This window comes from Lactuca serriola, chromosome 9 (assembly GCF_051521515.1).
Source record: "Lactuca serriola cultivar US96UC23 chromosome 9, Lser_US96UC23_V15, whole genome shotgun sequence".
In the NCBI taxonomy this organism is placed as follows: Eukaryota; Viridiplantae; Streptophyta; class Magnoliopsida; order Asterales; family Asteraceae; genus Lactuca; species Lactuca serriola.
In genome coordinates this window covers 200,694,172-200,766,260 of record NC_136416.1, presented here as the reverse complement: position 1 = coordinate 200,766,260, position 72,089 = coordinate 200,694,172, and the positions used below count along the sequence as shown (strand labels likewise).

Sequence of the window (72,089 nt, the reverse complement as noted above, 5' to 3'; positions counted from 1 at the left end):
AATTATGTTGTCATTTATTGCAATTTGACTAATGACTTTTTTGTATATTGTATAATGGAGTTTTTAAATACGAATAAAAAAATGAAAATAGAATGCTACAAAAATAAATAAATGTAAATACGTTGCTATTTGTTGTATTTAACCCTTTCAAATAAATGTTATTAATATATGAAGGGGTAGGATGCGTTTTTTTGGAACCGGCAAATATATATTAAAAGGAACTCACGTCTAGCAACTAACTAGACGGAGCGCGGAAGGCACATAGTACAAACATACAGAAACAAAATTAGGAGCAAAATCACCAACAAATGCTAGGGCACACACACCAATCAACCCATTTATACTGACAATGAGTTCTCCTATGTTATATCCAGGTGAAGGATAAAGATTTAACATTATCCGCAACCATGACCGGGGAGATCCGTCTCTGTTTGAAGATCCTGTCACATCTCGCCTTCCAAATCAGCCATGTTGTCCCATAGCAAATCGTAATTAAGTCCTTCTTCTGTTTCCAGTTATCACGCAAGGCAGAGGGTTGGAAGTAATTAATCCTAGACAGCAAGGACGTCAACTCATTAGCCTGAACATCACTGAAATGTAATGTGGACCAATTCCATGAGAATCCGCCGAGCATTATTCTGTCAGCCACTTTGCACTTCTTGTTCCAATTCAGGTCATATATACGAGGGAATGATGATTTCAGAGTTTCAGGACCACACCACAGATCCAACCAGAAAAGAGTGTCATCACCTGCGTAAACCTTCTTAATCAATATATCATTAATGTTGATCCCCATTTTCTAAAGTTCAATTGGAACCTTTGCGACATTGTTCCAGACCCTGATATCGACTTCTTCGAAATTTGATAAGTCGGCTTGTTTTTTTAAATTATGAATGCCTTTAATCGTAGACCCTAGAGAGACGAAAGGTCCGTTCTAAGTCTCCACCACCATTTAGTAATCAAAGATAAGTTCCTAAACCACCCAATTCTTTAGGAGCCAAAACGTTTTCCCATGCAACCCAAATGTATCTTGTGATTTTCCTCAGTACCGCCCCATAGGAAGCGTCTTTGGATTTTCTCAAGCTCATTGATAACACTAATCGGGGCTACAAATAGAGAGAAGAAATATGTTGGTAGGTTACCTAACACCGCTTTAATCAATGTTAGTCTCCCACCGAAAGAATGAGAACGAGCTTTCCAGGAGGAGAGTGTTTTACATTTTCAAGTGTAAAGGCAAAAGCAAACGGGGTAGGAAGGTATTGGGATACGGGTCTCGAGGGTGTTTCTCTCTTAGGGATCACAGTTTTTAAATTCAGGACTCCAATCTGCATTATTTCAATTTAAGCAATGAATTTATCACAAGAAATTATTAGCTGATTAAATAGATATAGGATATGTATATATTTAATTAGGATTGTTAAATATCCTTTCCTATTTTATCTACATATGTATTATTTGTATTTATCCCTATATATAGGGGATTGTTATTCTATTGAAGGCATCGATTCTTTGAACCAGAACTTCTGTTAGAAATTTACTCCACATGAGACACTAGAGAGTATTTGATGGGTTGAGTTAAATTCGATAATACCCCCAAGTATAGCCATCATGGGGATAGTGTTGGAACATTATAAAAATTTGAAGAAAGAAAGAAGAAATATTAAATCATAAAAAGCAAATAAACAGTCAAAGAAAGTCCAGTTAGTGCCCTTCAAGTCTTAAAAAAAAAAAAAAAAAAAAAAAAAAAAAAAAAAAAAAAAAAAAAGCATGATCCGAATGTGCAACTTCAATCCAACCCATGTATAGGTCTACAGGTTGAAATTGCCTTGCCATTTTTTAGAAGCTCTATCAAATTACATCAAAATACCTTGTCATTTTTTGCATTTAATTTTCTTTTCAATAACATCAAAGTACCTTGCCACGTTTATGTGCTTTATAAATTCTATCCGACTACATAATTGTTTCTAACTTCAACTCCACACTAATGCCTAAATAGAAAAAAATGAAAGTAAAATGTTATGATAAGAAAACCAACCAAAAGTCTATCAATATGTCACAAAAGATAAAACCCCCTTTTATTTATCATAGTGATTAAAAGGGAAAATTATTTACAAGGATAAGAATGTTTCAAAAATATTCAAAAAAAAAAAAAATTGAAGTTTTGCTTGTTTAAAATAGACCATCCAACTAAAGCCATTGTAATAAAAACAACAAGTGTAACTTTTGTTCAAAAAAAAAATAATAATAAAATAACTATTGCTTTGGATCAAAATGTTCACAGCTTAGATAATGCAAAGTCACCAAAAACCATATATATACAAATTTGTTATGTTCTTTGACAAAACAGGGCCTGAAGACACTTGTGCTTGTTTGTAAGATGTTAAAATGACCAAATTGGGAATGAGATCATAAATATGCTAATGCTATGTTGTAAACATGTAAACAATTTGTATAAATCTGACTTGTAACTTGACTGAATAAATGTCTTTATCAGTTGGCGCCTGCTTTTGCTAAGCTGGCCATATATGTGATGTAAATCGTCCATACATACGCAAACGAGTTGCTCACCAGTGGCTGCATTGTTCAAAACCAATATGTAAACGTAAACTAAATACATATCTAAATCATTTCTAAAAAAATAAAAAGAAAATGTAATAATGGTATTCGTATTATTACCTGCAAATGAACGGGGACGAATCTGAATGTGATAAAATCACATATCGGCCAATATAACACGTTATTGATCATTGTCGGCAACATGTCTCGCTTTAATCTGGCCATAATTTCTTTGCCTTTTTCACCTGAGAGATGTCATAGATTTAGACACAGTCTCATCTGTCTGTATATACGTTGGAGTCTATCCTCATTTATCTTTATATATGTTGGAGTCTACTCTCGTCTGTTGGAGTCTACCGTTATCTGTCTATATATATGTTGGAGTCTACTCTCATATGTCTGTATATATGTTGGAGTCTACCCGTATTTGTCTGTATATATGTTGGAGTCTAGTCTCATCTGTTGGAGTCTATCCCTATATATATATATATATATATATATATATATATATATATATATATATATATATATATATATATATATATATATATGTTGGAGTCTACTCTCATATGTCTGTCTATATGTTAAAGTCTACCCGTATTTGTCTGTATGTATGTTGGAATCTACCCCCATTTGTCTGTATATATGTTGGAGTATACTCTCATCTGTTGGAGTCTACCCCCATCTATTTATATATATGTTGGAGTCTACTCTCATCTATATATATACGTTGAAGTCTACCCTATTATATATGTTAGAGTCTACCCCTATATATATATATATATATATATATATATATATATATATATATATATATATATATATATATATATATATATATATATATATATATATGTTGGAGTCTACTCTCATCTGTTTATATATATGTTGAAGTCTACCCCTATTTGTCTGTATATATGTTGGAGTCTACCCCCATCTGTCTATATATATATATATGGAGACTACCCCCATATATGTTGGAGTTACTCCCATCTGTATATATGTTGGAGTCTACCTTCTCTCTTTAAGGGCTTTTTTGGAAAAATAAATTCAAAGCTAATATTGAAAAACAAGATAAAGTGTGATTAAAAAAACATACCTTGCAGGGCTGCATTGACAGAGAAGAAAGTGGCAGTCATTATAGGTCCATATATCGTCTGTCCCATGAACATCTTTTTAAATATTGTGATAAGATCCTGTTTTGGTAGAACTCTTGAAACAAAGTTGAACCAGAAATGTAGTGATGGACCTAATATCATCATACCATATCCAGCCATACGAAAAGTCCTTATCACATCATAAGCCTCTGAAGAAGACCTTGTCATTGTCTGAAAATTGATTATACCCAATTTGAGAAAGAGAAACCACAAACGAATACCCCTCTATATTAATGTAATTCAGCTTGGAAAGTTGCAATTAACATGGGACATCATTATCTTTGGATTCTAATATAACCTATATATGGCTCTAACAATCTACATATATCTTCGATTCCCTTTCAGAGATGAGTACTATTAATGAATTGAGAAAGATTGGACTTTGTGGAGATAACCAAACAATAAATATCATTAAATGCATTGCAAGAACAAATCATTAACAAATTCAATAGCCAAACAAACTGAAGATTCAGAATACAAACATTAGATATAAGTTAAGTACAAGTACCTGAGATGTAAAATCAGCAGCAGTGTAAATGAGGGCGGATGTGATGCTTTTAGTAAGAATGGGTCGGGTTTTAATCATGCCCAAATACCATCCAATTGCTGCACTATTCGTAATAGAAGCCAATAGCGTTTTACCATTGGTCTTATTACTAATACTACGAACTGGAACAGAAAATTCCAAATCTTTGGTTTTTCGACCAGGAAATCGGGAGTAAAAAGCTTTGGAAAGTTGGGGTTCTCGTCGGACATGGCTTCTGTGAATCGGAACACCGATTGAACCCGAAACAGAGTGGCTTCTCCATATGTTTTGAACTTTGTTGCCATTTCTTAGGACGCTGGTGTTCATTTTGAGAGAGAAATATGGCTTTGTGAAATAGGGTTTGATTTTCAGGGGAAGGGAAGGGAGGAGAAGAAACGGCTTTTTATGGCTTCCGGAAGAAAGGGGAAGGAGACATGTGTTTCGCTGGCGTCTGCAAATTGTGTCTTACTCGCGCCGTCGCGTGTACAATTGATTATGATTTTTGTTTAAATTATAACTAATGAATTACTCGTGTCGTTATTAATGGTCCTTCTTCTTTTGGGGTGGTCTTTGTAATTGGTTCGTACTTATTTTTCTAACTCGAATTATTTCTATTTTTTGGTTTTGGTTTAAAAATAACTATAGGGTAAACTAAATTAATCGTCTTTTATGCATATGTCAAAAAGCATGTTTAGTCTCTATTTTTAAAAATTAACTCGGACCGTCCCTCGTTTTTTTAAAACTTGCACCATTTATCCCTCTAGATATAAAAAGACTAGTTTGCCTTTAATAATTTCTTTTTTAATTTTCTTTTATCTGTTAATCATTTTTAGACTTAAAAAAAAAAGAAAAAAAATATCTTTACCAAACCCTCCCCCCCCCCCCTCTTTCCCTTTCCCCAGTTGCTTTCGTCTCCTTCACTCTTACCATTACCGCCAACCACCCAAAACCTAACTCTTCGGCGAGACCACATAACTTTCTCCTCCTTTCTCTGGCGATGGTGGCAGAGAAGTCCTCTTCTTTTGCCCCCACTTTCAAGTTCATATCTCATTCCCTCATCGTCTATAAATCTGTTGTAAATTGAGGTTGATGAAGTGGTGGATAAAGTGGCCAGAGAATACGATGGCAAGGCTTTATGTTATAGCCCATGTTCTTATTCTCCCTCCAATAGGTCACCAGATATGTCTCCTCTTTCCTAACGCTTCAATCGATGTGTTCATGGTAATCTTTACAAACAAAAGTTTGAAATGGATTTGAAAAAGGCTACAAATAAGATCGTGCTTCGTGTCCAGCCTGATGAAGCGATTTATCTCAAGATCAATAATAAGGTTCCTGGTCTTGGAATCAGAATTGATCGTAGTGATCTTAATTTGCTCTATAGGCCAAAGTAAAAGATTGAATTGGTTTCGTTAAAGCTAATAGATTTAATGATAATTTGGGATTAGGGTTTGCGATTGACGGGAATTTTGGGTTTTTTTTTGTGATGTTATTGAGAGGTAGATCCAGGTGTATTAGACATAAGGAGAGAAACGAGGTAAAGATTTTCGACGGTTTTCTAATTTTCAATGGTGCTGCTCCATTTTCTGGTGGTGGTGCAAGGTGGTGGTCCGGTGGCCAAATTTTTACTTTAAGGGGAGTGGATTCGTGCGAGGCAAATGGAGATTTAGGAAGGGACAAATGGGTGGGGGTGGGACTACATTATGGTCATTTTAGATCTGGCAGGGGCTACATTCGCAACAAAAATGCATATCAGGGACGAAGCGTGCAAGGTTTAAGCAAACGAGGGACTGTCCGAGTTAATTTTTGAAAATAGGGATTAAACACGTTTTCTGACATATGCACGAGGGACGAGTGGTGTAATTTATGCATAACTCTAATAACCTAGTATTTTACTTTTCTTTGTTTATTATTTTTTTATTTTTATAAAAAATAACGTATGACGACTTCTTATACTGTCATTAAAACCTAAAAATAAGAGGACGCATATGTGAACCTCCTTTTCGTTATTTCTTCTCTCACCAATCTATTGTGCCTTTCTCCGCTCTATCTCTCTCTAACTCGCTTGAAAGCATACGAAATCGATAAGACCCACAGCCGTTCTCCTCCGTCACCACCAATACGCACCCCTACGGCACACCTGCTATCCTTACCATTGGTATCCTCTAGTCTCCATCCAATTGCGTTTAGTATGCCGACAATCCTAACTTCTCGACGAATTACAATGCATTTAACCCCCTCAGGGGCGGATGCAATAATTGATAATAGGTGTTTCCGATTTTTTTTACGGTCCAACATAATATAAAACTGAAAAATCATTCATTACGTCTAATACAAAAAAAAAACGATCCATTACATAAAAAGTTAAAAATATAACAACGATTTATTACAATTTAAATTTGTCTTCTTCGTGCATACATCTTTTGAAACCGCTTCATTACTTTTTCATTCTCAACTTTCGCAAGTGCTTCGATCTCAACATTACAAAGCAACGCGTTGTTCAAAAGTCGTTGCCAATTTTGTTGCGCAAGTCAGTCTTCAAGAGCTTTATCTTCGAAAAATATATTTCTACACTTGTGGTCGCTAAGGGTAATATCAAATCCAACTTTAAAAGCTTATAAAGCAAAGGATAAGACCGATGTTTCCCTGTACTAACCATCAAACGAGAAATATCAGAAATTCCTTTCAAACTAGTGAAGAGCTCATCTTTGATGCAAGAGTGATAAATATCTCAAGTTGTCCTTTATGGTCTATCATATATGAATCATCAAAGTCATACTTGTACAACTTAGCCAACTTCAACAACTTTGATTTGTCAAATTGTGCAAATGAATCACAAGAGTTCAAAGCACCATGTATTCTAGTAACTAGGTGGTTGTTTCACTAAATCGATCCCCAATATTTTGTAAGTTGCATATCCACCACCATGTTGAACATGTCAACCACAAAATGAAATCTATTAATCTTTGTAGTCTTACAGTTTCTCAAACCAACATACAACTCTTCCATATCCCAAGTATCAATATCGTGTGTTTGACAAAAAGATGATACCTTTGTCAAAATGCTAGCAAACCTCGTGTTTCTAAAAGATTGCAATGTATCCATTGTCCATCTAACCATCGAAGTCGCTTCTCAAATGTCTAGATCTTTTATTTGAAGTTGCTTTGACAATATACCTGTGAGGCGTAAAATGGCATACATCATATGTAAGTAAAACACGAACTCATATGATTTAAAATATGAAAAGATTCCGAACATTTTTTGACGGTTTGCCAATGACCCTCCCTCCCTTTTCACAAAATCTAAAACTACAAGAACATCCTCAAACAACTTCATCAAACTTGTGAGTGTGTTGTAATGTGAACCCAATCGTATATCCCCCGCTCAAACAAGTGTAGTCTCTTGATTTAACCATCTCCTGGTTTCAAGTTCACCACTAAACAAGCCTTTTTGCACCTTTTCTCTTGCTTGATCTCATAGTAAGTCTTTTATTTTACATGAGGCACGAACAACATTACCCACCAACGAAATTTGCTCAAAAAAATCACTAACACCATCATGCTTCATTGCTACAACCATAACCACTAATTGAAGTTGGTGTGCAAAGCAATATACATAAAAAATTGTGTCATTCTCTTGTAATATCAAAGCTTTCAAACTATTGAATTCCCCCCGTATATATATATATATATATATATATATATATATATATATAAAGAGAGAGAGAGAGAGAGAGAGTGTGTGTGTGTGTGTGTGTGTGTAACATCCCAAAATTCAAGCCCAAAATTTTCATTTTTGATTAATTAATTCATAAAACATTCATTAGAAAATATTGTATAAACACGTCAACTCAAAACCAAGTATCATATTTGAAACCCCCAACCATGAACAAATGTCATATCAGAGTACAATCCCAGAAAACACCGTGCGGAAATCATATATGAGTGTGTGTGATGCCATGCTGCGCCGCCGGCTCCTTCCCCTTAGATGAAGAGGTACCTGAAACCAAAAACTGAAACCGTAAGCACAAAGTTTAGTGAGTTCCCCCATCATACCACATACTATACAATACCATCGGTATTTTTCAACCGGTAATCATCATCGGTATCTTTCAACCAGTAACTGGGGACTATTCCACCCCCTACCACTAGCATACAATAGCAAAATATAAGCACACAGTCAGACATATCCGGGTACTGACCTACCCTTTGGTCCTAAGGACCACTATCAGGGAAACTCTCCCTATCATGTAACATATCATACAGATATAACTCAAAACCAACGCATACCATACCAAGATAAATTATCACAAAGACAATTATATTCTAAATACTCCTCAATGGTGGGCCGGCATTGTGGCCTTAGACCCACCCCTACTGGAAGGTAACTCACCTCGTATCTGCTGAACTGTGCGGGAATCACCTGACTGCTGCCGCTGCTGCTCCGGAAATCCTCCGGCTATAATTCCCACAAAACACTTAGTCAGAAACTGACATCTACCCTTAGGGTAAAATGACCATTTTACCCCCTTGACCAAGTCAAAGTCAAAGTCAAAGTCAACTTCCAATTGTCCTGACTCGCCGAGTTGTCTCACCAACTCGTCGAGTCCCTATCCTTCCATCAGACCTCATACCCGTCTCTACTCATCGAGTTAGGCGATGACTCGACGAGTTTCCTTCTAATGAACACCGACTGAATCCACATCCGACTCGCCGAGTTGTATGAACAACTCGTCGAGTTCATCATCAACCGTTACTTATGTCCTACCCTGACTCGCCGAGTTGTATGAACAACTCGTCGAGTTACTCTTCATCCTATGAACACGTTCTGTCCTTGACTCGCCGAGTTGTATGAACAACTCGCCGAGTACCATGAAGATTGTCTTGGACTCGCCAAGTACCATGAATTCCCAGAACACTTTGCTTAGTCCAGAATATTGGGTCACTCCCCGGGACTCCTAAAACCCTTCCACACTCAACTGGTCCTTATGACCCTCACTGATATGGGACCAAAACCCTTGGACTCGCCGAGTCCAGAAATGGACTCGCCGAGTCTAACACATTCCTTACTAAGAACTTCGATTTCTGATGTACAACACTTAACCAAATGATAGATCCAGACCCCTAAACTCGATCTAGCACGTAAAGTTACAAACTTTACGTGCATGCATTGGACATTAGAGCTTAAAAGGCTCTAAAATGGTTCTTTTGTTGCATGGGGCCTTCCTTGGTGCAAAAAGCAACCTAGATCTGACTTGTGGCTCATAAAATGACATGATACAGAAGCTCAAACCCCCAACAATGTTTGCAAACATGGTTGGCCACCAAAAATGGCTTATAAAAGCCCTAAATCACCTCAAAGAGGGATCTAACAAATGAATGAGCAAGGTTCAGACTTTATACCTTCCAAAGATTGCAAATGATGAACCAAACTCGAATCCTTCAGTTCCCTCTTAATCCTTCTATGCTCTTCCTTCTTCATTGAGATCAAAAATCACAAGAATCACTCAAAAGCCTTAGATCTACTAAAAAACGACTAGGGTTTGCTATGAGGAGTGTTTAGGAGCATAAAGGGGGAAAGGAGGCTGCATAAGGTCGTTTAAATAGGGTGCAAACCCCTGTATTAGGGTTTTTGTCCAAACAACGACTACTCGCCGAGTCCGGGACTCGACTCGCCGAGTCCGCAGCTTAAACCCCGCGGCTCATCCCGCTTCTACTCGGCGAGTCAGTCCTTCGACTTGCCGAGTCCAAGGCCAAAGATGCAAAAATAAATGAAGATTTAATAACATAATACATACCAAGAACCAGGTGCTACAAATCTCCCCCACTTATTTTAGACTTCGTCCTCGAAGTCTGCCGCTTGATCCTGAAACAGCTCGGGGTAGTGCTCCATCATCTCAATCATCGGCTCCCAAGTCTACTCCGACCCCTTCCGGTGCTGCCATTGCACCTTCACGAGTTCTACACTTTTGTTCCTCAGATCCTTCGACTTCCGGTCAAGTATCGCTACAGGCTGATCGATGTAATTCAGGCTGCCATCAGCCTGAATGTCCTCCAAGGGTACCACCGCCGTATCGTCCACTAGGCACTTACGCAGCTGAGAGACGTGGAAAGTGTTGTGGATCTGACTGAGTTCGGCTGGCAGATCCAGTCGATACGCCACCTTGCCCACCCGGGCTACAACCCTGAACGGTCCGATATACCTCGGGCCCAACTTGCCCCGCTTCCTTAATCGGATGACTCCCTTCCATGGCGACACCTTCAGGAGAACCATATCCCCGACCTGGAATTCCAGGTCTAATCGACACTTATCGGCGTAACTTTTCTGCCGACTCTGAGCAGTCTGAAGCCTGCTCCGGACCTACTGAATCTTCTCTGTCGTCTTGAGTGTTGAGAGAAAAACTTTGGAGACACACTTGAACAAACGTTAGAACAAGTATATTGCGGAATAGAGTTAATCTCAAAGGATCTAAAAGCTCAATAATAATATAGTTAGAGTTAGAGAGTTAGTTGCGGAATTTAAAGAAATAGAAATGACAACAATTGTTATATCAAGAATACACTTAAGCTGATTCGTAACGAGGAATGCATTCACTCCAAGTTAATAAGGAAGATCGAACTTAGTGATTAAGTCTTAAAGACTTGCTACGAAGAGAGGTTATGTTTAGATACGTTTCAGTAACAGTTGAGAGTAAAAAGAGTAAAGATGAAGAAGATAACTTAGAAATATATTCAGAATAATTCGTAAGCTATCAGTGATCAAGAGAGTGTAGAGATCGATATAGTGTAAAGACTCTTTTTTTTTAGTACAAGAGAATGAGTCTCTATTTATAGAGACTCTGAACTAGACTACTACTCTATAAGTAGTCGTGCAAGGCATACTGGATAATAGAGTGGATTACATAAAAGACAAGTAAAGAAATCTAGTAGACTGCGGTAGCAAAAGCCTGGTTGCGGTTGTAGAATGAGAATTGACTCCGGGTGCTGGATTGGTTGCGGGAACTGAATCGTTGCGGTAGTAGAAAGAGGTTGTGGTAGCTGAGTTCAAGAGGGTCACTTTTATGATTCAACATTGAGCACTACTTCGGTGCTCCCCATGACTCTCTGGCCAACCTCGCCCCAACATATCGGGGTCGTGCACCTCCTCCCATATAACATCTCGAAGGGAGGACGGTCGATACTCTCATGATAGCTGTTATTATACGAGAAATCCGCCAACGGGAGGTAGTTATCCCAGCTACCTCCGAAATCTAAAACACATGCCCGCAGCATATCCTCCAGAGTCTAGATGGTCCGCTGACTCTGGTCATCCGTCTGCGGGTGAAAAGCGGTGCTAAAATGCAGACGAGTACCCAACTCGTCATGAAACTTCCTCCAAAACCTGGAAGTAAACCGTACATCTCGGTCTGAAATCACCGAAAGTGGCACTCTGTGCCGCGCCACCACCTCCCTGATATAGATATCGGCCAATTTCTCGGCCGAGATGCTCTCCTGAATCGGAATAAAGTGGGCACTCTTGGTCAATCGATCCATGATGACCCATATCGAATCCATCCCCCGCGCGGTCCTGGGAAGCTTCGTGATAAAATCCATCATAATATCCTCCCATTTCCATAGCGGGATATCCAACGGCTGCATTTTGCCGTGTGGTCTCTGATGCTCGACCTTGACCTTCCTGCAGGTCAAGCACCGCTCCACGTACCATTCCACATCCTGCTTCATTCAGGGCCACCAATAGTCTAGACGAAGATCCCTATACATTTTCGTCGCCCCAGGATGAATGGAGAATCGGGATTTGTGTGCCTCCTCCATCAGGACCTGGCGCACACCTCCATGATAAGGGACCCACACCCTACGGTGAAGAGTCAATAACTCTCGATTGTCATAGTCGAAGGAGGAAACCTGCCCCACAATCCACTCGCTCTTCCGATGTTCCTCCTTCATAGCCTCCTGCTGAGCCTCCCGGATCCGCTCCAGAAGCGGAGTCACCACTGTCATCCTTAGACAAATATCCCTGATCGGCACTGCCTTGCGGCTAAGCACATCGGCCACGACATTGGCCTTCCCTGGATGGTAGAGGATCTCACAATCATAATCCTTCACCATGTCAAGCCACCGACGCTGCCTCATATTCAGATTTGGCTGGTCCATGAGATACCTCAAACTCTTGTGGTCCGTGTAAATCGTACAACGAACCCCATAGATGTAATGTCGCCAAATCTTGAGGGCGAACACGACAATCCCCAACTCCAAATCATGCGTCGGGTAGTTCGCCTCGTGAGGCTTCAGCTGCCTCGACGCGTAGGCGGTGACATGCCCTCTCTGCATCAATACCGCTCCCAAACCTGCGATGGATGCATCGCAATACACAACAAAATCCTCTATGCCCTCTGGCAGGGCTAAGATTGGCGCCTCGCACAATCTCTGTCTCAGCGTCTCGAACGTGGCCTGCTGCTCAGCCCCCCAGTGATACACCACCGACTTCTTAGTCAGTCGGGTGAGCGGAGCTGCTATCTTGGAGAAGTCCTGAATGAATCTCCGATAGCAGCCTGCCAAACCTAGAAAGCTCTGAATCTCAGATGGAGACCTCGGAACCTCCCAATTCATCACGGCCTCTACCTTGGCCGGATCTACCAAAATCCCGTTCTGGTTGAAAATGTGCCCAAGAAACTACACCTCGCGCAACCAGAACTCACACTTGGAGAACTTAGCATACAAGTTCTCCCTCTTTAAAGTCTCCAAAACCTCCCGCAGATGCTCCTCTTGCTGCTCCTGCGTCTTGGAGTAAACCAAGACGCAGTGGTGAGCCCGAAAGGCATCACCACAAACTCACACTCACAGATCGATCTAACATCGGTCTACACACGCGGTTCATGAGGTCCATGAATGTGACAGGAGCATTGGTGAGCCCGAAAGGCATCACCACAAACTCATAGTGGCCATAACGCGTCCGAAACGCAGTCTTCTGCACATCCTCCTCTCTGACCCTCATCTGATGATACCCTGAACGCAAATCAATCTTGGAGAACCAAGATGCTCCCTGTAGCTGGTCAAAGAGGTCATCAATCCTCAGAAGTGGGTAGCGGTTCTTCACCGTTACCTTGTTCAGCTCCCGATAATCTATACACATCCGATGCGACCCGTCCTTCTTCCTCACAAACATAATCGGGGCTCCCCTAGGGTGAATTGCTCGGTCTAATGAAACCCTTGTCTAACATCTCCTGCAGCTGTGTAGACAACTCCTGCATCTCAGGAGGAGCCAACCGATATGGTGCCTTGGCTATCGGAGCAGCACCAGGAACTAGGTCGATCCTGAAGTCCACCTGTTGTTCCGGAGGTATCCCAGGCAACTCCTCAGGGAATACATCCGCAAACTCCCGTACCACAGGTACATCGTCCACTGTCGCCCTACCCGTTTCCCGGGTATCCATAACATACGCAATATAACCTACACAACCCTGCTAGAGGTATCGCCTAGCTCTCGCTGCTGAACATAAAGCTGGTCCTCGTTGTGGCCTCTCGCCCTGGATCACCAGCTCTCCCCCGCTTGGGGTTCTGACCCGCACCAACTACTGTACGCAGTCGATCACTGCCCCATTAGGGCTGAGCCAATCCATGCCTATAATCACCTTGTTCCCACACAATGGAATGGGACAAGTCTACCAAGTAGTGTTCCTCAAATAACCTCAGCACACAATCTCGAAATACCGTCAATGCCCGCACCGAACGGTCGTCTGCAATCTCTACCTCTAGGGGGCAATCCAACATTCCCGAAGACTCGAAAAATCTCTTGCTAAGCGCAAGAGACACAAATGATCGGGTAGCGCCCGAGTCAAACAATACCTGAAACGGGATGCCGTTCACATGGAACCATCCTAAACAGAGCACATATCAATATCACAACACAACAAAAGAATATCAGAGGGAAAGAATCATACCCGTCACCACATCAGGTGCAGCGCGTGCTTCCTCCTCGGCTGTCAGCTGAAATGCTCGGCTCCGCACCACTGGAGCCTCTGCCTTGACCTTCCGGCCATCCATAACCCGCGCCGTCCCTGAGACCAGCGCTGCCGCTGGCACTGCTGCTGATGCTGCTGTCAATCTCGGGCAATTGGCCCTTTTGTGGCCCCTCTGATTGCAATGGAAGCAAATCAGGTCTGTCATCTGTACTGCAGGGGTGGGGGCAGTACAATCCCTGCCAAAATGCCCCACCTTGCCACACTTATAGCAGCCCGAACCCGACCTAGTGCGACAAGGTCCCTCGTGTGACCGACCGCATTTCCCACAGCGGTCCCGTCCTGCCTGGCCTTTCGGCCTACCATCAGATCCCTTGGGCTTCTTCCCTGAATCCCCAGTTGTCAGCCCCTCCACTGCCTTCCTCTTCTGGACGTGCTCCAGATCAATCTCCCTCTCCCTAGCCCTGGCAATCATGGAATCCAAGGTAGGGCAAGTCGAAAAACTAACATGCTCCCGAATGTCAGCTCGTAGCATGTCGCGGTAGCGGGTCCTCCTCATATCCTCATCACCCGCATACTGGGGCACCAACAATGCCCTCTCCCGGAACTTGGCGGTGTTCTCCGCCACAATCTCCGTAGTCTGCCTCATATCCAAAAACTCCTTGGCCAGCCGCTGAAGCTCCACAACTGGCGCAAACTCCGCCCTGAATCTGGTCACAAAGTCCGACCAAGTCATAGCCTTAACAGCCGAGGCTCTCAATGAGTCACCAACAGACTCCCACCAATCTCTTGCCCTGTCTCGCAAGCATCCTGCTGCATATCGCACCTTCGAACCCTCTGGGTAGAAGCTCGTCAGCTGCGTAGACTCAATGTCTGCGATCCATCTCCTAGCAGCAATGGGGTCTTTCACCCCATGGAAATTCGGCGCACCACTTCCACAAAATTCCTTAAAGGACAGTGTGCGCGTACCCACATGGCCAGACGCCATATCACTCCTGAATAACCAGAGATGATCCTCCATCAGCTCAACAATCCCCTCCTTGATCGACCCGAAGATGATAGGGGTCGACTCAAGGATGCCTCTTGTGAACTCAGACGCGATGAAATCACGTAGCCCGTCAACAACCTGCTCGGATCCCGAACCTGAGCCTGATCCTGATCCGGAACCTCCTGCTCCAAGTCTTGTGGTCACCATACTGAAAATGCACGCATAAAGGTCAGGATCACTCATATACTCGAGGGATCTAACATACTTCCTAAGGTTCCCGATTTCGTCTAGGCCCTCCTTGATTCGAGTACGGGTCCTCTGCTTTAAGTAGTACGGGCCCATACTACCTTCCACATCTACCCGTGCTTTCCTCAAGGATTTCTTCGACTTCACCAGGTCCCTTTACCGATACCCCTTTCCACTAACCTCATTCCTAGGCTTCCCTAGGGCACTCTCCGACCTACTCTCCACCATCAGCTGCACAGGAGCCTCTACCATTTCCCCCTAACTAACTTGAAGGTACTGTTACATATCCGCTCCTTAGTTAGTCGAAAATAGCCAGACCCCCATAGCACAAAGCAAGCAGTATTCGTGCATCGAGTAACCAAATCAGGCATAACCTATGCAGGCCATCCTACTACTGACTAAACAGCCCTAGCATACAGCTCATACAATAGGCATATAAGGCATCCTCCTAGATCATTAGCCCTAACTAGCATGCGATTATCAGAATCATATATCAGGCACACAAGGCATCTTCCTAGATCCTTAGTCCTATTCTAGCATGCAATTCTGAATCAAGCCATATAGCATAACATAACATGTATGGGTATCTTGGGAAAAACTTACTTGAGCCTGGCCGGTCGCATGCATCACACACCTTGTCTTTCGTAAAATCCTTTCGCTTAGATTTTTAGAAAACCATTTTATTGTAAAAATCTTTTAGCCCCTTATTTTGACTCCAGACACCCCCGAGGGCGTGTTCGAATCCCTCAAACCAGGGCTCTGATACCAACTTGAAACATCCCAAAATTCAAGCCCAAAAATTTAATTTTTGATTAATTAATTCATAAAACATTCATTAGAAAATATTGTATAAACACGTCATCTCAAAACCAAGTATCATATTTGAAACCCCCAACAATGAACAAATGTCATATCAGAGTACAATCCCAAAAAACATCGTGCGGAAATCATATCTGAGTGTGTGTGATGCCATGCTACGCCGCCGGCTCCTTCCCCTTAGATGAAGAGGTACCTGAAACCAAAAACTGCAACCGTAAGCACAAAGCTTAGTGAGTTCCCCCATCATACCACATACCATACAATACCATCGGTATCTTTCAACCAGTAATAATCATCGGTATCTTTCAACCGGTAATCATCATCGGTATCTTTCAACCGGTAATCGTCATCGGTATCTTTCAACCGGTAATCATCATCGGTATCTTTCAACCGGTAACTGGGGACTATTCCACCCCTACCACTAGCATACACTAGCCACGACATCGGGTGCTGCGCGGACCTCCTCCGCGGTCAACTGAAAAGCTCTCCCTCGTGCTCTCGGCGCCTCGGCCTTCACTGGCCGACTCTCGGTAGCTCTGATGGCGGCAGGGGCAGATCCCTGAGGTGCTCCATGATATGATCCTCGAAATTGCGGACACTCTGCCTTCCGGTGTCCGGTCTGGTTGCAGTGAAAACACACCGCAAACCCCTTGGAGCAGTCCTTGGCCATGTGTCCCTCCTTGCCACACTTGTAGCAAGATCCCGCTCTACAGACTCCATCATGAACCTTGCCACACTTCCCACAAGTGCGGCCCTTCTGGTTCCCTGGTTTGGGATCAGCGGGCTTGGCTCGCTTGGCTGCCGGCTGAGACTACGCCGGCCGCCGATCCCTCCCCTGAGACTCCGCCTCCTCCCTGGCCCGAGTCTCTAGCTCAATCTCCCTCTTCCGGGCATTTGCCTGAAGCTCGGCAAATGTCCGGTACGAGGAGTTCGCCGCGAACTCCCGAATGTCTCGCCTCAAGATACTCAAATATCGGCTCATACGTGCCTGCTCAGTGGACACGTGCTCAGGGCAGAACATCGCCCTCTCATGGAACATCCTGGTAATCACCGTAATAGACTCAGTACCCTGCTTGAGGGTCAGAAACTCCTGGACCAAACGCTCCCTCTCCACCTGGGGAACGTACTCATTTCGGAACATGGCAGTGAACCTCTCCCAGGTCACTGCCGCAAGCTCAGCAGGCGTAAAGTGCGCCGTCACAAACTTCCACCAGTCCTTCGCTCCCAAGCGAAGCTGGTTCAGCGCGAACCGAACCTTCAAATGCTCAGGAGTTGAGCAAGTGAAGAAACACCCCTCTATGTCAGAAATCCATCTCATAGCCGCCACTGGGTCCTGGGTCCCATCAAACTCTGGTGGTTTTGTGTTGCTGAACTCTCGGAACAGCAACACATCACCACCCTGCGGCCTCGCGGCAGCAATAGCTGCGGTAGCCGCTGCAACAACAGCCTCAGAAAAAGCGGCATAACGCTCGTCGAAGGTCTCAATCAACGTGGTCTTAATAGACCCAAACATCTCTGATACCAACTTGTAACAACGTGAATTTCAAAATAAATTTTCGCATAATATAAAACATATTCATTTAATTTTCATTAAAACATTAGTGTTTGAAACTCCAATCAATGTCATACAAAGAATCCCAAGATCACATATCATAAAAATCCCATGTGTGTAATGATCAAGCTGACGCCTTCCCACGGTCATCACTAGTACCTGAAACAAATAACACCAACACTGTAAGCACAAAGCTTAGTGAGTTCCCCAAAATACCACGGTCATCGGCCTGCACACTCGGTTCATGAGATCCATGAACACTGCCGGGGCATTGGTGAGCCCAAAAGGCATCACCACAAACTCGTAATGCCCATAACGCGTCCTGAACGCTGTCTTCTGGACGTCCTCATCTTGCACCCTCACCTGATGATATCCAGACCTCAAATCAATCTTGGAGAACCAAGACGCTCCATGCAACTGATCGAACAAATCGTCGATCCTCGGCAACGGGTAACGGTTCTTGACCGTCAGCTTGTTCAACTCCCGGTAATCAATGCACATTCGGTGTGAACCATCCTTCTTCTTGACGAACAGGATAGGCGCTCCCCACGGCGAGCTGCTCTACCGAATAAACCCCTTTCCCAGCAGCTCCTGAAGCTGCGAAGATAACTCTTGTATCTCTGGAGGTGCAAGGCGATAAGTCACCTTAGCGATAGGCGCGGCCCCCGGAACCAAATCGATACTGAACTCCACTTGCCTCATAGGAGGCACACCCGGAAACTCCTCAGGAAATACATCAGGGAACTCACGCACTATCGGAACCTCCTCAATAGACCTCGGTCTCTCGGAATCCACCCACGTATCCATCACATACGCCAAAAAACCCTTACAGCCATGCTGTAGACACTGCCTCGCCCTAGCGGCCGAACAAAACGCTGATCCAGAACGTGTACCCTCACCATACACCGTAAGAACTCCCCCACTAGGGTCTCGTATGGTCACCAGTTGTCGCTCGCAGTCGATAACCGCACCGAATTTGCTCAACCAGTCCATGCCCACAATGACACAGACATCACCCATCGCAATAGGAACCAGATCAATCGGGAACTCAACACCGAAAATCTTGACTACGCACCCTCGGAGAACCTCCGTGGCATATATCACCCTCTCGTCAGCTATGGAAACTCTCAGAGGCCGACTCAATGCCTCACGACTAACACTGATATGCTGACTAAAAGCCAAAGATACAAAAGATCGACTAGCACCCGAGTCAAACAACACCAAGGCAGGTACAGAATTCACAAGAAAAGTACCTACGCATAACATAATATAAGAATAATATCTCAATATCAAAATAAATACACGAAAGAATACATACCAGCCACGACATCGGGTGCTGCGCGGACCTCCTCCGCGGTCAACTGAAAAGCTCTCCCTCGTGCTCTCGGCGCCTCGGCCTTCACTGGCCGACTCTCGGTAGCTCTGATGGCGGCAGGGGCAGATCCCTGAGGTGCTCCATGATATGATCCTCGAAATTGCGGACACTCTGCCTTCCGGTGTCCGGTCTGGTTGCAGTGAAAACACACCGCAAACCCCTTGGGGCAGTCCTTGGCCATGTGTCCCTCCTTGCCACACTTGTAGCAAGATCCCGCTCTACAGACTCCATCATGAACCTTGCCACACTTCCCACAAGTGCGGCCCTTCTGGCTCCCTGGTTTGGGATCAGCGGCTTGGGCCGCTTGGCTGCCGGCTGAGACTGCGCCGGCCGCCGATCCCTCCCCTGAGACTCCGCCTCCTCTCTGGCCTGAGTCTCTAGCTCAATCTCCCTCTTCCGCGCATTTGCCTGAAGCTCGGCAAATGTCCGGTACGAGGAGTTTGCCGCGAACTCCCGAATGTCTCGCCTCAAGATACTCAAATATCGACTCATACGTGCCTGCTCAGTAGACACGTGCTCAGGGCAGAACATCGCCCTCTCATGGAACATCTTGGTAATCACCGTAACAGACTCAGTACCCTGCTTGAGGGTCAGAAACTCCTGGACCAAACGCTCCCTCTCCACCTGGGGAACGTACTCATCTCGGAACATGGCAGTGAACCTCTCCCAGGTCACTGCCGCAAGCTCAGCAGGCGTAAAGTGCGCCGTCACAAACTTCCACCAGTCCTTCGCTCCCAAGCGAAGCTGGTTCAGCGCGAACCGAACCTTCAAATGCTCAGGAGTTGAGCAAGTGAAGAAACACCCCTCTATGTCAGAAATCCATCTCATAGCCGCCACCGGGTCCTGGGTCCCATCAAACTCTGGTGGTTTTGTGTTGCTGAACTCTCGGAATAGCACACATCACCACCCTACGGCCTCGCGGCAGCAATAGCTTCGGTAGCCGCTGCAACAACAGCCTCAGAAAAAGCGGCATAACGCTCGTCGAAGGTCTCAATCAACGTGGTCTTAATAGAACCAAACATCTCTGGTATCTCCGCCCTGATGGCCGCAGCCACCTCCTCATGGATGATCCGGCGGATCTCCTCATCACTGGTCTCACTGCTCTCAGGCATCAGACGTGTCCTCACCATGATCTACCTCTGAAATACAACATACGATAAATTAGAATCCATTCGAGCATACTCACACTCGACAACTCATCCCTCCTTGATCCTTGGTATTCCAAAGATTCCTACTTGGGCTGTACACCGCTCCGGTGCTTTCAGTATTACGGGTCCAATACTACTGTCCGCACCGTATCAGAATACACCCCAAGTCCTCCTCTTCGGATCCCAAATTCCAAGTACTCTATCATGCACAGTCCACTCTCTAACAAATCTGTCATAAGCCCCTCGCTGCTACCTACTCACTCTCAAGCATCTCATAGCAGCTCACCTCTCCCTAGGCTAAGGCATCACAAATCAGGCCACTCTAGTCCTAATAGGAGTACCTAGCCTACTCTAGCATGAGGATACATCATATCAATATCAATATCACATAACATGAGGGTATTTTGGGAAATCACCGTTCGGGCGCGGACTGATCGTACACACAACTCTGCTCTGTGTTCTTCCAAAAATCTTTTATTCTTTTTGAAAATACTTCTCAAATCCTTAGTTTGAGTTCAAATAAGCCCGAAGGTGTACTCGAATCCCTCAAACCAAGGCTCTGATACCAACTTGTAACAATGTGAATTTCAAAATAATTTTTCGCATAATATAAAACATATTCATTTAATTTTCATAAAAACATCAGTGTTTGAAACTCCAATCAATGTCATACAAAGAATCCCAAGATCACATATCATAAAAATCCTATGTGTGTGTACTGATCAAGCTGGCGCCTTCCCACGGTCATCACTAGTACCTGAAACAAATAACACCAACACTGTAAGCATAAAGCTTAGTGAGTTCCCCAAAACACCACACATACACACATATTAGCCACTCGAGGCTATAACTCTATGGGTCCGTGGACCCTACTCTGTGAACCCTCTGGTTCTAACTCTGGGAACCTTCCGGTTCCAACTCTATAAACATGCACATCATCAATCACATAGAAATAATGCAGTACAACACATAACTTACATATAGCATACAAATACTCTGTCACATAACTCTGGTTACCTACTCAAGGTAAAGTATAGTGAGAAGACTCACCTCGTGTATCTCGATAACTCGCAAATCCCGGAAATCACTCGTGCTCGATCCTCCGAGCTATAATCCTCCTATAACATCATATATCTCTAATTAACACTTTCACAACTAAGGTTGACTACCCCTATCAAGTCAACATTGGTCAACGGTCAACAGTCAACTATCAACTTGACCGGACTCGGCGAGTGCACTAGAGAGACTCGGCGAGTCTATACGTGTTCACTGACTCCTTAGGATCCTCTCTTGACACGTCGAGTACTTCCCTGACTCGACGAGTTCCACCTAGCATGAATCGCGGGGCCACCACGACTCAACTCGCCGAGTCTCAAGAACAACTCGGCGAGTTTCAGCTTGACTCAGTCCACCTGTCAACCCTCTCTGACTCTCCTTGACTCACTGAGTCAACCCTTAACTCGGTAAGACCACTCACTGAGTGGTTATGGACAATCTTCATGCTACTCGCCGAGTCTGTTCTTCGGACTCGGCGAGTCTAAGCCATGCATGAACTCAAACTCACTCCTGAGGTCAGATCCGTTCTATTAACTCATAGATCCAGTCCTTCCAAGCACATTTATCATGTAAAGTTACAATCTTGGCTACCATGCAACGCCTACAAGGCTTCTTTTGGTGAAATGACATCTAAAATGGTAACCTAAGTCCACAACTCAAAAGGATAGGCATAAAGCAGAGCATTTGGGACTCTCTGGACCTACTAAGGTCCAGATCTAGGTACCAATTCCCCATGGGACCTCTCACACTCCAATTACAAGGTAAACAAGGCATGAAGAAACCCTAGATTTGACCATATCAATAAAAACACGAGAATAAGCTCTGAATATTACCTCAAATAGCTTCCTCTGCCGAAATGGAAGTAGATCCAAGCTCCCCAACTCTCCTAGCTTGGCCTTCCTCTTCCCTTCTTGCTAACACACACAAAGATGGTGAATAATGGCCTCTTTTCTCACTCACAAGGTTTCTCAGATGCTCTAGTGCTCTCAAGGTCGAGGGTAGCCGCAATGAAGGGTTATAAGGTCCTTTAAATAGGGCTCAGGGCCGGGAAATTAGGGTTTCATTAAACAACGTGGACTCGCCGAGTCCACTCTTGGACTCGCCGAGTTCGGACGCGAACCCGCGTCCAAATCCGCGATCATACTCGGCGAGTCTAGGCTCCAACTCGCTGAGTCTCCTCACAAATTACCAAAAATAATTAAATGAATAATACCTGGGAATCCGGGCTGTTACAAATTCCTAGAACACTTTGCTTAGTCCAGAACGTTGGGTCACTCCCCGGGACTCCTAAAACCCTCCCACACTCAACTGGTCCTTGTGACCCTCACTGATATGGGACCAAAACCCTTGGACACGCCAAGTCCAGGAATGGACTCGCCGAGTCTAACACATTCCTTACTAAGAACTTCGATTTCTGATGTACAACACTTAACCAAATGATATATCCAGTCCCCTAAACTCGATCTAGCACGTAAAGTTACAAACTTTACGTGCATGCATGGGACATTAGAGCTTAAAAGGCTCTAAAATGGCTCTTTTGTTGCATGGGGCCTTCCTTGGTGCAAAAAGCAACCTAGATCTGACTTGTGGCTCATAAAATGACATGATACAGAAGCCCAAACCCCCAACCATGTTTGCAAACATGGTTGGCCACCAAAAATGGCTTATAAAAGCCCTAAATCACCTCAAAGAGGGATCTAACAAATGAATGAGCAAGGTTCAGACTTTATACCTTCCAAAGACTGCAAATGATGAACCAAACTCGAATCCTTCAGTCCCCTCTTGATCCTTCTATGCTCTTCCTTCTTCCTTGAGATCAAAACTCACAAGAATCACTCAAAAGCCTTAGATCTACTAAAAAACGGCTAGGGTTTGCTATGAGGAGTGTTTGGGAGCATAAAGGGGGAAAGTAGGCTGCATAAGGTCGTTTAAATTGGGTGCAAACCCCTGGATTAGGGTTTTTGTCCAAACAGCGGCTACTTGCCGAGTCCGCAGCTTAAACCCCGTACCTCATCCTGCTTCTACTCGGCGAGTCAGTCCTTTGACTCGTCGTGTCCAAGGCCAAAGATGCAAAAATAAATGAAGATTTAATAACATAATACATACCAAGAACCAGGTGCTACAGAGAGAGAGAGAGAGAGAGAGAGAGAGAGAGAGAGAGAAACATGATTGGGTGAAAACTTTTTTTTCAGTGAGGACTCGTGATGACACCTTAAAAAATTAAAAAAAAAATACAAATAATAAAATCGAGCATATTACTATATCGGAGAGAAAAAAAATTGGAAAAAAAATAATTTTGATCATTAAAATTGAAGCATAGATCATTTTTATGATCCACGATTCACTTTTTATGATTGCTGATTCAATTTTAATGATCTAATTTTTTTTCCAATTTTTTTCTCTCCGACGTAGTACTATGCTCAATTTTATGATTTATATATTTTTTTCAATTATTTTAAGACGTCCTCACCGAAAAAAGAGTATTCATCGGAACCAGACAATATATATATATATATATATATATATATATATATATATATATATATATATATATATATATAATTAAATTGAAATAACAAAAATGTAAAGAATAAATTACCTGACTAAAAACTCAATTTATTACTTATAAATACTTTATTTATGGTGTTTTTGAGTGTCAAAGAGGATGTATCTTTCACATACACGACTCTAATGAATCTTTCCTTCACAAAGCCAAGACTATCGACATATAGCAAAACAATAGTCATTTGTTATTTTTTCGAAACATTACTAGATTCATCAACTACTTAACCAATCTTTTCATAAATACTCAAAAGTACTTATCGTGCAAAACATTACAAAAGTTCTTTTTGAATTTTAGGGGAAATCAATTGATTGCTTGTAGGAGCATTTTCTGATAGTACGCCGACCACCATAACTTCTCGCCGAATTACAATGCATTCAACCCCTTACCCCACGATGAAAAAAGATCTTGATCATTTATTTGTTTATTTGTGAAATGGATGCTTTGCCCTTTTATTAATAAACTTTCCACGGTTCTAAAAATTTGAAACCCAAAGTGATGGTGTTGCAACTGCACGTTTATCATTAACTACTTAACTCATGGTTGATGCAACTAAAACTTACAAAATTGTTCAATCGGTTTTTTTAATATGAAAGTATCAACATAGGTTATGTGATCAAGCGCGTAAATTCACTGTCACAGTGCTGCGAGTGGAATGAAAATGCAGTTTGTTTAACTCCAGTATTCTAGTTGCAACAGCAAAAGGGGTAGGCTAGTCAAAAAAGCTATTGCCACGTGTGTTATAAAGCACAATAGGTATCTTACACGTTGCCATTTTCATTTATTCTCGGGACTCCCGAAAATGCCCCTCCTACTTGAACGCCACGCCATGTGGCGTTACCTAGCATAGCTGTCTTTTGCTTTTGGGCTTTCGTTTACTTTTTCTTTTATATGGAAGACAAAATTAGTCAAATAATAATATTCTTTTCAATATAAATACGGGATAATCAAACAACCTTTCCTATTTGGTATAAAAAATATATTCATTTTTCAAAAAAGCAAATATAGACAATCAAGTTCAAAAAAAAAAAATTAAAAGTTAAAAAAGATGGAATAAAACAAAAAACACTTTTGCAATTTCAATATATATTTAACAGTATAAAGCTTATTTTTGAAAACTACGCTTTCGAACATGAAGAACATATTTGAAATTCAACATTTTAGTCTAGCATTTATTTGTTGGATAAACATTATGTTCTTCATATAAATATAAGTTTCAAAAATGTTCTGCATATCCAAACACCTAGTTTTAGCATATGTATTAATGAAGTCTATCTAATGATATAGTTTGTTTGAAATAATCTCCAATTTTTATCATATACTTGTACTAAATAAAAAAAATGTAAATTGCGTATTTAATATAAATTTAAGTGTTATAATTGAAAATGTAAATAAATTAAATTAATAGAATTGGTGGAGCCAAATGGGGAGTTATGAAACAGGCCTTGGACATGGATATGATCCATGCCACATGAGCACTCACTATGCCTCATGATCCATGCCACAACAACCTTAAAATCATGGACGTTTTATAAATGCTTTAAATATTTCTTTAATTTTTTTTTTTGAAAAAATACCATAGTAGATGCTCTTAAAGAGTTGAACCGTGCAAACTCACTAAAACTTGTATGAGGTTAAATTGACTCTAAATATGAAATGAAATCATTATTGATATGCTCGATGTTAAACACGTAAACAATTTGTACAAATTTGACTTGTAACTTGAGTACAACAACATGTTGTGCCTCAAATATTCCGCCTTCGGTAGATGTAAGTTGGTTGCTAGTTCTATGACGATGTTTTATCAATTGGCGACTGTTTTTGCTAAGTTGGCCATGTATGTGATGTAAATCGTCCATACATACGAGAACGAGTTGCTCACAAGTGGCTACATTGTTCAAAATCAACATCAAAACTCAATACATATTTCTAATAATTTCTAAAAATAAAATAAAATAATGTAATATTGGTATTACCTGTAAAGGAACGGGGACAAATCTAAAGATGACAAACTCACACATCGGCCAATACATAACATTATTGATCATTGTTGGCAACATGTCTCGTTTCAAACGAGCTACAATTTCTTTACCCTTTTCACCTGATAGATTTAATAGATTTCAACGTCAGTTTTCAATTTTGGAGTCTATATACCTTCTTCATAAGGACTCTTTTGGAGAGAAAATCAATAACTCAACGTATCATACTATCATTCATTCAAGGCTACTATTATATAAGGGAACAATGTATAGTATGGATAACATGAAGGGTAATATATACCTTGTAGGGCTGCATTGGTTGAGAAGAATACAGCCATCATAATAGGTCCATATATTGCTTGTCCCATGAATATCTTTTTCAACGTTGTAAAAACGTCTTTCTTAGGGAACACTCTTGACAAGAAGTTGAACCATAAATGTAGTGTGGGACCTAAAATGATCATTCCATATCCAGCCATACGACAAGTACGAATGAGATCATAAGGCTCTAATGATTGCCTTGTCATTGTCTGAAGATGGTGTTAGAATCGATATTAAACATCACACTTGACACTACTACAATCGTTTGAAATCAATAAGTGAATGAAAAATGTTGTTTGATATGCATGATGGAATGTAATAAATCACTCTTAAAGGAAAGAGATTCCTTCCGTTATGCTAGTTTATATTCCTCATCTAGACGATGTTTTTCTTTTCATGAATTAGCTTATCTGTCTATTTCATTTTTTTGTCATTCTTTTTCATCCAAGAATTTGGTGGAAACTAGATATTTGTTTTTAATCAAAGAATATATCGTGGATGAATATCCATATACAAAAAGATAATCGACTTGAAAAGATGAAATAAACATGTGGCCTGCATCATGTGATAGGGGGAGTAATTGTGATTGTTTACATTATATGATCTTACTATAATAAAAATATCGAAAAAGAGTAGTTGAGGTTAATCAAAGGAATTAAATCTAGAAATTTCTGAAAATGAACATTTGATTGAATGTTAACGATGAAAAAACTGATGACAAAAAGTGATAATAGGAGGATTAAACTTTAAAGAACTAAATCTAAATGAGACTAAAGGTGCGTCTGTTTTTGAATTTTGATAAAGTTTATTACAAAAGGCGATCATAGAAGGATTAAAATATTAAATAACTAAATGTAATGCGTTTGGTTGTCATATTGACGGAATTGGATTCCTATAAAAGCTGTATTTGATTGATTTTTATTTTTCCTGAAGATGTAAAGAATTATTTACTCCGTATTTTCTTACCTATATATCTGTAACGATTGTCACCCTTCAATTTCAACCAATAGCAAAATTATTAACTCCGTATTTTCTTAACTATATACGTATACATATTTAGATCTATATACAAATAATTATTTAATTATGCTTTTGTACGTAATTCATTTCATATATGGATTTTTAAAACAAAAACTAAACTATAAAAAATCAATAAAGGGTATTTCTATCATACATCGTCATTGATATTCTTAGATTCTATCCCATTTTTTGTCATCCAAACACGTGATAGATTATAGGTAAAAGATTAGTTATAATTGCTATTGAAAGAGGAAAACAAACCTGAGATGTTAAATCAGCAGCAGTGTAAACTAAGGAAGCTGTGACGCTTTTAGTAAGAATAGGTTGTGTTTTAATCATCCTCAAATACCACCGAACAACTCCACTATTCGTGATCGAAGCTAATAGTGTTGTACTATAGGTTTTAGTACTTACAATGCTATGAACTGGAACATGTAACTCCATCTCTTTCGTTCTTCTTCCATTAAATCGGCTATAAAAAGCCTTGGAGACTTTTAGTTCTTGTTGGACATGGATTTTATGTATTGGAACACCGACTGAACCTGAAATGGAATGCCTCCGACATATGGTGTTCATGTGGTGGTGAACTTTGTAGCCATTTCTAAAGACACTTGAGTTCATCATTTTGTAAGAGAAATGTGTCTATGTGATTGTGAATGAGGTTTTTGGTGGAGAGAATGGAAGAACAAGGCTTTTTATGGCTTATGGGAGAGGGAGAGGATGCATGTGTTACTCGATTGGATTTGATTTTTATGTCTCTTGAGTATAATAATTAACGAATTAATCGTTTAATAATTTTTATTTGAACTTTGTGGTACTAACGTTACCTTTTCATGTACAAGTCAATCCTTTTAGGAGATTCTTATCTAATTTTTAATGTGTTGATGGATTCAAAGTTTGCACACATAATCCACATGGTTCATAGAAAATGTATCGTCATATGAAATTAAGACATTGAAAAAAAAATGCTACTTTCCCATTTTATCCATATTTGATGATATATGTAATGATTAATATTTAATAACAAAATAAAATTGTCTACATATAATAGCCGAAAAGATTAATAACATAAAATAACAACCAATTTGTATATTTTTTGATCTTGGATAACACGTGTTCCTTTCTAAATATTTAAGCCAAGAAAATCTATGAAACTTATTATTTAAGGAAAGGTTGATGATTTTAACCAATTATTGTTTATATTATATTGACATGAAGTGTTGACTTGGTTATAACGTAAAGTAATGGTGGTCCAACATCACGTCTATTCGTTAGTGGTTGCCGTTTCATGAAATTAACCTTACAGATTTTCTACTTTTGTTTTATATATAAAGCAATAACATAAATTCTTGTATTTCAAACTTGACTAGCAAACAGACAATTAATATTGTGAACTAATATTGAGTCATTAGTAATATCAAAGGCAAGCAAAACTGGTAATTAATTTTAAGATTTAAATGTTGAATTGTCTTAGATAATAAATCATTAGTAATATCAATGTAAAGTTTTTTATGTTATTATTATTACATTACCAAGTTTCGTTCAAATCAGATTGATTTTTGCGATCAAGCCTGATTATAAGAAGATCAAATTGTCCTGATGTCAGATGAAAAAAAAAAAAAAAAAAAAAAAAAAAAAAAAAAAAAAAAAAAAACTAACTAACCAACTTGTTATTTCCTTTATAACGTCTAACAAAATTGTGTGATCAAGTCGCATGAATGGGCTGTGATGATGCTTCGAGTAAACAGAAAACGTAGTTTGCTTGACTAAGGCAATTATTGTTACAACAACAAATTAATAATCCAAGGGTAAGCCACTTAAAAACAATATTGTCAGCTGTGCGATTAAACAGAATTGTCTCTTACAGAATTGTCAAAAAAGAGAAAAAAAAACTGTTAAAACTGTCAAGGTGACCGTGATGTCAAAAGTGTCCGGTCTTTATATAATTTTCTTTAGAGTGGTTAGTCATCAACCATCATAATGTCACTGATTATCATAAATTTGACTAATCGATGACCCTTTTTGAAAATTTTGTCTGTCTAACTTGTTGACCAATTTAAACCACCTACACTGTCTAGGACCGATTCTGGTTAACTCGAGCGATTTGCATTAATTGTAGATGGTAAGAGGCCGCCTAACACCTAGGCGTCGTCTAATTATCGATTAATCATTTAGTATATGTTTTAACTTATCTTATTGGGTGCAACATAATATGATTAGGGGATTCAGACCAAAAGAGAAAGGGAAGTAGATCAATGGGGTAAAAAGGAAGCACCAAATCATGTGTGGCCATGTAGAAGATGTGGGGGTCACCGAAATGCCATTAAGTAAGCGGCAAATAGAGTATTATCGGGAAGGTGAAACAGGTTGGGATGAAGTGGTGTACATCAATATAGAGGTTATGGGATATTTTGCATTGTCTTTTTTGTTCCACTGTGTTCCATCCTTATAGATAGAGAGATATTTAGAATAATTTTATGTATCATTCTTATCATTCCCAAAATTACGGTTCATCTTTCTTTTTTTGGTTTGTCCCAAAATAATAGTCCACTTCTAAAAATAAATATCATTTTTACCAAAATACCCCCTCATTATTATTTAACCAACTAAGCATTTAATGGAACATTAAATGTAAAGTGAGGACAAAACTGTCATTTTATTATATAAAGTTAGTGATAATTAATGTTTTTCTTAATTTGTGTGTTTTTGTATGTAGACAATAATATTGGGACGGACAGAGTATAAATAATATGGTCAATATTATCTACTACATCTTTCTGGGTGCGACTAAATTTAATGATATATGAAAATAGATGTATTTGTATAGATAAAGGGAATTCATGTGGTATATATGGGAAAATTATATCGGTGAAAAGTTTGAAGCATGTTAATTCTTGGCATGCTAGCACAATCTAGAAAAAGGGGCTTACTCAGGCCCGTCCCAGATGGTGGGCGATAGGGGCGACCGTCCAAGGCCCATCTTTCAAAAGGGCCCAAATTTTTATGAAAATTATTATATTTAGAAGATAATACAAATAATTTTCTTTCAATTATTGAGTTACTATAAAAAAAAACTTGATGTCATTTATGTATTTTAAGGGCCCATTTTTTTCTCTCGCCCTGGGCCCAAAATATGTTTGGAACGGCCATGAGCTTACTAAATAAAGCCCAAAGTTGTAGACTATGCACCAAAAAGACTCGCCACAAAACGGTATTTTAGTGGAACTATCCCCCACAAAATATAACGACGTGTGCATCCCCTTTATGTTAGTTATTTTATATCATCAATATTATTTAAGTGTAATAGGATTAAATTTGTTGACCAAAAGTGATCTTGTTGAATATTGAACAAGTTAAATGGTGTAGGAGTACACACTTATTCAAGTTTTCCAAGATTCAAAGTACCCTGTTATTTAGGGGAAAAGCCCCTAAACGAATGGGGGTCTGGGGGCAGCGCCCTTGCGAGCAAGGTCCCAGGGGCGGCAGCCCCTGGCGGAGTCCAAGCAACACTAACTATGTTGCTATATTAAAAAATGCATCAAAAATCCTATTTTTAGAAAGTTGACCCTTTTTCCCTGAGATCCCTTTAATGATAGATTTGGTAGTTTTTTATGACAATTTGTAACTGTGTAGTGACAGTTTTCAGGCAGAAATCATATAGCCGTTTTGGTCATTTTTCTGGTACATCTTTTAAAGAACATTTTCACATACATTCTCTGATTTCGTATCTCTGAATTTCATCCAATTGAGTGTTCGATCTGTACCATCGAAATACTTCAATTTGATAGTGATTCACGACTTTTACAGAATCCAAGCAATCTGTTCATCCTCTTTTTCTAACACTTCATTCTCTAAAAGCACAATATACAAGTATGCCAAAAGTAGACCGTACCATCAACCTTTTTAAGACAAAAGGTTGATCATGTCTCTCACAACAACAATATAAATACTACACTCATTGGATTTCGAGTAAACCATAATATTCACTCTTTCAATTCTTTACACTTTAACTTACACATCAAAGCGTAATCTCATATACATCCCTACTTATAATCGGTCCTATTCTTTCCTTTGTGATCATAGGTCCAAGAGATTCATACCTCTGAACTCGAAAATATACTACACATTTAGACTCCAATCATATCTAAATCTCTATTCAAATCTAGTTACATCACCATCACAACCTATCCGCCTCAATAATATAATAATGTAATAGACAATAATGAAGAAATCATATATTAAACAAATAGTAAATTACAAGTATGGTCATGTGTTATAATAAGTTATAGTTTTATCCAAAAAAAAATTTCATTACATAGCTCGTCTACGTCGTTTCATTTTCTAGCCAGTTTGGTCCCTAAGTCGTTATATCTAACATTTAGACTTTTAAAATTTCTTAAATGACTATTTTACCTTTTATTGTATCATTTTAAATTTTACAGTTTATTTATTATTTCAATATAAACCAATTAGACACACCCACAACCAGTGGCAGACGCTTACTGTTTTAGTAGGAGTATCCCTCGTACTTCAAGGGGGTGCACCTAATAGAAAAAACAAAAAAAATATATTTGCACTACGTGCCGGAAATTGAGCAGTGGCCCGGAACTCCAAATGCTCCACTAAGGTCTGCCACTGCCCACAACCTTGCTCCTCTTGTCACTGGTACCCCTATCCATCGTTATTGGCATTCAACTCACTGCCCCCATCGCCCTTCAACTCTGTCTTTTTTCTCTCTCTTACTTATGCTAACTACATTGCAGACTTGAGAGACTCAAATGCAAACAAGACTAGCGATTCTGGCCACCTCTCTTTGGCTTTATTTTTCTCCCCGACAACCCCAACCACCATCTTTCTTTTTCTCCACTACAACTCCAATCTCTAATTTTGCTTTTAATTAGGGTTGTCCTTCCCATTTTTTTTTAGATTTGATTTGTAAACTAGGGTTTTATTTGGTTGTAATTTCAGGCTAGGGATTTCAGGTTGATGGTGATGGTCATAGTGGTGGTGATTTGTGGTGGTGATAATGGTGATGAGGGTATAGGGTGGGCCCCATTAACTAATTTAGTAATAATAATAATTTTGAAAACAAAAAGATATATTAAATAAGAAGACAAAAAAGATAGGTGCATTTTAGTCATTTCATTTTATGTATACTTAACAAAATGACATTATAAGAGCAACTGCGATAAAGACCAACATTGATATATTTAACAACTACGAAGATCCATGTGTCAAATTTCCAAAACTAAGAACACACTTGCAAAAGAACGTATATCACATGTAACAAAACTATAATTTACTCCACAAGAATAGTATTCTTAACAAATTATAAGCAATCAAGTTTCTGAATAATCATTCATCCGGTTATTGTTAAAAAAAATCTAATTATTTTGTTATAGGTTATACAAAAAATAAAAAATAAAAGTTAAAACTTTTCTATAAATTAAAACTAAATAACAAATTTTTTCTAACAATAACCCATAATCAATTTTCACGTAAATTTTTTTGGATAACGAGTTCAAAATGCATCAGCTATTTTTAAAGCGCAATATAAAACTGTAAAAGTAAAAATAAAAGTAAAAGTAAAAGTTTATTTCATCTCGAAAACAATAATTAAGTAATGAAATTTTATTCTATCTTTACGGTCCCTATCTCTCCAAAGAAAAACTGTGTATACGATGATCATTGATCAATTGTACTATTCGATTTTTCCTCTTTTTTTAAATCCATATAACTTCATAGATCAAAGATGTGCATCTACATGTAAAAGTTGGAAGAAAAAACCCAATCTTGTGGTTCTCGTATCGATCTCGATCTCGATCATCCTCCAATTATCGAACGCCATCAGCTGATTCTCTCGATCTGGTACGTTTTCTGCTTCGATCGTTTGGTGTGATTTTGTGATAGTTCTTCGTAGATAAATGATCAGAAGAAGAAGAAGATTACCTAGACAAACTCAACAATTTAAGGATAAATTGAAGTTTCATCCAATCAATTGAAGGTTTAGGAATAAACAGATCATAATTGTAACAAGGAGTTAAAATAAAGATTGAATTTAGAAAGAAGGAAATACCTTTTATAAATTCTCCTTATTTCAAGTTCTTCTCATCAGTAATCAGTTAGATGTGGATAAGATCACTAGCAATCCAGTTATCCAGCAAATTTCTGGCTAGATCTTGTTACTTCACTGTATTCGCTTAAATAGTTTTCATATGCAAATTTCTTAGGCCTTCGTTTCATATTTAACATCAGCACCATTATATCTCTAACATGAGCTGTAACCTTCAATTCTGTTCGTAAAATTTTCTTCAAAATATTAAGATCTACATTTAGGTTACATCTGAAAGGACATGATAATCCAAAGCTACTACCTCAAATCTATTCATAAATATGTAATTAATCTTGTTTCGTGTTTCCTTTTGTGTTTTTTTAACATATCTGGCAATGAATATGTGATTATTCTTACCTTTCTTGACTAGTTTGACTGACAATCTAAGGTCAACATCAACAAATATGTTCATAAATCATAATCTGCATGTTAGTTAGCAAAGTTAGATCCAATTTCTATTTCTATTTGAAAAGTAGTTGCTTTTTTTCTTGCAATTATTAGACATTGGGGATTTATAAAGACTTGACAGAAACTTTATATCATGTAGTTTCAGCTTGACACACATTAATTGGGCATGTGAAGTAGGATGGACATAATCATATGCTTATTTATTCTCACAGATAATCTCAAATAATCTTAAACAAATAGGATTAATCTTACATATCTTTAATTTTACAATATATGTCGTTGTAGCAAAAATAGTGCAATAGTTTTGATACATGAAACATTGAGTTCATATAATCATTGCTATTTTTTACTTTACTTTATTTACATAGGGTAAAAACATACCCAATTATAGCAATGTCTTTGAAATACAAAACATTTTTCACTTACTATAATTAGGTATATCTTCAAAGTACACTCTCTTAACAACAAAAATCAAAAGTTCAATGCTATAATTGGTTAGATTTTCAAACTCCATTGTGTTAATAAGAAAAAAAAAAGCAAGATGCTACAATAAACAAATACTCACTCCGTCCCAAAATTATTGTCCACAGACAAAAAACACACAGATTAAGAAAAACATTAATTACCACTAACTTTATATAATAAAATGACAGTTTTGTCCTTACTTTGCGTTTAATGTTTCATTAAATGCTTAGTTGGTTAAATAATAATGAGGGGGTATTTTGGTAAAAATGTTATTTATTTTTAGAAGTAGACTATTATTTTGGGACAAACCAAAAAGGAAAGATGGACTATAATTTTAGAACGGAGGGAGTAAAACAAATAAATAAAAGTACGTTGCTATTTCTTGCATTTCTACAGACAAAAGTTAGGACATGGCCTTGGTTACAACCGCGGAAGTATGCGACGCGAACCCTCAACTAATCGTAAGCGGCGAACTACGTGCACTGCAACCCGTCCTGCAAATCTACGGGAGACGCCAAGTGTTCTCGGGTCCCGTTGTCACTCTCAAAGTCTTTGAAGACAATGTTTTAGTGCGTGAGTTTCTAGAAGAAAAGGGAAACGGGCGCGTTCTAGTGGTTGACGGTGGTGGAAGCTTACGGTGTGCCATACTGGGCGGCAATCCCGTGGTGCAAGCCCAAAATAACGGGTGGGCCGGCATTGTGGTCAATGGGTGCGTACGCGATGTTGATGAGATTAATAGCTGTGATATTGGTGTGAGAGCACTCGCGTCTCATCCCGTGAAGGCGAATAAGAAGGGGATTGGGGAGAAACATGTGGCGGTTATGATTGGTGGGACGAGGATTTCGGATGGGGAGTATTTGTATGCGGATACCGATGGGATTTTGATCTCCAAAACGGAGTTGTCTGTGTGAGTTTTGATTATTGAAGTTTTTGTGAGAATATTTGTGTATTTGATCAGTAGTCTGTGGGATTCGAACATGTGTCAACTCTATTTTGGATCTTGATGGTGGTATTTGTGTACTAAATTAATGACTTTTGGAGGATTTTAATGTGTAGTTGTATGTTTTAATTTGAAATAAAACATGAAGTATAAAGAGGATAAGGTGATTTTTCTTTTTAACTTAATGAGGTAAGAACTTAATCTAGAAATGATTGTTTTCTTTTTAACTTATAATGACGTAAAAAAAAGCATGGTTTACTGTACTAAGACGCTAATTGTTTACATATTTATGATTCTTGTTTGTTAATTTCAACTTGGGTTAAAATTGAAGAATATAGTGAAATTTTGTTTTTGAAAAGTTAAGGTAAAATTTGTGTTTGGGAAAGGAAATCCTTAGGAAGTACGTGTTCATGTGAAAAATCTGGAACCTATTGGTAGGCCGTATTGAATAAGAGATGATCCGTTTAATTGTAATCCAATTTCTCAAGTTACATTTTTGGTGCCTAATCTATGCTCATTGCTTCATAATCTACCCCAAATTTCTTTTTCTTTTAATCTTTGATACTTCCGGAATTTATGTACTTTATCTTTAGTTTCCGTTTATGACTTTTAATACCCTTAGGCTAACTTAAATGTCTATTAAACCCTTATCATATATTCTTATACATAACGGTCAAAATTCAGGAAATTTAATAATTCATAAATTAAAAATTGTATATTTTTTTTTTGTCTTTAATACCAAAACAGCTAACACATACTCACGAGTGTTATAGGGTAGGTGTTGTTCCGAGTATATCCATTGAATGTATTCTTCATAGCTTCGGCTTCTTATCTGGGTCGTTTAAAATTGTTGAAAAATTGGTGTTAATCAATTTATTAAAATGAGTTTTCCTCATTTTAAATTGGTGTTAATTAGTTTATTAAAATGGGTTTTCCTTATTTTTTTAACATGTCCAAAATAGATTTAATACGAATGATAAATTAATCCTTAAAGGAAGGGTGTTCGAAGACATAAATAAAAGAGTGTAATGGGTGGGAGAAAAAAAAAAGAAAAATTCAGGGACCTTTCTTGCAAATATTTCATTCTTTCGTAACTGAAGTTGTAATTAATATTACAATTTAATTGCATATTAACACACATTAATCTTTGTGATTAATAGAGGTGTTTAAATGGAAGGTTATAGAATGTGTAGTATAAATACCACTACTCTACAACCATTTGAGAACACCAAAAGAATAAAAGAAAATTCTTTTCTTCCCCACTTTATCTTCTTCTTTTTTCTTGCTATATTGAGGATATAATCCATGTTTATTGAGGGTTTGGGTGGTCTAGAAGAACAATTTCAAATTGTTGTATCTTGGGAAACAAACACCCGATAGCGGACGAATTTGTTTTAAGGACAATGTGTTAAACACATGTCTCAGTTTTTCTATTTTCTTCTTTGTTTTCGTACATTACCGGAATATTATTCCTACAATTTTAAAACAAACTAGCTGGGGTACCCCGCTCCGCGGGGTTCGGTTTTGATCAGGGTTTTATTTTTTTCTTTTTCGGTATGTATTATGGTTGTTTTTGCTTTTGCTGGGGACTAATGTTTGAATCCTTAAATGCAAAAGAAATTACTCATCAATAAAAGCCTAGATATGAAAGTCATAAAAAGTTGGATATAGAAACATAGTAATGCAAAAAAAAAAAAAAAAAAACATTTTCTTGTGTAGAGTGCAAACAATTTGCAACATTTGTATCCTGTAAGAGAACATCTTCAAGATTAAATGTCTGGATAGTCGCTAAAGCCCAAGAAACCAAAATCTCATATACAATTCCAAAGAAATAAAAAAAACATCAAAACTTATGTGCATATTGCATCCTCAAATTAAACAGAAAGACAAAGAAACAAAGAAGCAACAATGGGTATCTGTTCTTATGATTACCGTTATCATCTTTGATTTCTTCTGATTAGAATACTCTAAAACAATGTAAACAACGAAATTTAAGGAGTAAATGACATCAACAGATTGTAGATATGACAATATTACCCTCTTGGTCTTGTGGATTAATAAATCCATATGCCAAATGTGTGGAAAAATTAGAAGATTACGAGCTCCATAAGGTGGCCTAAATGAACTTTATGCAAGTTCAGATTGACTTTTCCACAGCCTCCCAAATTTTCGTGGTCTGCAAACAAAATTCGTTATTAGCTTTGAAATCAAATAAGGAGGCCCAAAATATCAACACCCCAATAAAACAATCATTCAAAAAAATGCAAATAAAACAATGGTAACATACTCATGTCCATATTCATTTATGTATTACAGTAAAAACCTAAGAAAGTTATTCAATTAATCAAATAAACTGTATTATTGACACACTGTATATAAGGCCATACTTATTAAAATTATTATATATATAATGGAAATATACTAGTTATGTTAATTTTGTCAAAAAATTTCAAATTTTCTACATTTTTACACAAGAAATTGCATTATGATCGAAATGTATGTAGGGGTGTAATTAAATAGCATATGTAGGGCTATTTTCGTCAAAAACTGTTTGAATCACTCAACTTTTAACGAAAACAAATGTATGTATGTGATTTTTGATCAAAAATGGTATTAGCAATTATTAGGAAAAACAGTTAATATGGCCATTTGGGTCATACCTATTATAATTATTAATCATGTAACTAAATAAAACTATAGTGTGGGGCAATTTAGGCATACTTTTAAGTCCTCTAATATTTAAACCAAGAAACTGCATTATAGTCACTCTGTATGTAGGGGAAAAATTAAAAACTATATGTAGGGGCATTGTGGTCAAAAACTCAAAAAAAAATATTTTCTCTAAAATTAACAAAGCAAACTGCATTATGGTCAAAATATATGTAGTGGCATATTTTAAAATAATGTTTGTAGTGGCAATTTAATCACAAATATTATGAAACTTTATGTAGGGGCAAATTGGTAAATGTCTAAATTACAATTTTTTAACAAAAAAACGGTATTTATGGGTATTGTGGTATATAAATATCTAAAATTTTCTTCATCTAATCGGTTAATAAGTGGGCTTACCGGAGGCATTACTGGAGGAGATAGTCGGTTATACTCTCGAGGTGTAACCTTTAGAATATTTTCACCACTTTGCTCCGGAAAACCACAATATCAACATTTAAGTAAGCAACAACTTTTGAAGCTAACATAGCTTCTTTTACTTCAACCCATTCCGTTGATCCAATCTGGAAAACCAACATAAAAACTCAGTTAACATTTTTTTATTTTACTTTTCTTATAAAAAACTACAATTTTGGGTGTGTGTGTGCTTTTCGTTCATTCCTATCAACATTTAAATAATTATTTAATACATAAAATAATGTTTTGAATGTGAAGTTCTATGTAAAAGATTGCAGAACCTTACAGCATCAGCAACAACAATCTTTTGCTTTGCGAAGTTGATCATCGGTTTTCTTTGAGGTGTGATAGGTCCAAGAGGACCAACAATTGCAACTCATGTTGTTCCCTGTATCTAAAAAATGGAAAGGAAAAAAAATTATATAATAAGAAATATGCCATTTTTTTAAAAGAAACTGAGTCCAAGTCAGTATAAAAGAATAAAAGTCGGAACCGATGAACATAATCAAAAATCACATACATCATCGCCTTGTAAAAAATAATCTAAACCGTAACCCATCAAAGGAATCAATCAAAATTGGAAGACATCAAAGGAGACAATATTTTGGTGACTCGATTTCTAGAGAGAAGCGTGAAATAGAAAGCAAGAAATTTGCCAATGGCCTAAATTAAGATGAAACGCAGATGAAGCTAGCAGTGTAAAAATGCTTATAAGTTATATCATATCAATTTATTATATCATTACATAACACACACCTTTCCATCAATCCTAAAAAGCTCTGCAAGATCATGAAATTATCCATGAATATCCCCACAGATTGTCACTGTGCTTTTAATAGGCTGCAAAAGACAGGAAGAAACAAAAGTTTCAAGTGATTCGATTCAGTGGAAATTAATGGCAGTAAGATTTTCATGGAATGGTTTTACTTTGGTAATGTATTCCATGTTTCATTTAGTTTACTAAATGATGATTAGAGGGAAGAAGTTAGCATATAAAGATATAACTTTCTTTAAGAGAACTTATCTTAAATCTTGAATACAATCAAAACTAAATATGAAAAAATTAGTTCTTTGATAACAATACACAATAACCAATAAAGCTGATTAAGAAACAAAGGAACACCAATACACTAAAACATTGGTTTTATATAAATGATCATTTTACCTTTACCAGTTGCGAAAGAGAAACTGAAATATTTAACTTTCTAGCAGTTTGCATGTTATGTAATACAAAACCCATGATTTCCTTAATTTGAATTCTTTCTAATGGGAAGGACGTAGGGCATGAAGTATATCATCATATTCATCTCTTGGTGCATCAGATAGTTTTTCTTTCTAAGTGAGTTTGATGTTCAATTTTTTTAGCTTCACATACCTTGAAGAACCATATATCAATTGTTTTATAAGATGAATACCTGAAAAGAAAACTCCATACAAAGATGAAACAAATTAGCTATTCCTTTTTTTTAATAATAATTTTATAATTTCAATTCATATACAACATAAAGATTAAATTGAATACTAAATAATGGGAACTGACAAATACATACTTCTAATGGTGACAATTTCTAGTAGTTTTTTGTGACAAACCTAGTGAAATTAGGAGCATTGGAGAAGAAAAGAGGTCAATCGGTGACCCATGAAATTGGATTTCTGAGGTCTGGCAGCAAGGCACGAAACCTCCTTCTGAGATCACAACAGTCGAGGAATGGAAGAAAATACATTCAACAGGCTTAGAACAAAACAAACAGAAGAAAAGATTAATAGTAAAGTACCGTAGACGGAATTTACATCACCCAAAATAGTTATAGATGGAATCGACCGAGGAAAAAAATAAATCGACAACCAACCTTGTTCTTGGAAAAAAACGCAGGCATATTAATAAGAAGCAGCAGAAATCGGTACCTGATATGGTTGTTGATGAAGTCGCATATGCAGGATAACAATTCTTCTAGTGGCTCTCCTGTAGCACTCGGTTCCTGGTATGTAATTTATTTTTGATGTATTTTGCATTTTTGACCTGGGACTCGGCGAGTTGAAGGCCCAACCCGACGAGCGGGAGTGGGTTTTGACACGAGGCTTAAGTGACGGACTCGTCGAGTCGGCAGCCAGACTCGACGAGTAGGCTCTGACTGGACAAAACCCTAATCTGAGGGTTTACACCCTATTTAATCATCTCTTTCAGCCACCACTCGTCCCTATTGCTCCCAAAGACTCTCCATAGAAAACCCTAAGTGTTTTGGTGCAAGAACTAAGACTTTTGAGTGATTTTTGTGGGTTTTGACCTCAAGGAAGAAGGAAGAGCATAGAAGGATCAAGAGGAGACTGAAAGATTCAAGTTTGGTTCATCATTTGCAGTCTTTGAAAGGTATAAAGTCTGTACCTTGCTTGCTTGTTTGTTAGATCCCTTTTTGGGGAAGATTTAGGGCTTTTAAGCCATATGAGGTGACCAACCATGATTTGCAAACATGGTTGGGGGTCAAGACTTCGGATCTAGCACGCGGGAAGAGTCACAAGGCAGATTTGGGTTGCTTTTGCACCCAAGGAAGGCCCCATGCAACAAAAGAGCCATTTTAGAGCCTTTTGGCTCAAAAGTCCCATGCATGCACGTAAAGTTCGTAACTTTACGTGCTAGATCGAGCTTAGGGGCTTGGAAATCATCACAAATTAACTTTTAATGATTATTATAGAATCACCTATGTGAGAGAGAAGTGGGGTCACTTCAAAATGAATTGTATGGGCACATTCCGAAGAGCTCTTATAGAACCAGGCAAGTGTCCATGACCATAAAGGAAACATCAATGAGAACCTAACTAGGCCATGGAGAATCATGTGAGACACATATTGATTATTTACAAAAATGACAGAACAGTTCAAGGACACCGAGTCTACTGGTCCACTAGTAAAATAAATATGTATCTTAAGGGAAGGTTCAAAGGGTAATGCCTACCTATCCTATGCATGATTCAACTGTTGGATTTATCTAGGTAGCTTGAAAATGCTTGATCAATTTTCATTCATGTGGGGGATTGTTGGAAAATTGGTGTTAACCAATTTATAAAAATGGGGTTTCCCTATTTTTATAACACGTCCAAATTAGATTTAATATGAATGATAAATTAATCCTTAAAGTGAGGGTGTTGGAAGACATAAATAAAAGAGTTTAATGGATGGGAGAAAGAAAAGAAAAGTTCAGGGACCTTTCTTGCAAATATTTCTTTCTTTCGTAACTGAAGTTGTAATTAATATTACAATTTAATTACATATTAACACACATTAATATTTGTGATTAATAGAGGTGTTTAAATGGGAGGTTATAGAATATGTAGTATAAATACCACTACTCTACAACCATTTGAGGACACCAAAAGAATAAAAGAAAACTCTTTTCTTCCCCGCTTCATCTTCTTCGTTTTTCTAGCTATATTGAATATATAATCCAGACCTATTGAGGGTTCGGGTGGTCTAGAAGAACCACTTTAAACTGTTGTATCTTGGGAAACAAACACCTAGTAGCGGATGAATTTGTTTTTAAAGACAATGTGTTAAACACATGCCTCAATTTTTCTATTTTCTTGTTTGTTTTCGTACATTACTGGAATATTATTCCTACAAAAATTAGGTGTACGATAATAGGCAATACAACCACACACTGCCTCAATTTTTCTATTTTCTTGTTTGTTTTTGTACATTACCAGAATATTATTCCTACAAAAATTAGGTGCACGATAATAAGCAATACAACCACACACTTTCAGATAGTCAATGTCACGTTTTCTTCCTTTCCATGACTCATAAGGACTTAAAATGAATTATATGATGAACGATCATATATATATATATATATATATATATATATATATATATATATATATATATATATATATATGTTTGGGTTCAACAATGAACCATTTTAAATCTTATAACCAATGAACCAATCTTTTCTTAACTTTTAGAGCAAATTTTTCATAAAAAAAACTAAAAATATAGATATTAATAACTTTTTATCCTCTGTCCATTCATATCAAATTTGATAAAAAAATTGATGTGTTCAGATTCACACTGTGAATTTGTTCAGATTGACATTGTGAATCTGTACAAATTCACTCTGTGAAATCTGTGCATATTCACACTGTGAATTTGTATAAATTTACATAATGATATTATACAAAATTAATGATTTATAGTACAGATTCACAATGTGAATCTGAACAGTTAAAAAAAGTTAAAAAAAATATATATCAAATTTGATATCAATGGAAAGAAGGTAAAAAGTTATGAATTTCTATATTTTTAGAATTTTTTTTCGATAAATAATAAGATCTAAAACTTGAAAAAATAATGGTTCCTTGGTTCTATGGTTTAAAATGGTTCCATGTTGACCTTTTGTCTATCTCTCTCTCTCTCTCTCTATATATATATATATATATATATATATATATATATATCAAACGGTTAATAGTGATTTACCCTAGATATTGTTTGACAAACTTGAAATTCAGTTAGAGATTGTTTGTTTTGAACTTAGCGGGTCTAGTAAGAGCTGACTGATAACTCCGGTCTGTAACAGCCCAAAGTTTCGAGATAAAATTTTCATTAAATCAACACATTTCCATAAACCATGAAATCGCATATGCATTACAACTTTATTTGAAAATATCAGTGTGTCCCATAAAATGCTGATGTGAGAGTGCACGCCACGTCATCAAGCCTTGCCTTTGCCTCTGGACTCAGATGTACCCGAAACAAATCCACAAACTGTAAGCTAATGCTTAGTGAGTCCCCCAGAGCATACCCCACACACAAGCCACATATCACATATAGTATTAGCTATAAAGCTACCTCTACCATATAACATTAGTTATCGAAGCTATCTCTACCACATGTCCCTACATAAGGATGACATGGGCTCCCCCATGGTCTTACACCTAAGTGCCAGGGTCTTCCCCCCATGGTCTTTTCCCTGTCGGACAGCCATGGGCTCCCCCACATGGTCTTATATCCAAGTGTCATGGGCTCCCCCATGGTCTTTCATGCAGTTATCACAAAATCACTAACATACAACTTAGCATAAGTCTAACGATCATGCCACATATCTCTACTACAACTACTGTACCACATATCATAAGATGGGCCGACCTTGGTGCCGTAGACTCATTGGTATGGTGAGAAGACTCACCTCTGACGAATGCTAAACTGAAACTTTAATCAGATATGTCCATTGATATCAAATTTGATATGTTCAGACTCACACTGTGAATTTGTTCAGATTGACATTGTGAATATGTACAAATTCACTCTGTGAAATCTATGCAGATTTGATATCAATGGAAAGAAGGTAAAAAGTTATGAATTTCTATATTTTTAGAATTTTTTTTGATAAATAATAAGATCTAAAACTTGAAAAAATAATGGTTCCTTGGTTCTATGGTTTAAAATGGTTCCATGTTGAGCTTTTGTCTCTCTCTCTCTCTCTCTCTCTCTATATATATATATATATATATATATATATATATATATATATATATATATATATATATATATATATATATATATATATATATATCAAACGGTTAATAGTGATTTACCCTAGATATTGTTTGAAAAACTTGAAATTCAGTTAGAGGTTGTTTGTTTTGAACTTAGCGGGTCTAGTAAGAGCTGACTGATAACTCTAGTCTGTAACGACCCAAAGTTTCGAGATAAAATTTTCATAAAATCAACACATTTCCATAAACCATGAAATCCCAAAACAATTGTTTTCAAATCCATATGCATTACAACTTTATTTGAAAATATCAGTGTGTCCCATAAAATGTTGATGAGAGAGTGCACGCCACGTCATCAAGCCTTGCCTTTGCCTCTGGACTCAGATGTACCCGAAACAAATCCACAAACTATAAGCTAATGCTTAATGAGTCCCCCAGAGCATACCCCACACACAAGCCACATATCACATATAGTATTAGCTATAAAGCTACCTCTACCATATAACATTAGCTATCGAAGCTATCTCTACCACATGTCCCTACATAAGGATGACGTGGGCTCCCCCATGGTCTTACACCTAAGTGCCATGGGCTTCCCCCATGGTCTTTTCCCTGCCGGACAGCCATGGGCTCCCCCACATGGTCTTATATCCAAGTGTCATGGGCTCCCCCATGGTCTTTCATGCAGTTATCACAAAATCACTAACATACAACTTAGCATAAGTCTAACGATCATGCCACATATCTATACTACAGCTAGTGTACCACATATCATAAGATGGGCCGACCTTGGTGCCGTAGACTCATTGGTATGGTGAGAAGACTCACCTCTGACGAATCCTGAACTGAAACTATAATCAGATACGTCCCACGTGTTGTTCCAACTCAACTGCCAAAAACCATCATAAGATAGGCTTGTCATAAACCCAACCTATTCTCAAATTCAACCCAGGTTAACCTTGGTCAAAGTCAAGGCCAATGGGAAAAGTCAACAGCCCATGTTGACTTCAACTTGTCGAGCGCATCTAGTGACTCATCGAGTTCCCTCAGGATCCAAAAGACCTGATCATACCCTAGTCAACTCGCTGATGTGTGTGAAACGAGCTAGTTTTAATCCTACTTTTAGTTAATGAATTAAGCACACAAAGGCAGTGAACCTGTCTTTTGGTGGTATAGTTGGATAAGTAGGGTGTCGAACTCAGGGAACGAAGATTAATCTAATAACTAGTTTTAACTAAGCAAGTAATAGAAGTAAAAAGGTTTTTCTCTAGTTTTACAAGACTAGAAACTTAAACACAACACTTAATCACTCAACTAACTAAACAATTTAAGCAAATGACAAACTCACCAAATTTAATAAAGGGTTTCTGTTTAGGTTCAACCAATTCACTCCTATGGTTATTTAAATGATAGATTAATTATTATTGGTTACCAACTATAATGGTTAGGTTCATGTTCATTACTCCTAACCCTTAGACAATTAATCAATTCAAGCAGTGGCCAATTGTTTAAACTAATTAATTCCCTAGTTTAATTATTTGGATTAAATAAGATTTGTAATTGGTTAATCAAGTTGGTGTTTCAATTAACCTCCTGTTTGGTGGTTTCTCAAACAAGCTCACACATTAATTTACCCATTCTCTAATTAATCCTAGTTTCATATTCATTATTCCTAAGCATATGATGAAGTGTTCACATAACATATGAGGTTAACAAGTAAGAGATGTTCATGCAGCTTAATTGCCTTCCAATAAACAGAAAATAGTTGTCATTAATGCATAAGGTTCTTTAACAAACTTAATTTAATAAAATCACCAAATAACAATCAATCAAAAAGTATAATTAAACCATAGGAGTAACTTGGTCTTCCCCAACAGAAACAAAACGAATTTAGTTCATAGTCATAGCAAAAACAAATTCAACTAAGCTAAACATGCTTGATTCCTAAGGTAAAGTGGAATGATTAACCTAAATTGCCTTGATTCTTCAAAGGATTGAAGGTTAGGGTTTCTCGGCTCCTCCAAGGGTTCTTCAATCGCAGATGAAGCTCCAAAAATGTCAGAAGTCCCCTCCCTTTGGATAATGATTTAGTATTTATAATTACACAAAACAGGGTGTACTCAACGAGTAACAGACCCAACTCGCCGAGTAGATGCTCGTTATCCGTCTTATACCAGGAGTCTTGACTTATCTTCTGGAATATTCTAGTGTACTCGTCGAGTAAGCTCACAGACTCACCGAGTAGCTATGCTTTTGTCCCTCAATCTTCATTCTTTGGTCTTTAATTGCTTCTCCTTGTTCCTTTTCACTTCCAAGTATACCTTTTGGACTGAAAACAAAATTTAAGCATTATTAAGTACCTTTTGTCCATATTATACACATAATTAGCTAAAAATGAATAAACATGTATGCTAAATATATGACTAATTATGAAAATATCAATATACCCCACACTTGACTTTTGCTTGCCCCCAAGCAAAACTGAATTTTAACACATTAGAACCACATATGACAACTCCAATCTAACCCAACCATAATGCCAAGACCACAACGCATGCATTTGTGTCTAAATTTTTCCTAAATACCCCCATACTCTAAATACTCACAATCCTCATAAACATTCGCCCACTCACCCCGAGCTATGCTCATTTTATGCATCCCTCCGAATCCATCCCCAGAAAACCTCTTAACCTCAAGGTATTTTTGTTTGAGCAACCCAAGCATACATAATCTAGATAATTACAATTTATGATACCACATTGGAGTTCTTTGGAACTCTTCACTTCTTGGCATTTGATCTTTGATCTCTTTGAATTCACCACTTTGTTGTTTGATTTTAGGTATCTTCAAGTTTTTGAATTTCTTTGGAATTTTTGATCTTCTAATTTCATATTTGACTTTGATGCTCCAAAAATTCTTTAAACTTTTCTTGTAATTTCTCTCTCTCTTTTTTTACATGTACCTCACTTTTTCACTCAAAACCCTACATGCTTAAGCAGGGGCGCTCAACTTCAACCTTTATTGGCTAAAGATAAAAAAATTTCCTGGATACATTTTTGGAACACGATGCTAAACATATTGCATCCCTCAGGCTGAGCGAGGTCGTGTTTTTGTCCCATGATTTCACTAGAATAAGGAAGGCACAAATGCACTAGAACGTATATAGGCTCAACTAAACATTTGGGTTTTCATGAAATCATCAACACAATTGTAACATAGAATCCTAATTTGCTTTTACCAAAATTTTCTAAATTAATTCCTAATTAATATTTTTGGTATGCAACAATTTTTTAAAATTAGCCTAAATTAAGACTCTAAATTTTCTAATATGTGACCAACCCCCTACCCCACACTTATTTTATGCAATGCCCTCATTGCATATCATGCAAAAATAAAAATGCAAACTATAGAGAGAATTGGAACAAACTCCCCTGGGGTAGCAGTCGATAGGTTGATAACTCTTCTTTTCAGCTCCATTTTCAACTAACTTTAGACATGGGAACAGCTCATCCATGTCTTGGGTGTCATTCGTCTCGTGTGGTTTGACAGCTCGAAAATATCAAGGAAAAAGCTTCTTAGAAATCTCCAGTAACAATTCTTCACGAAAAATGGACAAGTACTCTAGTGAAAATGCTCAACACAGCTCTGGAACTCGAAAAATGTCAATCTACTCGGCGAGTAGTACCGTGTACTCGGCAAGTATCTCTTATTTGCAACTATTACGTGTAATGACCCGTGTACTCGCCGAGTAGATGTTGTGCACTCGACGAGTAGGCGCTGTATTGCCAAAACTGATCCAGCTTGTGTTCTTCTTGATTCAGGTTTTGAATTTGAATAATTCATTGACCCTTTCTCTAAACCTTTCAGCAGCAACACCCTTCATTACTCTCACTCTAACGGACTCAATCCTAAGGACAACATTTCGCACTCTTGCTTGAACGTTCCTCACTTTCCTACTTCAACCTTGACCCTTAACACTTTAATATGCTTCCTAACCTTTCAAACCTGAAAAATGCAGACAAAAGTGAAAGCAACCAAAAGTCCTAACAAGAAATAAAATCATCCAAGTTTAAAAAGTTGTTTAAATCAAACATCACGAAAATAAATTAAAAATACAAAATAAACATTCTTCATTCTTCATCATCCATGTCGACTCCTCCAGCGCCACTTCCTCCTTCTTCATTTCTTCTCCTCATTCTTTCTTCCCAACTCATAATGTATAGATAGCCGGGTCCGGGTCTTGGTGCAATGTTCATTTGTTGGAAGAGGTATTCAAAAGATTGATTGTTATAGTTTACTCCTCTTCCAATGTCATCTAAGTTGCGTTGGTATTCAAGTTGATTCCAACCATCATTCTCTTCTTCCACCGGAATAACCGGTGGGTCTTCCCGTACACGCTCACTTCTTTGTCTCACTCGCCTTCCCGGCTCCTCGGGGATAGCCGGCTCATCCGCTTGAGGAATAGAAAATGAATCACCAAAATTTTCCACGATCCTTGCCCTCCTATATAATGCGGTGTTGAACGGAGGGGGATAAATGACCGTTAACGCCCTTGCCTCTTGCAAATCTAGCACCCCAAACGACCTAGCTAGCCTTGTTACAAACATCCCTCCATTTATCTTGGAGTTCATCTTCTCCTTCACATCCCCTTCTGCAAGATACTTGGCTATGCAATAGGGGAGATTGCAGAAAACATCGGGAGTAATAATACTCCAAAGATAAAAGATGTCAAGGGTCGGGACCTTGTCCCAGTCCTTCCTCATATTGATCATGCTTGCAACGAACCGATGAATGAGACAGTGGATTGGTGAACGTATATGACCCTCCTATGCGGTAGAGGGGATGTACACCCGGTTAGCTATAGTGCTCCACCAAGTAGAAGCAACCACCTCCTCGGGAAGATCCATGTGGCAATTCTCTAAAAAGGCTTCAAAATCTTCATTCAACAGGGTGCTTTGCTCATAGATTCCAAGCCTCCATGAAAATTCTGCCATGCTACATTGTCGCAGCTCCCCACCCAAAGAAAAAGAAATTATATTGGGGTTGTAGTACTCACTACCACCTCGGAATGAAATGGTAGCAAAAAACTCCCAACATAACTCAGCATAGACCGGTTCTTGTATTTTTAATAGCTGTAACTAACCATCACATATGATGGTTGAATCCCCCACAGTGCAATCTTTCACCAAATATGGTGCCAGCTCTTCTTCCAAACCAACTTTCCCCAACCAATCCCAATCCACAACATTGGGTAAATGTATCTCCTTTTATTTCAACGCCTCCAACTTGTTTTTTGCACGGGCTTGAGACGATTTGGATGTGATTTGACGGAACGAGAGCCACGAAATGTCCCCTTGGCTTCCCCCTCTAGAAGATTGACCCCTTCTGGACATGGTATCTACATAACAACATTAAGAAAGCACAAACAAACAACACCCAGTAATTAAAATCGAAATAAACAGAGATGTGTAGCCTCCTACTCGGCGAGTTCATGTCCTACTCGGTGAGTAGGATGAACAGCGGGACCAAAAATCCGTCGAAGATATATAGGCTGTCCAAAACACCCAATTTCTCACAGGGGTTTGCTGTACTATGTCTAATAACCACTAATCCAAAAGAAATTTCTCCTAACATCTCCTAATTCATGGTAAAATTAAATCCCTAGAATTTGTGGAAACCCCAAAATCCGATTTTAGACAAAATAGGGACAAATCAGTAATAAAGCTTGAACCTTTGATGAGTTTTAAGTGTAAAGATCATACCTTTTCCCTTGAAAGTTGAGTATTAAGCCAAAAATCGAAAAAATCACAGAAATCGCTTGAAGGAGGCTGTGCTCTTGAGCTCCTCCATGTTGAAGTTGCACATCTTTAAAGCCCAAAAAGCTTTATGCTCTATCTCCACCGGCAAATGACATTGTTTTCCATAAACTAACCTATATGGTGTAGTACCAATAGGGGTTTTGAAAGCTGTACGAAAGGCCCAAAGTGCATCGTCTAGCTTGTCCGACCATTCTTTTCGATTGCTCCCCACCGATTTCTCCAAAATTCTCTTTAAAGCTCGATTTGTCACTTCGGTTTGTCCACTAGTTTGTGGATGGTAGGATGTAGAAAATTTATGGGTTACCCCATATTTCTTTAACACCTTCTCTAGTTGATCATTGGCAAAATTAGTGCCTCGGTCACTTATGAGAGCTTTCGGGACCCCAAATCTTGAGAATAACTTCTTTAAAAACCGCACCACCACCCGACCGTCATTAGTTGGCAAAGCTTGTGCCTCCGCCCACTTGGATACGTAATCCACCGCCACCAATATGTATTTGTTTCCTTTAGACATGGGAAATGGTCCCATAAAATCGATCCCCCACACATCAAAAACTTCGCACACTTGGATACTATGTTGTGGCATTTCATTTCGAGATGAAATGTTTCCCATTCTTTGACAGGCATCACACTCTTTGACAAATTGGCCTGCATCTTTAAAAATCGTGGGCCAGTAAAACCCAATGTCAAAGATCTTCTTTGCAGTGTAATGTGCTCCATGATGTCCACCCATGGGCCCGCTATGACAATGCTCCAATATTTTCCGGCTTTCATTCCCGAACACACATCTTCGTATGATTCCATCCGCGCAGCTTCGAAAAAGATATGGTTCATCCCAAAAGTAATACTTTATCTCGGAAAAGAATTTCTTCTTTTGTTGACTTGTGAGATCTTTTGGGATGTATTTGCTAGCTAAGTAATTAGCTATATTTGCAAACCATGGTTCTTCTCCCACGGTCACCATAATGTACTCGTCCGGAAAATCATCTCCAACTCTATCTTCTTGCAACCGCGGGTTTTCAAGCCTTGACAAGTGGTCAGCTGCTACATTCTCCATTCCCTTTTTGTCTCGTATCTCTATGTCAAACTCTTGAAGAAGTAGAACCCATCGTATCAATCTTGTCTTGGCATCCTGTTTGGCAAATAAATACTTGATAGCAGAATGGTCAGTAAAAACTGTTGTTTTAGATAAAACTAAATAAGGGCGGAATTTGTCAAAAGCATACACCATAGCTAATAATTCTTTTTCCGTGGTGGTGTAATTTTCTTGGGCTGGATTTAAAGTCTTGCTAGCATAATATATGGGTCGAAAGTGTTTATCAACCATTTGACCAAGGACAGCTCCTAATGCAAAGTCACTAGCATCACACATAATTTCAAACGGTAAATTCCAATTTGGCGCAATAATGATCGGGACATTAGTTAATTTTTCCTTTAGAAATTCAAATGCCTCTAAACACTCTTTAGTAAAATTAAATGGTGCATCTTTTAAGAGTAATTGTGTTAGAGGTCTAGTTATTTTAGAAAAATCTTTTATAAAACACCGGTAAAAACCTGCGTGACCTAGAAAAATTCTAATGCCCTTTACATTAGTTGGTGGGGGTAATTTGGCAATGGTGTCAATCTTTGCCCTATCCACCTCAATTCCCAATTTAGAAACCTTGTGGCCCAAAACTATACCCTCCTTGACCATAAAGTGGCATTTTTCCCAATTAAGGACTAAGTCGGTCTTTTCGCATCTAGCAAGCATTAGGTCAAGATTTGTGAGACAATTATGGAAGGAAGATCCAAAAATAGAAAAATCATCCATAAAAACTTCCATGAATTTTTCCACCATGTCGTGGAATATGGCTGTCATACACCTTTGAAAAGTCGCGGGTGCATTGCATAGCCCAAAGGGCATGTGTCTATAGGCAAAAGTCCCACTTGGGCAGGTAAATGTGGTCTTTTCTTGGTCCATTGGGTCTATGGGTATTTGGAAATAACCCGAGAATCCGTCTAGAAAGCAATAATAACTATGGCCCGATAATCTTTCTAACATTTGATCAATAAAAGGTAAGGGAAAATGGTCTTTACGAGTGGCATCGTTTAGCTTTCGATAATCGATGCACACTCTCCAACCGGTTACCGTTCGTGCTGGAATAAGCTCATTTTTCTCGTTGGTTATGACCGTCATCCCTCCTTTCTCGGGCACCACTTGGACCGGACTCACCCATGGACTATCGGAAATGGAATATATGATTCCCGCATCTAAAAGCTTGACCACTTCTTTCTTGACCACCTCTTGCATATTTGGGTTTAGTCTTCTTTGGTGCTGCACAACCGGCTTTACTCCTTCTTCCAGATTAATATTGTGAGAGCAATAAGAGCGGCTTATTCCCTTGATGTTGGTGATGCTCCATGCTATGGCCCGCTTTCGCTTCTTCAAAACTTGCACTAGTTCTTCCTTTTCAGATTTGGAAAGGTCAGAGGCTATAATGACTGGCTTTTGATGGCCATCTTCAAGAAAGGCATACTCCAAATGTTCTGGTAACTTTTTGAGCCCAGTTTTTGGGTTCTGTTTGTCGTACTCGCCGAGTGCAGTTAAGGGACTCGACGAGTTGGTAGCTGAATTTACGAATTCTGTCTTTTCTAAGGATGAACTCGGCGAGTAGCTCGGCCCTACTCGGCGAGTAGAGCTGTCAGATTGCTTCACCAATTCTTCAAACTAAGCTTCTTCCAGCAGCCTTTCGATCTCCATTAAGTCTTTTTCTGCATTAAATTCTTCATCAAAAATTGTGAACTTGCTGGGATCTTCACTTATGCATTTCTCCAATAATTCATCAAGCATGTCAATTGAGAATGTTGTGTCCTCACTGTTCCTTGCATACTTCATAGCTTGATCTACCCCAAATATGACTGAATCTTCTCCTACCCGCAAGGTGAGCTTCGAGTCCCTCATGTCTACTATAACACTTGTCGTGTTGAGGAAGGGTCTTCCAAGGATGATTGGGACTTGTGGATCTGCCTCCATGTCTAGAATGATGAAATCAGCGGGAAATACAAACTTGTCCACTTTGACCAATAAGTCTTCACATATGCCTCTTGGGAAAGTGACTGTCACCATGCGAATTGGTCTTGGTTCCGAGAGATCAAGCTTCTTGAAGAATGAATATGGCATGAGGTTTACGCTTGCTCCCGAATCGGCCAAAGCATGAATGGTAGCCATGTTGCCAAATTGGCAAGGTAAAGTTAAGCTCCCCGGGTCACCCTTCTTCTTTGGTAGCTTATTTAGCATAGCAGTTGAGCAGTTTTCATTGAGGACTACCTTCTTCACTTCTTCCATCTTCCTTCTGTTAGTGAGAGGTTCCTTAAGGAACTTTGCATATTTGGGCATTTGTACGACAACTTCGATGAAGGGTATGTTGATTTGAAGAGCCTTGATATGATCTAGAAACTTCTGGTACTCCTCTTCCTGCTTCTCTTTCTTAGCTCGGGTTGGGTATGGCAATGGAGGTTGGTAAAGCTTTTCAGGGGTCTGATCCTTTGGATTTGGCAGTGGACTCGCCGAGTCCATATGTTGTACTCGGCGAATAGAGCTGTCAGATTGGAGATTTTGATTTTCTGCTTCCTCCTTCTGTGATTCCTTGGATGCTTCAGTCTGAATAGGGGCCAGGGGAGTGATTATTTTCCCACTTCTTGTTGTAACTATATTTATGTGCGCGCCTCGTGGGTTATTTTCGGTTTTACTAGGAAGTTCGCCCGGTGATCTTTAGTTGATTTGTTGAGCAAGTTGCCCTAGCTGCATTTCTATGTTGTGGATAGATGCTTGCTGGTTTCTAAGCATGGTCCTTGTTTCTTGAATTGGAGCATCATGATCACTATGTCTCTTTTCTGAAGCAGCTACAAATTTGGTGAGCATTTCTTCCAAACTTGGTTTTCTTTCTTGTGCCGGCTCCTCCTTTTGGTAAAACCCTCTTCCTTTCTGCCTGAACTTCTCCTCCTTAGCCTTCTTGTACTCTTCATAAGGGAGCCACTCTTTCTTTGGTCTTCGCCAATCTTCATCATATCGGTCTCCACTTGAGTAACAAACTTGCACCTTCTTGTTGCCATTTTCATCTAAGTCGCAATCTCTAGTAAGATGAGGCCCATTGCAGTTTTCACAACCCACCCGAATAGCATGGATCGTTTGATCCATTTTATCCATCCTCCTATCCATGGTTTTTAGCATAGCCATGACCGCGGACAAGTCTTCGGTAGCTGCATATGCGGCTCCCCTAGTAACATCATTTCTAGGGTTGTGGTATTCTCTAGAGTGTTTAGAGAATTCTTCAATCAATTCCTTGATCACCGGGGGTGGCTTCTTTGTGAGCGGGCCTTGCGAGTCTAGTAACTGCCTGGTAGTGACATTGACTCCATCATAGAAGATGGAGACTTCTTGCTGGCTATTGAGGTCATGGTGTGGGCAATTTCTTAGCAAAATTTTGTACCTCTCCCAAGCTTCATATAACGACTCTCTAGCTTGTTGTTCAAAGTTAGCAATGACCTTCTTTAACTTGGCTATCTTGGAAGGTGGGCAAAAGTGATCAATGAATTCTTCTTTCATCTTGGCCCATGTGGTGACTGATCCGGGGGAAGTGACTTGAGCCAGTCTTTTGCAGCACCTTTGAATGTTACTGGAAGCATGTGAAGTAGCTGAGTCTCGCGAGGCACATTTGGAACATTAAATTAATCAGCTACATCATTGACTTCATCCAAATGCTTGTAGGCATCTTTGTGGTCTTTTCCATAGAAAGGTATATCTTTAAGTAAAGCTAGGATATGACCCTTGAGCTCAAAAGTAGCAGTCGCGGGAATTGCGGGTTGCACAAGTTCCAGGCCAGTGTCGTCGCGCATCCTCTTCTTCCATTCCCCCATGGGGATTTCATCAATGTTAGCCATGGTAAGAGCTAACTTGTCGCCGGAATCGGAGTCGTGGCCGTATGTAAGTTCTTCTTCCTCCTCGGTGTCATACTCGGTGTCTTCCTTGATCGGTTCTTCACTTGCTAAAGATGCGCTGGATGCACCTGCTTTGCTGCTCTTTTTCTTCCCAAAAACAGTCTTCAAGTTAGACAAATGTGACTTCTTGGGTGTACTCGAGCTCTCCACGTCCTTTCCTTTGTACCTTTTCAATGCGGATTCAGGATCTTCAAACGGGGGTACCAACGGAGTGTTTGATCCTCTAGTCATGAAATTCCTGAAATAAAACAAGATAAAAACATAAAAAGAACAAAAAAAATGCAACTAAAGAAACCAAAAAGTAATCTGCAAAATATTGTGGTACTCGCCGAGTAGGTGCGAATGCACTCGACAAGTAGCAGTGAAATTTTGAAAAACTACTAAACTTAATAATAAAACTAAAACAGATGCTAAAACCTAATTACTAACTACTAAGCTGCAATAAATTAACTTTGTGCCAGTAAACTCACACAAAGGATCGAAAAAATTAGGAATTAGATTAACTATTTAGTATCGTTCCCCGACAACGGCGCCAAAAACTTGATGTGTGTGAAACGAGCTAGTTTTAATCCTACTTTTAGTTAATGAATTAAGCACACAAAGGCAGTGAACCTGTCTTTTGGTGGTATAGTTGGATAAGTAGGGTGTCGAACTCAGGGAATGGAGATTAATCTAATAACTAGTTTTAACTAAGCAAGTAATAGAAGTAAAAGGGTTTTTCTCTAGTTTTACAAGACTAGAAACTTAAACACAACACTTAATCACTCAACTAACTAAACAATTTAAGCAAATGACAAACTCACCAAATTTAATCAAGGGTTTCTGTTTAGGTTCAACCAATTCACTCCTATGGTTATTTAAATGATAGATTACGTATTATTGGTTACCAACTATAATGGTTAGGTTCATGTTCATTACTCCTAACCCTTAGACAATTAATCAATTCAAGCAGTGGCCAATTGTTTAAACTAATTAATTCCCTAGTTTAATTATTTGGATTAAATAAGATTTGTAATTGGTTAATCAAGTTGGTGTTTCAATTAACCTCCTGTTTGTTGGTTTCTTAAACAAGCTCACATATTAATTTACCCATTCTCTAATTAATCCTAGTTTCATATTCATTATTCCTAAGCATATGATGAAGTGTTCACATAACATATGAGGTTAACAACTAAGAGATGTTCATGCAGCTTAATTGCGTTCCAATTAACAGAAAATAGTTGTCATTAATGCATAAGGTTCTTTAACAAACTTAATTTAATAAAATCACCAAATAACAATCAATCAAAAAGTATAATTAAACCATAGGAGTAACTTGGTCTTCCCCAACAGAAACAAAACGAATTTAGTTCATAGTCATAGCAAAAAACAAATTCAACTAAGCTAAACATGCTTGATTCCTAAGGTAAAGTGGAATGATTAACCTAAATTTCCTTGATTCTTCAAAGGATTGAAGGTTAGGGTTTCTCAGCTCCTCCAAGTGTTCTTCAATCGCAGATGAAGCTCCAAAAACTTCAGAAGTCGCCTCCCTTTGGATAATGATTTAGTATTTATAATTATCACAAAACAGGGTGTACTCGGCGAGTAACAGACCCAACTCGCCGAGTAGATGCTCATTATCCGTCTTATACCAGGAGTCTTGACTTACCTTCTGGAATATTCTAGTGTACTCGCCGAGTAAGCTCGCAGACTCACCGAGTAGCTATGCTTTTGTCCCTCAATCTTCATTATTTGGTCTTTAATTGCTTCTCCTTGTTCCTTTTCACTTCCAAGTATATCTTTTGGACTGAAAACAAAATTTAAGCATTATTAAGTACCTTTTGTCCATATTATACACATAATTAGCTAAAAATGAATAAAAATGTATGCTAAATATATGACTAATTATGCAAATATCACTCGCCGAGTTCGCTTGATATACAGAAAACGGGGAAAACCATCCCGACCCGTCGAGTTTCAAGGGCAACTCGTCGAGTCCCCCTTCCTGTTTGCATGTTGAGATAATACATCGAAAGCAGGGATTCAAGGGATTAGATATGAAGCCCTAAGGTGCCTAGAAGGATAAAGTTCCTCTAGAGTCCTTAATAAAGGTTGGAAAGCTCCAAAGTCTTGCCATTTGGTCCAAAACTCAAGGGATCTGAAATCCTTCCTTTCCCTAAAGGATCCTAGTCCTCTAAACGCTCTAAAGATGAAGGCTTTATGGACATGTGTGGCATCCCCATTTTCACGGCCAGAAAAGACCGATGTTGTTTATGCTTTATAAAAATCAGAGTACTTCATTTTATAAAAATGTTGCGGAATTTGTTCCCAGAAAAACATGGTAAATACGTTATTAAAACATTTTCGAAGAAACGTATTTATTTCATTTTAAAACGTTTGGGATGTCATCGTTAATACAGAAACATAAGCATAAACAGAACTTACAATTATTTACACTAGTGATCTACATCTCTTTAAATCTCTCAGTGTAATGTCACTTCATATCAACACCTGTGATATAAATAAACTGAGTGGGTCAGGTTGGGAAACCTGGTGAGTACATAGGGTTTTCAACCCACAATAATATAATTATTATGTTTAAACAATCAAATAATCAACCCAATTACCCATCCCCATTATCTTCTTTATTCTTAAGGATCTACCCTAAGAATCAGCTATTTCTCATTCATTCATTCCTAAGGATCATCCTAAGGAAACAACATGAAGTCCATTGTTGCCAATGACACTTTGGTCAAGCGCAGCTGCTAATCTTGTCACTTAGGCACAGCTGCCAGAATTGGGACATTTCCTATGAGGCGCTTCTGCCGGTATTGACCTTTTAACGCCACTGTCATGGTCATAAGGCTCCCTATTAGGCACAACTGTTGATACTGTCCTTAGAGCGCAGCTGCTAGGACGTTTACCGTAGATCTAAAACATCTACGGGTTGTGGCGCAGCTGCCAGTGCTCATCTATAGGGTACTTGGTCCACTGCTGCCAATGTATTACCTATAGGGCACTAGGTCCGTACTACTAAAGTTCCTCTATTTCAGCTTTTATCCCTCATCATTCATCTACCCATGTTTTACGCAACATATTTTGTAGATATAAAATACTTTATACAGTTTACATCATTTAAAACATGTATAAAAATCTTTCACCAGCATAGACAGCAAGTATTAAGACAATATGCACACATAACACGTAATTTATATTAAAATACTTCATATCTATGTGTAAGATGAAAGGGACCATGCACTCACTTGAGAAGGTGGTGACTCGGTACTCGGACAGCGCTTCGTTTACTTTAAAATAATTTCCTTCGACGAAACCTAGTATTATTACCACTAGATTTTAGTCTAAGATTTACCGTGACTAATTATTAGTCTTATTATTATTATTATATAAGCGTTTAAACAATACTTTCCAACCACTATGTACAGACAGGGGCCAGACATAAAACACCGGAGGGCAGGACCATTTTGGCATATAGCACTTCTGAAATCCAACAACCCTATGCGGCCCTTTAAACCAGATTCCCCGTACCGCGAGTAGTTAAAAAGATATTATAACGACACTTATATAATTCATAATAATAGCTCAAATATTTATTATAAATTTATAATAACAATACTAATTTTAAATATAAACTATATTTAAAATAGGATAAGCATAACTTACTTACAAGGGGATTTTAGCTAGGAGTCGGGCTCTGTAGGGGCAGAACTTCGTCGCTAAATCTTTCTAAGAAAGATTCGTGCAGCGCTTCAGCGCTCACCTTACTATACTAAAACTACAGAAAGAGAAGTCGAATCACGAGGGACCGAAATGCTCGGGGGATAATGAGAGAAAGACTCTTGAATCAAGAGAATGGTGCAAGAAATATGAGAGCCCAAGCCTCTTATTTATAGTAATTGAATTTACAAAAACTACCCTCCATAATTACTTAATGACCTTATAGTTATATAAACAACGAAACACCCCTTTATAATACTATTTTAAATAGATTTAATGATATTTGCACTAAACTAATGTCGAAAGAACTCAACATTAGTCTTATAATGACCGCATCGTCGATACCTTTCTAATGATATATACATATGTATATATATGTGTACGTATATATGATTTATACTTTATTTTAATACGTAAATATGCTATTATAATTTGTAACTCGTTCATACGAACTCCGTTTTTGACGTTATTTATATCCACGCGTAGGTGGAGACGTACTCTACAACTTTCGTTTAGACTCCGTCGGCTAATTTTGACTTTATTTTTAAAGTTATATTTTTAACAGGTCGGGACATGATTGGTCCGTTAAAATCTCATAACTTCTTCATCCGATGTCCATTTTCGTCTGTCTTTTTATTGTTACACTACTAATAATGAGATCTTCAATTCTCGTTTAGGTTGTGTCGGCTAAAAATCGCTCGATCTAATATTCGAATTTCGGACTGTACACTGCTAATCCGAAACTTCGAAAAATCGTAACTTCTTCATACGAAGTCAGATTTGGGCGTTCTTTTTATCGAAGTTCTTAGTTTAACATATTCTACGACTTTCGTTTAGAGCGCTAAATCTAAATCTCGCTCTATCATAAATTTACTATTTACGCTTCTCGGCGCCGTGCCGGTTCCGACGCGAAACTTCGACGGGTCATAACTTCTTCGTTATAACTCGGATTTCGGCGTTCTTTATATGTACGGAAACCCTGTGACATATTCTACAACTTGGTTAAGATTATTTATTCTAAATAATCTTTTGTCGAAAAGTCGTTTTCGACCCCTATTGCCTCTAATTTGACTAGCCAGATTTGCGGGCGTTACAACATGCATTTCCAATGCATGTCCCTCAGTCAAAATGGTCAAAAAGAGGGGAAATATGCCCTAAAACCCTTGCATGGAGTCCTTTCTTGACCAAAGGCCAGATCTAGCTCACCTAGGGACCATTTTGCTTTGGAGATTCATAAAGTTGCAAACTTTATGAATTCCATGCATGCATACTACAAGAAGGGTAGGAAATAGAGAGTAAACTCAAGATCTAGCCTTGTTCTTCGATAAAATTGAGTCTTAAGGACTTACAACAGATCACAAGGTGATTAAGCTTAAGGATGGGTGCTTGGTTTGTTGGATCTTCTCACTATCTCCATCTTCTTAAGCTTCAAAGGTCACTCTAGCTCACAAAAATGGAAGAGAATTGGGATTAGGGTTAGCATTGGCGTTCTTAGGGTTTGGAGGCTGATGAGAGGTCAACCTCAAGGCTCATAAGGAGATTATATAGGGTGCAAGACCTAAAATTATGGTTTTGTCTTAACAACACCTACTCGCCGAGTCGGCCTTCCAACTCGTCGAGTATGGTGTAGATTCCGCATCCCAGAAATGGATTCTACTCGACGAGTTGGACTCCTAACCCGTCGAGTCCACACCAAAACCCTAGAATTTTTATAAATTAAGCAATACCTAGAACATGTATTACACAGTCAGCAGTCAGACTGTTTGATAACTTCAAATTTATGCTGACTCAGTTAATAAGGTTGACCCAAATAACTTACTCGATAAGCCTCAAAACTTGACTGACCGGAAAAAAGCCCATGTCTCTTCTTTTCTTTTGTTTTCCCTCGAGAACTTAAAAGAAAACAATGATTGAACAAAAAACATAACTGCATCGATCGGCTACGTTGTCTCCTCCTTATTAGCATCTCCCACCAGCGAGTTCCACTCCTGCTCAACATCCCGACTGACGACTCTGCCGACGTTGACCTCCACAACAGGTAACGTCATTCTTCCTTTTTCCCCCTGAAATCAGTTGACAATGTGTGCATAAAACTAGTTGACAATGTGTGCATAAAATCAGTTGACAATGGATGAAATCGGATTATTTGTGTATGAACTCTGATTTTTTTATATGAACCAGACAATGTGTGCTTAAAATCATACTTAGGTATGTGAAATCTGAATTTATATGTATATAATCAGGTTATATGCTTATGAAATTAGGTTATATGATTATGAAATCAAATTATATGCTTATGAAATCAAAATATGTTATAAATATGTTAGTATAATCTGATTGTTGTACATGTTGGTATGAAATTAGAAAATGTTATACATGTTGGTATGATATTAGAAAATGTTGAATATGTTATATATGTTGGTATGAAATCAGAAATTAGAAAATGTTATATGCTTAGGAAATTAAAATTTATTTTTATAAAATCAAAATTTATGCTGAATATGTTGATAAAAATCGGATGAAATCAGATTTATGCTTGATTTATGGTGTACATGTGTGTAAGGTGGACGGGCAATCTTTTTATTTTATTTTATTTTATAATAGACATGAAAGATAAATGAACTAGAATTAGTTGGAAGTCGGAGATTGTGGATAATTTTTTTTTGGAAGCATGTATCGATGAACTAACAACTAATGGTTGGGAGGGTAGTGGCCTAAAAGGAAGCTTGTATGATAATTTGTATTTGGATTTTGTATGAAACTTTGTATTCAAATGATGTATGTGTAATTTAGATTTTGTGACATCCCTATTTTTACAACCAAATTAAAACTTTTTATTTCTGCTTTATTTATTTTCAGAGTATAAAACTTGATGCAAAATTTATTCCGAAAACATGATAATAACATTATTAAAGCATTTCCGAGGAAATGTATTTCATTTATATTTAAAAATATGGGATGTCATCGTCAATACAAATACATAATCATAAACAATTCTTAATAGGCCTTACGACATCGTATTATACTAATGGCGTACAAACTCTTGAAATCACTCATCTTCCAAGTGTCTTCGTACCGCTACCTATGATACAAAGAAATTGAGTGGGTTAGGCTTGGGAGTTTGTTGTAACATCCCGACTCTCAGGTATAAGAATTTTATTTTTAAAAGGATAATTTACTTTGGAACTCGTTGAGTTGATGGCCTCAAACTCAACGAGTGGGAAGTTCTCTACTCTTCGAGTTGTAAAGATTAACTCGACGAGTTGACAGCTGGACATGAAACCCTAATTTTCAGGGTTTTGCACCCTATTTAAAGGACTCAACTCTCATTACTGGCCTCCCTTACCGTCCCCTCATTCCAGACAAACACTAAATCGAGCTAACCTTCCATTGTGAGTGTGTGTAAGCCTAAAATTAAAGAGTGTTTGTGGTTGCATTTCTTGAAGAAGCTTTAGGAGATTAGTGCATAGCTGAAGGAGGAGGTTGTAGATCCGACATCTACACTGTGGTAGCAACCATTTGAAGGTAAAAAGTCTTTACCTTGACCTCTTGTTTCTTGTATCTTCTCCTATGGAAGCTTAGTACCTTTTTGCCCACTTTGTATCCATTTTTGGAAGTTGAGCATGATTTGAAGTTGTAACTTCAGATATGGTCTCCTCTAGGCCCCCATAGACATAAAGTTATTGACTTTATCTAGTCCTGGCCCTTCTCCACGGCCTAAACCTCTTCTTAAGATTAGTTTTTGGTGTTTTAGCCTCTTTAGGCCTTGCATGCATGTAAAGTTCACAAGTTTACGTGGTAACTTCATCTTAGAAGACTAGATCTACAGTTTGGAGCCTTTGTTTCATTTAAAAGCGTCTGAACACTACATGGAATTGTACATTGTGGTTGACTTGAAACTATTTGATGTTTATGTTTATTGTTTCAGGGACTTCTGATACCAAATGGAAGGGACCAACGTGATGGCACAACATCCTCCCCTCATGATTTCCACACATTTTGGATACTCTTACTCTAATGGTTTGGATATTGTACATTGTGGTTGACTTGGAACTATTTGATGGCTGAAACTATCGATTTTAAAATGATAAATTTTATCATGGTTTTTAGGGATGTTAAACCCCCTTTGGGAAACCAATTTTAGACGTCACTCTATATCGAAGTGTTGTTAGAGCTATCCAATATCTTACTTTTATTCATCCCAATCTTACTTATGTAGTTCAACAAACCTGCCTTTTCATGCATGATCCTGGTGAACCTCATTTTGTTGCTCTCAAATGCATCATTTGTTACCTTCATGGTACTCTTGAGCATGGTTTTATATTCATCCGTGACATGTCGATCGTTTGTTTGCTTATTTTGATGTTGAATGGCTTAGCTGTCCTGAGACACGTCGATCTACTTTTGGGTTATTTGTTTATCTTTGTGATAATCTTGTCTCATGGTCTTCAAAATATCAACATGTCGTCCCTCGATCTAGTGCCAAAGTTGAGTTTGTTTGGCTTCACAACCTTCTTCTCGAATTATCTTGCCCTCTAAATTGGTTTATTGTTGTGTTTTATGATAATGTAATCCTTGTATACTTAGCTTCTGACCCGGTTCATCACCAAAGAACCAAACATGTGGACATAGATTTACATTTTATTACGTAATGTGTTGCCATTGGATAGGTTTGCGTGTTACATGTTCCATCTGCTAACATCGTTCGCTAACATATTTACTAAAGGACTTCCTATACAATTATTTCTAGATTTTCGGAATTGTTTAAGCATTCGTGAACTCCCTGCTTCAACTGGTGGGGGGGGGGGGGGTTGTTAACTTATATCTTTGTTTCGTGTAGGTCTTTACATTTTTCTGTATAGTTTAGGGTCCTTTAAATAAATTACTTTATAGTGGTTGTACTATTTAAAACAATGAAATACACATAAACCCTAATGAGTATTTTTTACTAACCAAGAGTTAGATCTTTAGTTCTTAAATGATAAGTATATCCATTTATTAAATTGTTGTTAATTTCATATATTTGTGGGAAGAGAAGGTAAATGAAAACACTTAATATGAAAAGGTCTCATTATAACGTTTTGAAGTGAAAGGAAAATTAAATTTTTTCTTCTTTCTCTCCAAATCCTTCCAAATCGGAAGGAAAGTTAGAAGGAAAAATGATCTTTCCATTTTCTTCTACTTCCTTCGATTTTCCTCTTTTAATGAAACTAGGGAACACTAGTTTCATTTACTTTCTTCCTAGTTCCATCTATTTCCTTTCTTTTCCCTCGTTAAGTTAAACTTGGGAACAAGGTGTAAGAGGCTTTTTTCTATAGCCAAAGGTAACATATCCTTTCTAGGATTCTACTCATTCAAGTGTTATGATGTTGTCATTGATGATGATAAGCTTGTAGATGTTGTTAATTTATTTCATTTATATCCACACTTGAAATTCTTGAGGATATGATTTTATAGCCTTTTGTTTCAGGAAGAAAAGACTGAATAATGAATAATGAGGTTGGTGAGAGATGGTTTTTCTATATGGCCCATAAATAATATAATGGAGGAGGAAGGATTTTATATTGGTATCGAACTGGCTGAAGCTGACCCTAAGCTCAAAGGACATTGTGTGGTGCTCGTGGTTATGAGGATCGAATTTAGCAAACAAATTGTAAGACAATCATTTTCCTTGTTCTTCCGTTTTTGTTGCTTCAGAGTATATATGGAATTCGATATATAGCGGTTACTAGATTTCATGGCATTGAAAAGTATCAGAAATAGATAAATGCTATTGTAATTTAGTTACAGGAATACTAGTGGAAACAATTAGAAAATTCAAGACTTGATTATTATTATGCAAGGGATACGTGACATAACAGAATTGCCTACGTCATACCCCAAGGACATGCTTCAGTTACGCCAACCCGATTGATGATAAGATTTGAAAGAAAGTTTCATGATTCATGCCAACTGCTCGATGAAATGTTTGAACCAGGTTTTTGAATTTGTATTCAAATATGTTTATTAAGGGTCAACTGATTTTTTGGTTGATTTAGTCTTTAATGACAACTTGTTTGATTTCAAGGGTTATCATATAGTGAATGCTATGAAGATATCAGAGAATTTTAGCAGGATTTACTCACTTTTAATGAGTTGTGTGGAGGTAATTCCTTTTTTCATGATGTTTATTATGTTGTTTATTATTAGAAGTGATCTTGTTCTTGTCGATGATGAAAATAATTAGGGATGTCAACGGGGGCAAACGGGACGGGAAGTGCATCCCCCGCCCCCGTCCCTGAAATTTCCCCGTTCCCCCGCCCCCGCCCCGAATCCCCTTTATAGCATAATCATATTATTGTTTATTATATTTATATAATTAATATATGCAAATATATGTGTAATTTATTAACGGGGTCCCCATGGGGGTTTCGGGACGGGATTGCCTACCCCCTCCCCCGCCCCCGAAATTAAAACGGGGGTTAACCTTGCCCCCGCCCCGTCCACGCCCTTGATTTTTTTAAAACGGGGTCCCACGGAACTTTTTGATATCCCTAAAAATAACAGTGAACTTTGCATATTAAGCGATCGTGAGATTGATGCATATAATACTTCAATGTCTCAATATCCGTGATTTGGTTTGATCATGATCATTTGCATTTACTATGAACTATATTTTTTTTATTTGTATTTACTATGAACTATATTTTGTTTTGGTGTTCATATTTTGTTTTGGTATTGTAGTTTATATATTTCTTTTTTGATGTATTGAATTAATCTAAAACTTGTAGTTATGGTTTTTTTTATAATGTTTAAATGTGTGGACGTCAATTTAAACAAAAGTTATGAAAATCGGATTGAGCCGGTGGTTGAACCGATTAACCATGACCCGATCGTTACAATGAGAAAACCAAATACCAGGTTTTAATACAGCGACTAATTGTCTCCCCATGAGAACTCTGTAATAAGACCATATCGAGTAATAAGACCATATTGAGCACCGAGGCCTTGAATGTCGTCGGAGGTCACACCATATAAAACACGGAGCCCTTGAATGTCATCCGAGGTCAAACCTTTCGTGACCCCAGCGCTGAAACTAGACCACATTATCGTTGTTTGAAACTGGCTATGACCAAGCCCTAGAAGGTGCCCTATTTCATGTAAAGCCATGGTCTCCAAATCGAAAGCATCTTTTACTGCTCCAATCACCCAATTTTCATCCGCGTCAAAATGGAGTCTTCCATCCGGAGGTGGAAATGCATGGGCCAACACTTCACCAGATCCGTTAAACGGATACCCATCACCATGGTCTCCACGTTCAAAACTAATCTTTAGGTCAGCACCTTGATAACTTCCTGCTCTTGAAAACGTGAAGTATCCAGAAGAAGCAGTAGCCCATTTTCCAAAAGCTCGATCAACAGCGGGCATGAATTGGGTTGGGAAACTTGGTCCAAAACCATAAGTTAGCTGACCACGGGGCCATTTTGGTGTTCCGGGAACGAATCGGTAACGGGAGACTGTGTGTAAAGAGTTACCGGTGTTCTTGTGAATTACTTTATCAGGGCACCCACATCGAGGCATCATCATCTGGGACACCGTTGGCTCATCAAGCGTCCCTGTGGCATTCAGATGGTAATTGACCTGGTACGACTTGATGGCTACCTCAAGCTCCTCATCCAGATCATCATCTTCAATATCTGTGAGATTAAGGTTCTTTTGGTAGTTTAGGTATCCGAAATGAGCAAGATAGAGTTTGACGTCACGAATGCTCTTCACTGTGTCGCCCTTACCCGATAACTCGTTTGGTCGTAAATGAGGCTCCTGAAGATGCCAATGAACAGCTAGTATAATGGAAGCAAGAAAGAGGATACATGAAAAGGGAAGAAAGAAATTAGACGTCATTCAAATAAGGTTCATAGTCGTCGTCTCTACTTAATATTTATAGTGATTTTCTCATGTGTTATTATTTAGTTATTTATTATTCATTTTTAGAGCCGAGTAAATTACATAAATGGTCCCTATGGTTTGGGGTAATTTGCATATTTGGTCCCTAATTTATCTTTTTAACTTGGAAGGTCTCTATTGTTTATTTTTGTTACACGTTTAGTCCCTACTTTTTATTTTTGTTACACACTTAGTCTTTGTCTTACCTAAAAAAACTATTATTTAAATAGATAAAATGGTGAGGTAGGTAAGATAATGTGAGGGGATGAATTTAAATAAATTAAAAAATTAATGACAAAATAGTCTTTTTTGGTGAGACAAATGACCAAACACGTAACACAAACAAACAATAGGGACATTCCGAGTTAAAAAATAAGTTAGAGATCAAACACACAAATTACTCTAAACGATAGGGACAATTCGTGTAATTTACTCTTTAGAGCCATGAAAATTCTTGACGTGTGGGGTAAGTTGATCTTGTATATTTTTAAAATTTGTGATTCTAATTAGGTCTTCGGTCTTCCATTGACTTCACCGAAATAACGTTTTGTGTACATTTCCAATTCTATTTGTCTTTTATACAATTTCCAATTCTAGGTTATCTATTTATCGATTATAAAATATTGATCAACTAGAAGTTTTTTTCGCCGTTGCAAGGGGGCAAGGGGTGGATGGTGTTGTTTTCGTGGGTCTTTCATTAGTTTCACCTTTAAATAAAAAATTTAGTACCATGGCTCGGGAACAGTTCCAAAATTTGAAAATAAAAACTATGAAATCGAAAACAAAAACAATATCTTGGATATCTAGATCTATATCCAAAAAGCTATATGATATTGTTTCGGAGCTTGCATCTTAATGGGCTCAAATATCCATTTTGGGCTTTTGAAATCTCCATTTTTTTTTGGAGGAAGATCCATTAACATCTGAAATATTGTAGTGGTGATCCTGACCTTGGTTTTCATTCTTCTAACTTTTTTAGTGGATGAAACGGGTTAACATTTTTCCAATAGCTTTCAACCTGAGGATGCATAAGATGGGTCTCCTTAAATCTCCATAACAGAAATCACCAAAAACTGCACATAAAAGAAAGAACGGTTAACTAATTTTAACATATCCAAACATAATCAAGAAGAGAGTTACAGATTTGATGGGAAAGAAATGACTACAACGTTTACAAGTATGATAAAAGGACTCACCTGAAGATATTGAAGCCATTTAGAAGGCTCCAAAAACTGTTCGAACAGTAAAAACAAACCATACAACAACAAAAACATAAGAAAAAATTAGAGCAACTTGAAATAAATGATGCCAATAAAGGAATAAGACACGAAAAGCAAATAAACGACAGATAGAACAACATAACTCAGTTTCTCACACAAATAATCTATTACGTGCACCTCTAATTGCCCTTATAATTGTTGTAGGGAAGCTTTCTTAAGCTGTGGATTTACAAAAGAGAGCATTTTATTTAGTATCTGTGTTGATTACTTGATTACATAGATGTGTTCAATATCTTTATGGATATAGGTACGTATAGTACTGTTTTCTTTTTTAAATTAGAGATAAGGAAATAGATAATATCCAATGATCATAAGGACAAAAAATAAAAAAAAAACTGATGCTTGAAAACCAAAAGGCAAAAAGTAGACCCAATGAATTCAACGGAAGCATGCTGGCTATTATACCAAACAAAAAACCACAAGAAAGGCTGATCATGTTTTCAATTCGTGAGGTACCTACAATTAATTTTTTTCTTTAGGTAGTTTTTCATAAGATGGATTCGAAATCGAATGAGCCATTCACCGTTCCTATTTTCTATCAAGTGTTAAACATCAAAAAATTATGTTATGACCTTAATAACTTTCAAAATTTCTGTCTTTGTTCTTTAAAGGGTAAATTGATTAGAGCAACCCATTGATGAGAATGAGGTATGAAGTAGCACGCTAGGAAGGATGTTGTATGATCTACGCAATTGGTTTTCTTTAAACCGGCCGCTTAACAATATGAGGAAAAATAACAAACAATTGGCATGCATGTTATCCATATTCCAAAACAAAAACTAAAGTAACATGAGGAGATATAACAAACAGCTGATATGCTTCATACACAACCACAGAAGAAGAACGTAATCTTATTTCATATAAATCACTACAAAAAATTTTAAAAACGTATATATTGTGTTTAATAGAAATAGTACAACAATCTTTGGGTGCAAAATGATTTTGAACCTTGATTGGGGTGAAGACTAGAGATGCACAAAGCCCCGACCCGATCCGGTTTGATGATGTCACGCCGAATCCGATTTCACCCTTAATCCGAACCGGTTTCAAACCGGATTTCCGAGCCCCGCATCTGATTCGGTTTAATCCGATCCGGACCCGATCCGATTTTGCCTTTTTTTTTTTTTTTTTTTAAATAAACATTTTTTGGACCTCATATATAACACAAAATGCAACATTGTTCATTAAAATAGTTAAAACATACATCAAACGTTAAATTAGAAAGAGTTTTTAAACTAGTTAACTAATAATAATAATAATAATAATAATAATAATAATAAAGTGACGTTATAACATTTAGCCAAATGGAAATAGCTTTTGTGGTCTGCCACTTCGTGTCACCTTCATATAATTATTCTTCAACCGCCACGCAAATAACTAGGAGTCTCATCAATACCATATTCTTCATCTCCGTCTTCGTCTTCGACTTCATCGTCATCGTCTTCGTCTTTCGGAGGTGTTGATAAGCCTTGTACATATTCTTCATCCATGATCTACGGTTCAACATTTTGTGCTAGTGGGCCTTCTAGTGATGTTAAGTGTTGTATACGTTCCACAGAATCCAAGTAATCCTTCAAGCAAATGCAAACATCTACCGCAACCGGGGTAAGATTCGTCCTCAACTTTGATAAAACTCTACCACTAAAAGAAAAAGCGGATTCTGAAGCTACCGTGGAAGCTTGGACGGTTAGTAAATCACGGTCCATGACGGAGAGAATAGGAAATTGTGCTTCATTTTCTCTCCACCAAGCCAAAAGATCCAAAATTTTAAATTATGGTGTGATGTGTGTGAACTCAACTAGTTTTAAACCTACTTTTAATTATCAAATAACACACAAAAGGCAGTGAACCTATCAATTGTGATATAGTTGAGTAAGTAGGGTATCGAACACAGGGAACGTCAAATTAAAACTAAAAACTAATTTTATCTAAATTAATTAATAAGTAGGGGTTTTCTCTAGTTTTACAAGACTAGAAACTTGCTAACTATTACTAATTTAAAAACAAGAAAACAAAGAATTAACTAGATTCAATAATTGGGAAGGAACTTCTGTTTAGTTCAACTCAATTGATCTTATGGTTGATTTCAAGGTAATGGTGCAATGGATTAATTCTTTTATTGGTTACCGATTCAAGTGATTAGATTCGCATTCACTACACTAATCCTTAGCAAATAAACTAACTTAAATAGTGGCCAGTTGTCTAATTTAATTAGATTTACTAGATTAATTATTCGGATTATTTTAGACTTACAATAGTTAACTAATTTAATCTTTTAATTAACTTCTTGTTTGATGGTCATCTCACAAGCTTGCACATGAATTTACTCAATTTTCTTATTAATTCTAGTTTCATGTTCATTAATCCTAGACATATGGCATAGTGATCACATAACATATGAGGTTAATAATCAATAGATGTTCATGCTAATCAATTATCTTCCTATTAACATAAAATTGATTATTATTCACACACAAGGTTCTTTAGCAAGCTAAAATAACAAAATTCACCAACTTAGAATTAATCCTACCAACAATCAAACCATATTATCAATTTTGTATCCCCAAACAGAAGTCTAAAGGTTTTAGCTCATAATTGAAGTAAATAACAACAAACAAACAGAGTCTAATTGTTTAACCATAATGACAAAACAAAAGATTAAGTGGAATGATGAAATTTGCCTCAATTCTCCTTCGGGATTGAATTCTAGCTTATGACTTCGTCTTCTAGGGTTTTTCTGACTTCTTAATCGCAGCAAAACTCTTCTGAATCGTCCCAGAATTCCTCCATATCGTTCTGTGGAGTTATCTTTATATATATGAATCGACTCGTCGAGTCAGGTGGCGACTCGTCGAGTCCATCTCACATTCCCCGTATTGTGATAACTCTCTGGGATCCTGAGTCTTTATCTTCTCGATTCTTCGATCGGACTCGCCGAGTAAGTGCTTTTTTCAATGTTTTTCTTCTTTGTTCCATTCTCGAACTTCTAACTGTTTCTCCCGCTTCCTTTCGCTTCCGAGCTTCATTTTTGGACTGAAAACATAATTCAAACACTTTTAAGTACCTTTTATCCATAAAATGCAATAATTTAGCTAATAAATAAATAAAAATGTATACTTAATATGAACTAATTATGCACATATCATGGTGCACTCATGAATTTTAAAAAGTTTGAACCCATATAAATTCCAAGTTCACTACTAGGCGTTAATGTGCGTGCTCTTTTGTTTTGCTCCTCCAAAAGGTAGTTATAGAGATCGATATGAAAATCCGTTCGACCCCCACCACTACCCGATGCACCGCTAGTAGAGTCGGTTACACTTGCAAAAGTGTTTGACATATTGCCATATTTTGTAGCATAAATGTCAAACAAATTAGTAAAAGTATCATTAAAAGTGTTTATTTGGTTACGGATGTAGTTTGAGTTGTCTTTGTGCAAATTTATAGACATAGAAATTTTGGTAATCAAAGTCTCTACACCGTAACATTGATACATGGGTTTAATGTCGCTGCGCAAGTAAAAAGTTGTGGTATTTCTTTGAAATATTTGACTAGTTTTTGTCTCATTGGTCTCGTAACCAAAACAAATATTTCACTTTTTTGTTCAAAACGTTCCAATTGTGCGGACATCAACCATAATTCATTTAGTAACAACGGACTTGTAGGGTAATACACGTCCGATAAAAAAATGGTTGATTGTTTAAAAACTTTTAACATTTCCACAAACTCTTCCATCAAATCCCAATCATAATCCGAAACCGGGTTTTTTCCTTTTGAAATTGTGTCGTAAAATAATTGCAAAGCGATTCTTTGACGTGTGAAACTTTCAAACATCATGCATGTTGAACTTCATCTAATGTCACAATCCCAATGAGGACTATATGGAGTTACGTTAATGGAAATGGCAAACTTTCGATATTTTTCCATTGTAGCTTTATTTTTTCCAAAAACTCTAGTTAACACAGTTTTGAATTTTTCAATCGTCGAATCTATCATTTTGAAACCATCTTGTACCGCAAGATTAATAATGTGACAAACACATCTAGTATGAAAAAACGAGCCATCCAAAATATGTTTATATTTTGCAATTAATCTTTTTCCCGCGGCGGTATTGTTACTTGCATTGTCAAACGAAATAGAGAAGATTTTGTCGCGTAAATTATAAGTCTCTATAACGCTTACTAAAATTGCAAATAATCGTGCCCCCGTGTGAGGATGCGCAAAAAGTTCAAAAGCAATAACTCATTTGTTCATTACCCAAGTAGAGGCATCTATCTAATGTGCCGTGACACAAAGATAGCTTTTGGAACAACTACCGGTGGAGGACCAAACATCACATGTTAAAGAAACACCGGTTTTTATATTTAAAAATCTCAATTGCATATCTTTTTTGGCTATATCCCAATACTTTAAAGCATCACGTCTAAGAGAAGTGCAACTTACTTGCCGGTATTGTGGTTGCATTTTTTCCCACAAAATCCTTGTTAATCGTGGGTTGTCGAAGTGGTTGAAAGGAAAGCCCTCTTGAATCACGAACTTGCAAAATCTTTCACGAAGGTCATCATTGTTGTAAATAAA

The 72,089-nt window shown here is 37.9% G+C and overlaps 4 protein-coding genes and 1 non-coding gene across 5 annotated transcripts; 2 read left to right on the top strand and 3 right to left on the bottom strand.

Moving 5' to 3' along the window:
* Positions 1-2,221: 2,221 nt before the first annotated feature.
* Positions 2,222-4,708, bottom strand: LOC145077103 (protein SYM1-like). Its single transcript, XM_079022884.1, has 4 exons — positions 4,222-4,708; positions 3,656-3,884; positions 2,677-2,801; positions 2,222-2,574 (listed from the first exon to the last, which is right to left on the bottom strand). Exons 1-4 carry the CDS (start codon positions 4,564-4,566, stop codon positions 2,491-2,493), a joined length of 783 nt encoding a protein of 260 aa, XP_078879010.1. The 5' UTR covers positions 4,567-4,708; the 3' UTR covers positions 2,222-2,490.
* A 20,869-nt stretch (positions 4,709-25,577) lies between these two features.
* On the bottom strand, positions 25,578-27,952 carry LOC145073898 (protein SYM1-like). The gene is made up of 4 exons (XM_079020371.1): positions 27,520-27,952; positions 26,219-26,447; positions 25,915-26,039; positions 25,578-25,826 (listed from the first exon to the last, which is right to left on the bottom strand). The coding sequence occupies exons 1-4, from the start codon at positions 27,880-27,882 to the stop codon at positions 25,743-25,745; spliced, it is 801 nt and encodes a 266-aa protein (XP_078876497.1). The 5' UTR covers positions 27,883-27,952; the 3' UTR covers positions 25,578-25,742.
* A 5,035-nt stretch (positions 27,953-32,987) lies between these two features.
* On the top strand, positions 32,988-35,345 carry LOC145072923 (putative 4-hydroxy-4-methyl-2-oxoglutarate aldolase 1). Its single transcript, XM_079019415.1, has 2 exons — positions 32,988-33,126; positions 34,640-35,345. The coding sequence occupies exon 2, from the start codon at positions 34,654-34,656 to the stop codon at positions 35,152-35,154; it is 501 nt and encodes a 166-aa protein (XP_078875541.1). The 5' UTR covers positions 32,988-33,126; positions 34,640-34,653; the 3' UTR covers positions 35,155-35,345.
* An 18,702-nt stretch (positions 35,346-54,047) lies between these two features.
* On the top strand, positions 54,048-54,154 carry LOC145077535 (small nucleolar RNA R71). Its single transcript, XR_013693277.1, has one exon. It is a non-coding gene; the product is annotated as a small nucleolar RNA R71 (small nucleolar RNA).
* Positions 54,155-65,094: 10,940 nt separating this feature from the next.
* Positions 65,095-66,210, bottom strand: LOC145077116 (metalloendoproteinase 1-like). Its single transcript, XM_079022892.1, has one exon. It carries the CDS (start codon positions 66,187-66,189, stop codon positions 65,224-65,226), a length of 966 nt encoding a protein of 321 aa, XP_078879018.1. The 5' UTR covers positions 66,190-66,210; the 3' UTR covers positions 65,095-65,223.
* Between the last annotated feature and the right edge of the window lie 5,879 nt (positions 66,211-72,089).

Excerpts from the sequence above, each read along its gene's own strand:
- LOC145072923 (XM_079019415.1), top strand. The coding sequence starts at position 34,654 with ATGGCCTTGGTTACAACCGCGGAAGTATGCGACGCGAACCCTCAACTA.
- LOC145073898 (XM_079020371.1), bottom strand. The coding sequence starts at position 27,882 with ATGATGAACTCAAGTGTCTTTAGAAATGGCTACAAAGTTCACCACCAC. Across the intron at positions 26,448-27,519 it reads CTGCTGATTTAACATCTCAG|ACAATGACAAGGCAATCATT; the intron begins GTTTGTTTTCCT and ends CACCATCTTCAG. Across the intron at positions 25,827-25,914 it reads TTGTCCCCGTTCCTTTACAG|CCACTTGTGAGCAACTCGTT; the intron begins GTAATACCAATA and ends TGAACAATGTAG.
- LOC145077103 (XM_079022884.1), bottom strand. The coding sequence starts at position 4,566 with ATGAACACCAGCGTCCTAAGAAATGGCAACAAAGTTCAAAACATATGG. Across the intron at positions 2,802-3,655 it reads TGTCAATGCAGCCCTGCAAG|GTGAAAAAGGCAAAGAAATT; the intron begins GTATGTTTTTTT and ends GACATCTCTCAG. Across the intron at positions 2,575-2,676 it reads TCGTCCCCGTTCATTTGCAG|CCACTGGTGAGCAACTCGTT; the intron begins GTAATAATACGA and ends TGAACAATGCAG.
- LOC145077116 (XM_079022892.1), bottom strand. The coding sequence starts at position 66,189 with ATGACGTCTAATTTCTTTCTTCCCTTTTCATGTATCCTCTTTCTTGCT.